The sequence below is a fragment of the Sebastes umbrosus genome, chromosome 12, assembly GCF_015220745.1.
Source record: "Sebastes umbrosus isolate fSebUmb1 chromosome 12, fSebUmb1.pri, whole genome shotgun sequence".
Classification (NCBI taxonomy): domain Eukaryota; kingdom Metazoa; phylum Chordata; class Actinopteri; order Perciformes; family Sebastidae; genus Sebastes; species Sebastes umbrosus.
This window is the reverse complement of record NC_051280.1, coordinates 2,279,514-2,351,602: the sequence shown is the minus strand read 5'-3', so window position 1 is coordinate 2,351,602 and position 72,089 is coordinate 2,279,514. Positions and strand designations below refer to the sequence as shown.

Genomic DNA, 72,089 nt, shown 5'->3' with positions numbered 1-72,089 from the left:
GGTCACTGACAGTGTGAGCTTTTAACTGGCAGAATGTCCGACAGATAGATCCAGACTTATCCAACATCAATTCAAAGATCTCAGTAATTCCCCAGCTGATTGAGGCTGAGAGATTGTTTTGTCTGTTTGTTTGTGTCCCAGCGTGAGCAGCGCCTGACGGCTGCCTCGCAGAAATGGTGCATGATTCACACGTCTGGTGTTCGCACTAGCTGTGTGTCTGCTGCGTTTCTGCTGCTGTCAGCCCTTTCTTTCTACATAGAGTTTTGCCTTTTCATAATGGCCATTTCATTTCATTATAAATGGTACTTATATTTATTTTAGACAGAGAAAGGTTAAGAAACGTTTGCTCATGTATAAATAGTAGTAATAAACCCATAATTAAAACCCTGTGCTTTTTCATTCATGGAGCTGTGCAGTCACTGCATGTTCTACAACACTGTCCTGCACATATTTCCAAATAAAAGCCTTGCGTTAAAACACATGAAGGAATTCTATCCACAGAAAAAACGCTTGAGGGCTTTATTTTGAAATGATTGTTGATTTGAAAAAAAACTTTACTTTTTTCATGTCCGTGACATATTCTACAGATGTCTAGACATGAAACTGTAGTAATGTTGCTGATACGATGTCAATATACTGTCAATAGATCACTTTCACTGTCTGTGTGTTGCTGTGGAACCGCGGGGCTCGCGGTAAAATAGGCGAGACCTCGAATCTCTGGAGGAGACGCAGCTGACACTCAGTGACATGGATGCTGAAATAAAAACAATGGGTAACGCAGCCAGCCTCACGCGAGCGGTCTGGACACGCCGTTAGGCTTCTCTGTGCTGGACCATCAGCCATCCTGGGACCTCTCTCTCTCTCTCTGGCTGTCGGTGCCTCATTCTAGATGTTTGGATCTGGATTTCATCTTCCATGACCTTCAGCCTCTCATCTTGTTTCTCTCTCCCCCTGTGTGTTTGTTATTTTTCTCCTATCTGTATGAATGGTTGTACCTGAGCTTTGCCTCTTGCGCGTTTGTGTAACCTGTTCCAGGGTCTCCATGGTGGAGAGGAGGTTGTGTGGATCAGGTCCAGATCTAACTTGCTCAGTGTCCTCCCGGATCCATCCTTCATATATGTGTTTATAATCTATTTATAATTTGTAATTCTAATTAATTATATAATCAATATTGTAATTTTACTATGTTGGCCTATTCTGTACACAAGACACCTAAAGCATGTCTGGCTGTCCTGGTAGAGCGATCCCTCTTATATTGCTCTTTCGGAGGTTTCTTCCATTTTTTTTTTCCTTGTTAAAGTTTTTTTGGGGAGTTCTCCTGACCTGAATCACGGGTCTAAGGACAGAGGGTGTAAAGCCCCTTGAGGCAAATTTATCAAATTGGGCTATATAAAAAAAATTGACTGGACATGACTGGCTACACAGTATGCTTGGTGTTAAAGGGGAACAACCCAGCAGCGCATGACACACATCAAAACACCTACATATATTGCTCTATATGTAAACCTGTACGCTGGTGGCATCTTGACCCACATCATTGCAGGTTGCCTTTTCTCCAATGCAGACACATGTCTTTCAGAAAAGCAGCAATTTTATCTGCTGCGTCGGTCCAAAGCAGCATATATTCTTTTGTCTGTATCGGTTGTCCAATGTGTATGACTATGATTATCATAAAGTGGGCATGTCTGTAAAGGGGAGACTCTACACATAGAACCCATTTCATTCACATATCTTGAGGTGAGAGGTCCAGGGACCTCCTTCGCGACAAGATAATATAGTTTGTACCAGTGGATTCCTTAGGTTTTCAAGTTTAATATATGATGCCAGTAATTGAGAATGCAGTTTAGTTGTATGGGAATGTTGTGGAGACAGGTTTGTGTGGAAACATGTAGAAAATGATACCGCTTAAAGTTACCATGTGGTAGGAACTGGCTGAAGAAAATGAAGGTATAACATTAACGTTAACCATATGGCATAACCTTGTGTGTCAAGCTACTTTAACTGAAGAAAATTTGGTATTTGATTACAACTACAACTAATGTTGTAGCCTACAGTGCAGTATCAACACAGGGTGCTCAGTGGGCAACTTCTTGCAGCTACAAGTTTCATTACTAAAAAACATAAGCTGTTATTCAATTGCATGATAAATCTCATAAACATGCAAATTGCACAATGTGTGTTACGTGAAATCTTTGCATCCACTATTTATACAGCCTTTGATTGAGATTTATGTGTTCTTGCAAACACTGCAGGCTACAAAGCTACCAGTTGGAGAGCATTGTGAACCTAGGTAAGGAGCAGATTAGCATATGAGCAAACTAGGATACATTGCTTCCAAAAAAGATTTTTACATAGCTGAAGTATGTGCAACTTTGGACAGTGTTATACATCCAAAACTGAAGGTTGGAATTGTAGCCAACTACCTGATAACAAATTTTTTTTTTTTTCACCAGTTGATCCAACCCCAGAGACCTCAAAGACAGGAGAAAGCTCAATATGTTTGCACCAATCACAAAGTCAGGAGGAATGAGCAAGGATTGCACATCAGTGCCCTACAGGTAGATAACAAGATAACCTATTGTATTGTGTAGTCTTGGCTCACACCCGTCATTTCCACACCAAAACATCTCTCTCAATTCAATTCAAAGTGGCTTAATTTGTTGTCCTCCTAGGAGTATTTTTAATTTTGAAGAGTCATTAAATTCTTTGAAATCTGGGGATTGCAGAGTTGAATTTCTCAAATAATTGTTCCTTAAATCATTGAATGTTTGAACATTTAGGAGGAAGTGCATCTCTGGCTCAACCTAACCTGTCAAACAGTGATCAAAATATTCTGTTTTCTTTTGGTTGCCAAGATTTATTGTGTCTTCGTGTTCCTATTTCCAGTTTATGGTCCACTGAGCCTTAGTTAGGATCTGTCTCTGCTTTCCTATCTCTGACATCCTCTAGATATTCAAATCTCTTTTTTTAGTGTCAGATAACAATTCTAATTTGCTTTTAGTTTCTTCTTTCCAGTGTTCTAAATAAGGGTCTGGTGTTTGGAGAGCAGTGTTGTTGTGAGGCTGGTCAGAGTGTTGTCTGAGAGGGGGCAGTTAGCCTCAGCATTGACTGACATAGGGACTCTTTTCTGTGCTCAGCTCTTGAGTCTGGAGGGCTTTGGAGTGGAGGGTGTCTCGGTTCTGTATTTAAGGTGGTTAAAAGGTTGAGTGCTCTCTTTGAATGTTAATTACCAGTGGGTAGCTGCCTAATTCTGCTCCACATGCATTTGTTGGTGTTTTTCTGTATACGGTAAAATGTAGAATTCTGCATGGTAAAGATCCTTTTTATCCCAACGGGTATAGCGTTGGGAGGAGCGTGAGTGCCGCCGCCAGGGGAACCTCTGCCTCTACTCAAGCTAGTCACTTTGGTTTACCGGTGTCCAGCAAAAGGCAGGGCTCACCAGTAGTCCGGGTATGTACTGGTACAGCGCCTACTAGAGAACTGTCTTTTCGTTTGCCAGAGATTCATCCGCGGCTACAGCACTGTGGCCGCACCACTCACAGCCCTTACATCCTCCAAGTGCTGTTCCGGTGGTCCTCCCCTGCTGAAAAGGCCTTTCAGCACCTCAAGGCTAGATTTACATCTGCTCCCATCCTCAAGTTCCTGACCCTGAGAGACAGTATGTTGTGGAGCTGGATGCCTCCGACGTTGGGGTTGGAGCCATCTCGTCCAGCGGGCTGCCGACAACCAGAAGCTCCACCCCTGCGCCTTCTTCTCTAGGGTGACTTTCCCCGGCGGAGATGAAACTATGACATCGGGAACTGCTCCACACGACGTTGGAGGAATGGCGTCACTGGCTCAAGGGGACCAAGCTGCCCTTCTTGTCTGGACTGATCACAAGAACCTCAAGTATATCCAGTCCGCCAAAAGACTGAACTCACGAACAAGCCAGATGGTCGCTTATCTTCACAAGGTTTAACTTCCCTCTCCTACCGGCCCGCGTTCCCGCAATGTCAACCTGACACCTTGTCCCGCCAGTTTGTGGGGAAGGAGGATTCCTCCCCTGGCCCTGACACCATCCTTCCTGCTCCACGTTGGTAGCTTCGCTCTCCTGGAAGGTGGAGGAAAGAGTTAAGGCCACCCTGGAAGACCTGCCTGGTCCCGGCTCTGCCCTCCTGATTGGCCCTGTTTCGGTCCGTCAGGACTTGAGGTCCGACGGTCGTCCAATGGACGCACAGCTCCAGGCTCACCTGTCACCCAGTTATCCAGCGCACCAGGGAGGTTCTGCAGCAACGGGTTCTGGTGGGCAACTCTGGAGGAGGACACCAAAGAGTTCGTCAACACCTGCCCTGTATGTAACCAGCCTAAGCCATCACACCAGGCCTCATCAACCTGGTCCCATGTCCTCCTTGGACTTTGTTACTGGTCTGCCACTGTCCAGCGGACACACCACCATTCTGATGGTGGTAGACTGGTTCAGCAAAGATGGCCCACTTCGTGCCCCTACCCAAACTCCCATTGGCCAAAGAGCACGTCTTTCGGCTTCATGGCCTCCCCATCGATGTGGTCTCCGACACAAACATTTAAACAACACTTCTAATGTTTCACATTACGTTTGACTGATTTAATATGAACTATATTAAGAGATTATTATCAGTTGTCTTTTTCACGGAGTTCTGCAGAATTATTTTCTGGACTAGCACACACTTGAAATTTAAATAATTGTGTTATGGTTATGCATAAGCTCAGTATATGAGTGCACACCACGGACCAGACAGTCCATGCATTTACATCAGTTTGCATTAGATGTGTGCTGACCCTCATCCCTGCTGGCTTCTCTGTCACAGTGGAACATTGGGTACGCATAAACACAATGTAGAACAGCACACTAGCTTTTCTACATCCTCATTGATGATTCAATTAATTCACCATTATGGAAGAAACACAATTCTGATTCAGAGCTTTGGCCACAGTTCAGGTGATAATTGTAATCAGTTTCGGATATCCTCTTATGATCTGTAACAAAACATTGTTTACAGTGGTTAATAGTATCTTATAACTTGAGAGAATAATGATTGTAAAACCTCGGGGCTTACTTTCTGCGTTCTGTGTCCACAGACAGCTGTGGACTTGTATCGTTCACAAGTGTTATTCATAGTACAATTGACGGTCCACGTCAGTCTGGCATTTCTCGATCCACACTCCATTCCAGTTGGTGGCGGTGTCATTAAATTGTTTGTCTGAAATTGGCATTTGCTGTCTTTGTATTCCTTTAAAGAGAAATTATATATAAACAGCAGATCTCCTCGCACAACCTCTCTTCAAAACATGCATCCATTTTGTTATCTTCTTCTTGGCAAACCAGCTAGAGGCGCGAACATCGGAGTGAAAATGGAGCATGCGCAGTTGGTGCACTTGCTATCCTCGCGACATTCTTATGCGGAAAGTATGAATTAGCCTTAAACCAACTACTGTACGAGCATTTAGGCGATCAAATGAACAAATATTTTGGGTGAACACACTGAACTGACTCACTTTCCGAAATGATCTGTTTCATTTCTCAGTTCAGTTGAGCTCTCACCTTCTGAGAGAACGTGCAGCCAGGGACTCACTGAGGGCTGCGGTCGAAAAGTCCTTTTGGTTTAAGGTTCCTAACGGAGTGGAAAATGACCCGGCAGTATCTAAGTAGCAGCCATGATGAAGAGCTGTTCGAATTCTCTAAATGCTGAGGAAAGGTGCTTCAATGCTTCCTTTATTATCTCCTATAGCAGAAGATACACTGGACCATCGTTTGCGAAAGGAAAGGAGAAAATAACATCCCACAACTCCTTGCAGCATTTAAAGCGACGCACCATTCCCACGTTCATGATAACAAACGATATGCTTATCATATTATTTTCATACAGTCATATACCAATTGTGATTCACATTTAATATGAGTGGACAGTGACAACCCTTTTGTTTGCACTTTATTTCTTTCTTTTTTTTTCTTTTAAAACTTATATTTTATTGATATAAAAAACAAAGAACTAACAAGATGTGTCAATGGGATATTGGGATACAAAACTTAATAATGCAGTGCATGATAGCTGTATTCATTCAGAAGGTCCAGTGATGTCCCGGTGATGGGTAAGATATGCTGTCCATTTGTCCCATTTCTCAGCAAACTCCGATTGCTGGATTCTCAGTACATGTGTGAATCTTTCCATGTCAAATATCTCCTCAACAATGTCCTTCCAGGATTCAGAGTAGGAGGGTCCTTTTGCACCATTTCCTGGTGATTGCTTTCTTGGCGCCTCACCAAGAACCTCCCATTGAACACTTTACCTTTTAAGGTTGCCTAGATACATCACCTCGCATGTCTTAGGTATTCCATAACCCAATGTTGCTTTTAATTCTACCCATACATCTTCCCATTATTTACTCATTTTCTTACATCCCAAAAAAACAGGGTGTGGCCTACTTTATCCTCCCCACACAGTCTCTAGCATGTCTGTTGAGGAGATGAAAATGTACTTTTTGTCTTGGAGTTATGAGGAATCTGATTATGTTCTTCCAGCAAAATTCTTTCCACACCCTGGAACTGGTGGTAGTTTGTTGAATGTTACATATATCATACCAATCTTCTTTGGTCAGTTGCATTTTCTTTTCTTTACCCATTTATCTCTAACATACAGTGTGCTGATTCCTCTACTCTTCACTAGCCATTGATACAGCATTGATCACTTTACCTGTGATGTTTTTGTATGCTTTAACACAGTGTCCCAATCACTCTGCTTGGCTCGTGGGGGAAATCTGGCTTTATTTCTTTCTCAAAGAAGTCTCTGACCTGCAGATATCTAAATAAATCTCGGTTCTCCCAAGTCAAATTCCCCCCTTCAATTCTTTTTTCAATTCTTGAAAACCCTTAATTTTGCCCCTTTCAATAATTGTGGCTTATTGCTGTAATGCCCTTGTTTGCTCACTTTATTTCTAATTAATTATTCATTTCGAACATGTAACAAATGAAATGAACAGTAAATATATAGCAAACTGTCAATGAACAAATAATCAACATAAATAAATATTACACGTCCCAAAAAGAAGTTGAAGTAATACAGCCTACACTTATATGGTCCTGCCTCTTCTCCATAACTCAAACAATTAAAGCTCTCCTGCCATTATAGAAATCACACTAAACATTGGCCTTCTATTAGCCATCATGACCCACTGCACTCAAAAAATCCATTTTCTGTCACACGCTGATATTACTAGACCACCTATTTGTTCCCAACAGTACAATACATTCACAATGCAGCCACTCCTGTGCAACAAAGCCTGGCTCTTACTTTTACTTAAGCACAACACTGTGCATTAAAAGGTAGTGCCTGTAATGAGTCCAAATAGGGGCCATTATAAAACAGCACTCCTGAGTGGACTCTCATTGGCTGAGCTGTATGCATTGTCTCTATTAAAAATCTCTGAAGTCATTCATTCAAGAGCACTGAAACAGAGTTTGGAGAGGCCGCTGTGGAAAACTCAGCCATTGGCTAATGAGCTCACTTGCATTACTTATGGGATACATAATTGGCAGAGCACATCCCTCTTAATTTCTCATTTCAACATGAGTAAATTGAGGTCCGTCTTTGTTCCTCTTCTCAATCACTCAGACTCTCTCATTGCATGTTTTTACCACCTTGTAACCTCTGTCAGTTGTCCTCCCTCTTCTTCCCCACTCCTCTCTCACATTCTCTCTGAAATGAATGATTGAAAAGCCTTGCTTTACCTCATACATCCTGAAGAGCCCACCACTCCCAGTCTGAAGTGTCAATGAAAGTGAACCATTACAGCGCCATCTGAACTGTTCAGGAGACATCTCTCTATGTTTCAATGTTCTGTTTTCCTCCTTTTTGATGTGTTCTACCCCTCTGTTCTTTTTTTCTCCTTTGCAAAATTCTGCAGTGCTCCGTCACATCTCTCACCCCGGTAATGAGTCTTACTTTTGTCTCATATACTTTGTTCTAACTGTTCAGGACTGACAGTCAGCTGTCAGTATCAGTAAGAGCTAGTCAAGATGGTGGCGCGCTTAGACGCAGTGGCTCAGCACCCTCCTTTTCAGTGTGTGCGTTTTCGTTCTTATATCTGTTCGCAAATGTTACATTTAGTCATGCGAATCCCATCTACAGCCGCCAAAATCTTCTGATCATGGGATTAACGCACAACCACGCTGTTACAAGGGAATTTATGCACTCGTGCAACCTACCGGAGGAGATAGGGACAGGACTCTGGGCTCTACGTGGATTGTTGTCGGCCCCCAGCAGGCGTCACAGGCAGAGGAGAGAAGCAGGAAGCAAAAGCGAGAATGCCGGTCCGGCCAACTTGCCAGGCTAAGGAAACAACCTCACAAACCACCTCCACCCAGCAGATCTATCACCAACAATGTTGTTTTTTTTTTTTACCATTGCAAAATTGGTAAAGGAGTACCCACACAAGAAGGATGAAATAAAAAAAGGTATGAAGTCCTAGATATAATGTCTTGGCTTGTTTTTTACACAAAAAGCATCTGCAACGCTTTATGTTTAGTCTTGTGTTTTTACGTTTAACTTTAAGCAAGTTGCACACACCTTTTGTGTTGGTGGGGGAGGGGTGCCAGAGGGATTGACAATACAATACATACAATTATTGTTGCCGGCGGGAAGGGGTGTTATGGGGTGTCTGTAGTCAAAGATTATTTTTTGATCCACAGTCCCACAGCTTTTCAATGCTGCATGCCATACCATCAGTGGTTTAAAGCAACTAACGTTAGCCTAAGTAGCCTACATTTACTAAAGTACTGTTTAAGTACAACTTTGAGGTACTACTTTATACTTCTATTCCATATTTGACACTTAACAACACAGATGTAGCAATTTCTTTTTTCTTTTGTGTTCACAGCTCAATTGATGACCAAACTCAAGGCCATTATGCATCAAATACAGGCCAGCAGTCGACTCGGGCATACAAAGTGGCCATGCATGAGTAGTCTTGCCCTACTTTGAGCTCTGTGAGCCCATTTGGGGAGGATCTCCTGCAACTCATGCCATATGTGAGGGTATAGAGGACCGGCGACGCGATGGTGGAGGCCGTGGAATTAATCGCCAGCTCGTCGACACTGGGTCATCATCTGTGCCGGATGGGGACGGAGTTGCGAAGGATCCCTTGTCTGCAGAGATGGTGGCAAATCAACGCCAGAGGCCCTGTTCAGACCTGGCATTAACATGCGTCCTGAGTGGGCAGCTTTAAGTGTGTCTGTTTACACCTGGCATTAGAATGCGTCTCCACATGCATCTTGAGTGACCACTTGTGATCTGATCTCACTTCCCCTCACTCTATATGTAAACTAACACGTAGTTAACGCACGGCTAATAGAGCAGACGTTGTGACATTATATTACAGGAATGTCAGTAGTAATATCCTACATTTTTGTGAATTTGGGTACATTTCATCAACATCAAAATAAAAGGTTATTGTACCGGCGGTCCCTGGGGACTTCCGTTCTGTCGACACCGTTGCCTTTGCCAGGCAACAGCGGGGTACAGAGCTTCAGAGAGCCGGGGATGAGAGCGAGCGGGCGGGCGAGCAAGAGAGCGAGTGAGTGTCAGCTCCGTGCAAAGCACCGGAACAAAAACACAGACACATCTCCGACAGTATGATAATAATGCACTTCCCGTGCCTAGTCTGATAGTCTGTAGATACGTAGCCGATAGATAAGATACATTTTAATAAAATATACAGTTGTGCCGACAGAATACAGTAGAGCACAGAGGCCGTTTCCGTGCTGTGAGGCAGACGAGCACTCGCGTCTGCCTGTCTATCCACATGAAGAGAGAATGCAGAGATAGAGATCCGCGGATCCCACGGGGACATCAGTTGAGTAGGCGGTCCTTCAATGTGGCCCAGGACACATTTGCGTACACACTGCCAAAAGAATGTGTCCCAGAACACCTCTGAATGTGGTCTGAGCGATCGGATCTCAATGTATCCTCAATGCGTCTTGAGTGCGTTCACACCTGTACTTAGAGCTGTCCACTTGTCATCCGATCACTGAGGAAGCATGTTAATACCAGGTGTGAACAGAGCCAGAGACTCAACACTACTCTGAGGGGCTATAGGAGAGAGAAATTAAAGAGAAAACTCCATGTTGCACAGGAGGATCTGGACATCAAAACTAAATCAAAACTAAATTGAATTGATAGAGAGATAACCCCCCCAGTAGGAAGAACTGGTTTCTCACTACATCCCCAAAATAATAATAGAGCCATACCTGCCCTATTTCAAAGAGATGTTGAAATGTTTATGGCATATTGTAAATCGGTTTGTAAATGATATGAAGGTCTGAATGCTTCCTTTCATTAATATCTTATCATGAATAAGGTTAAGGAAGTGTCCTTCAAAAAAGAAAAAGAGACATAAACATGCTCTTTCTATGATAAATATTCATTCTCACACCAACAAATTCTGACCTTTGCAAAACTGCAAATATCTTTAAATACTACATTATTATCGGAAAATATGGTGTTATTTCAAAAACTCAAGAAAACAAAACAAATATTTGTTATAATAATTTGATATTGATGTATGGAGGACCACAAGAGTCACGGAAATAGTAATAAAGCATTTAATTGATTCATATCTAATTGTACAATAAAAATAGGCATTAATATATTTGTTTACAAATGTTTTTATTAATCTATGAATAAATGGACTAAATTACAAAGTAATTCATTATTTGACATTTTAATGGGCAGTAAAAGAAGAATTACAAAAGAATTTACAAATGAAAATTGTATCCATATTAATCCATATTAAGCAAATACATCATTTAAAAATCACACTCTAATGTAGAAATGAATAGAATCTTGTTGTGATTTAAGGATACAATCAATGAAAATGATTGATGAAACAAGAACAGAATGACAAATATATGTATTTCAACAAAGGAAAAAGAAGAAGAAACTTTCACGTTTTAAACAACCTTCGAGGCCATTCGAGTTTTCAGAGTTTATGTGGTGCACCTGAATGCACCATTAAGTCCCTGACGGTGTCCACACACTTTACTGTACAAAGCAAAGTGTGTTCCATAGAAAAATAATACAGGAGTTCCCATTCAAATCAATGTAGAAGGATGGTCATAGTGGTGGCCATTTTTATGTTGCTTGTTTAGGTTGTTTAGGTTGTCACAGCGACCATTGTAACGGGCTGACTTCCGCATAAACTAAACCGACTTGCAACAAATCGCGGACCACAGCGAACACTTCAATGACCACTCTACTCCTATTTTTATTTTTATTTCAGCCCATATTTTTAAATATATATTTAAATAGAGGCAATGAAATAACATTGGAATATTTTACCATATTTAAAAATACTATCACTATAAAAAGCATTTTGGGGATCACTTGTCAACCCCGTCAGTTTACACGTCAACTCCATCAGACATAAAACCTGACAGAGTTGACATCTAACGGAGTTGACAAAATGGAACATTTTCCCATCTTAACCATGTGTTGTATCCTGGAGGCGTTGTGTTTTTTTCTTCAGTTGCTAGCTACATCTGTAACCTCAATGATAATGTCAAATTTGATTTCAAACTTATTAAGTAAGATCATAATAATGTAAAGATGGTGTTGATGTGTAAAAGCTGTGACCGCTGCGATATCAACATTGTTTGTTTTAAAATATCCAAAAATGTAAAACTTACAAGGCCATGTGTCCCACTGCTTGATCCACCATGAACAGGAAGTGGAAAGGGGGTTTTCAGAGTAATAGCTGACCACAACACTTCCTGATTTATTCAGGATTTAAAATAAATCTGACGTAGTTGACGGAGAGTGAGGACACACCTTTGATAGGCTGTAGTTTATGGAAAATACAATTTAAAGTTCACTTTATGTGTTGTTTTATATGTCATTGATGCTCTCCTTTCATTTCATATATGTATGCATTAATAGCAGTTTTAAACACTTTTTTTGTGATATTGTGACTGCTTAATGAGGACAGGCTAAATACATTTTCTGGGTACCGAGCATGCATTTTAACAAATTTTGATGAATTGTTTTGTTTTTTTTAAGAAGAAGAAGAAAGACACTTTATTAATCCCCGAGGGGAAATAAATTTTTTTCACTCTGTTATATACAGGACAAACACAAACAGGACCTATTTACATGCGTTAATGAGAGAGATGTCAGAGCTGGCATCTGTTCAGCGACCAGTTCACATGCGGTACTTGGTCCATGCAGGGACTTGAAGCGCAACCCTCCGGGGTCCCTATGGACTGAGCTACTGCCGCCCCCAAAATGTTAATTAGTCAATTGCCCTGTTGGATGGAAGAGGGATGCAAACAAAAAATGCTGAAAAGTCAAATAATCAAAGTGTCTCCCTCTTATCTCCCTACCGTATCTACTTTCTAGAGAGCTGTACTTTGAACTCTGACCTCTGTGAGCAGGGAGACAAGGGCCGACAAATGAAAAGCGATATTAAAATCCACAATCACGCACGTGAAGAGGAGCACAGGGTATATGGACAGTCATTGGTTGGTTCAGTGTTTGTGTCGTAGCCTGCTGACTGGAGGATGTCACTACTGCAGGGCTGTCAGCTGTCACTCTGTCTTCTCTCTCCCTCTGTCTCTCTCACGCACACGTGCACGCGCGCGCGCGCACACACACACACACACACACACACACACACACACACACACAGAAACACGCACATATCTCAAGGTTGAATGTCGAAGCACATCAGTAGGTTATTGCAGACATGTGGACTAACTAGCGTGTGTTTGTCTGTACTGGGGCAACTGTATACACCAGGAGCTCTACAGACATCTGCCTGATTCCTATGCAGCTAAATACTGGACATTAATATATGGATGAAAATCATTGTACACACTAATAAAACAATTTTATTTTCCAATTGTTAAAGGTCCCATATCGTGCTCTTTTTCAGGTTCATACTTGTATTTTGTGTTTCTACAAGAACATGTTTACATGCTGTAATGTTAAAAAAAAACTTATTTTCCTCATGCTGTCTGCATGAATATACCTGTATTACCTCTATCTGAAACGCTCTGTTTTAGTGCATTTCAACGGAACTGCGTTGCTAGGCAACAGTTTGGGTCCGTGTTTACTTCCTGTCAGCTGATGTTATTTATATACGCTGCAACAGGAAATAAAGTGGGACACATTTAGAATGTTTGTGTTTTAAAACCGTGTAATGGTCTATATACGTATATTGTATATTTGTGACATCACAAATCCTGACAGCTTGTTTCAAACGCACAATTTCTGAATACGGGCTGTGTTTAATCTTCCGTATATTGAGCGTTTTGATCATTTGACAGTATTTATATAGCACTTAAACCTGCTTTATGATATACATAAAAGACATGAAAATCTCACTTTTTACAATATGGGACCTTTAAAGTGTAACAATTAACATCATGTAGCTTAGGAAACTAAATCCCATCTTTTTTACTTTAAAATGTCATCAGTTTTTTGTTAATCATGTGATTTGAAGTGGATGATAAATGGATTATTTTAATGGATTATCTGCACAGTTTGGAGGCGTTTTATTGAATTGAACGTTTGACGAATCCGTTATTTATGAATTAAAGTGTTGGTTTCTGTGAAGGGTTTGAAATAATTTTAGGTGAAAGTGAATAATATTTTAAGGAATTCTTAATCAGTATTCAGGTCTTTGATAGGATTACCCTATTGATTTGGGGTTATTAAGAATATCTATTATAAAACAGTCACTATAGCCTGACAGTAGTGCATGAGACAGGTAATCTGAAAAAAAGTCATGTGCCTCTTTGTCCTCCGGCGCTCCTAATGGCACCTGAACAGCTGTGGGCCTGGCCGCTGATAGGGAGCGCTCGGAAAGGTTAGAGCTGCCTCTGAAGTGATGCGCACTATCCAGATATCCAGGGCACTAGAGCCCCTTCTACTATAATGTTACGTGGGTAGATGGTCCGCTTTTCAGCACTGGTGTTTGGAGAGAGGCTCAGATCCCACATCATGTACCATGCCTCGCGTGTTAACCTACCTTCAGATGTTAGTGGATAACGATTTGGCCCCATCCTGCCATTTTATCCTGCCACAAAGGCTACAGAGAGAGATTGTTTTTTGCACGTCCTTTGGTGAAGCGCTTTTTAAGGGACAGATGACAGAAACCTGTTGTGCGTTCTCTAGCACCACAGTTGGATTTACCGCTGGTGCTGTGCTCTCTGGGGGTCCCCCTTTTGAGCCGATAGTCCAAATCTCTCTCAACATGCTATCCCTTAAGACAGCGCTCCTCCAAGCCCTGACATCAGCTAAGAGAGTGAGTGACCTATGCACGCCTTCGGTCTCGCCATCCTGCCTTTCGATTAGAGAGGACGGAAGCACAGCGACTTTACAGCCTTCATCTACACCTAAAGTCTCAACAAACTCCTCTTGGTCGAGAATCATCTCTCTAGAGGGGTTCTTTCCTTCTTCCTCATCAGAATGAGACAGAAAAAGTGTCTCACCGACTGCCCAGTGCGCACTCTGTCTCATTATTGTATTCCACGGCAAACACAAGACAGACGCAACAGCTGTTTGTTCATTACAGAGCGCACTCGCAAGGCGTGGCCCTGTCAAAACTGGCTGTGTGATGCCATCATACAAGCCTACTGTGCAGCGGGAGTGGAGCAGGGCCTCTGGACGCACTCCACAAGAGCTTTATCCTCATCCATGGCTCTTCTCAGAGGGATGACTGTGGCATCCTGGGCGTCGCCTTGCCCTTTCATAGGTTTGTCTCTGCGAGATGTATCTGAGTCCTCCCTGACTCATTCAGTTTTAAATGTGCTAGACCGCAGATGAAGCATTGACTGATCTGGCGCTTTTACGCACGTGTCTGACAGTACGCCTCTAATCCGATCATCACGGATTAGTGGGCTGCATGGGGACCATTATGGTACATAATCAAGGTCCTACTCTTCTGATGCGGCAGTGCTGTATGTGGAGACTCATTTCTACCCTTTCTTCTCCACACAAGGCTGACATAGTGTTATCCATGGCACAGCCAGTGCCTCCCTGCCTTATTACGCATGGCATTTATGATTTGTGATCTGGTGTATGTTATCTGCTTGTGGTCCTTGGTGTCACAGTGGGGCATAGACTACATCAACTTCTAACTCAACCCAATAGCAACAGCTCTTAGAGGGCAAAACCTTTATGATATAGAATAGATATAGGTTCTATGAGAATAGGCGTAGCTCTCTAAGCTGTGGTTCCCCTCTGGCTCCACCTACGCCAGCTGAAGAAATGCTAGTTTGAATTGGAAGCAGAACTATGGTCGCACAGCTATTATATGTCGCATGTGTGAACGTGTCCAAGGCACAAGGGCGCGAAAGAAGTCTTCATGACTGCACATCTGGCGGGTCAAATGGAACCTGATGGCGGGCCAACTTTAGCCCGTGGGCCCCACTCTGGGCATCCCTGTTACACACTCTCCCTGCTACAAACAGAAGCACATGTCTAATTATTATGCAGAATGATGTCAGTGAACCCTTCCAGAGAAGTTAGTCCAAGTTATAATCGAAACCATGATCTTTTCCTAAACCTAAGATTCTCAGGATTTCATTCCATACTCATTCCATATATAAATGTATATATACACATTATATATATATATATATATATATATATATATATATATATATGCTCGCCTCACTCCCACTCACAGCAAGAGGGTCGCAGGTTTGAATCCCTTCTGTGGAGATTGCATGTTCTCTCCATGTTAGCGTTAGTGTATAACCGTGTTCCCACAGTCCAAAGACATGCAGGTTAGGTTAACGATTGACTATAACTTGCCCGTAGGTGTGAATGTGAGCGTGAATGGTCTTCTGTCTCTATGTGTCAGCCCTGTGATAGTCTGGCAACCTGTCCAGGGTGCATATATATATATATATATATATATGTATATGTGTCCTACTTTTTTTTCATAGTAAAATAAATGCACCGTATAAGATAAACAAGATTTACAGTCCAATCAATTCCTAGGAACAGGTAAATTCATGTGTATGTTTTTGTGTCTGACTTTGTTTTTGTAATAACTATTGAACAGGAGTGGTTCTTCAAAGGAGTAAGCTTGTATTGAGCCCTTCTTGTACTCAGTCAATAAAAAGGCATAACAAAGTCAAATCCTTACATCGTCTTTTTCCACATCTCTGGCTGCCACAGTGGTAACTGAATTGGAAAAGCCATCTGTCCAGGCCTTGAGCAATGGGACATAGTTTTTTCTTTGGCAGATCCTCGATACGATATTGACCCCAGTGATGTTGCCAATTAGTTTGCTTTAAAAAGGAACGTCTCTCCAGGGAGTCAGGGTGGTTTCTTTCAGCCTCCAGGCAACAACTTCTCTCCACAAAGTGACTATTGTTGACCACAGGTTTTTTTTCAAACCACGCCTTTTCCCTTTTTTTTCTTTTCAAGAGCCAAACTGAATCACTCTCAAAATGAAAGAATAGTCTGAGCGGACCAATTATACAAGTGGCCACACACTGTGAGTGTGCGCGCGCACAACTTGAACAGCTTATCGCTCTCTCACATCATAAAGTCCTGGCAGCTGTGAAAGGGTTACATTCTTTACCACAAAGGCACATTGTTTAAGCTGTCTTAAAGCACCTTACATCTCGGATGTGCTGTTGTACTGCACACAGTTTGAAACATGCATATAGGATTCTACATATGAGCTTCTAGGCAATGTGATAGAGGAGAAATGTAAGCATGAATAACAGCATAAACACACACACACACACACACTCCTGCACCTTTTTCCACACATCTGCACTACATCCTAACATACACCAACATGATTCCATGTGTCATAAACTGCATTTGTTGTCAGAGCTAATATGGCTGAAGGCTTGAAAACAGGTTTTGCAGTTATGTCACAATTCTCAAAGCAACAACAGGGAGTTGTTGTTTCTAGAACATCTGTTAAGTATCCAGACCCCTTTAATTAGTCACATATAGCTAAAGAGATATATAGAATATTTATATTAAATTAAATTAAATTAAATTAAATTAAATTAAATTAAAACAATAATAAATAACAAAATTAAATTACAATATCTTGGACAATAAAGATGAATTATGCAAAGATTTGTGCAAATATATACTGTATGTGCAACCATAATGTCTCCAGATCCCTATTAAGGAAGTGTAGTGGCTTGTTAAGAGTCACAGGTCTACTGATGTAGAAAAAAGTAGCTATATATAAAGGCATATACAGTAGTTTTATAGATCTATACTGTAATAATGAATAACAAATACAATACACATAAAGATGCAGTGAATGAAAAAATAAACAAGACAAGTACAGCCATGTAGGCACAGGGGTGGTTTTAATCTAAATGCCTACATCAGCATGCTAAAATGCTAACAATAACAATGTTAACATGCTGATGTTTACCATTTACCCTATTCACTATCTTAGTTTAATGTGTTAGTATGCTAACATTTGCTAATTTTGCCTGACTTGAGTGCTTTGCTGTTGCCTTTGCGGATCCAGGGAGTAGCTGGTTGGTGTAGCTGGGAGGGTCGTCTGTTTGTACCTGCCCATCTGGGCTGGGCTGCCGAGAAGGCATAAAAGGACTGCCTTCTGAGAGTCTCACCCTCTTATGAGTTCAAAATGTCAACAAATAAGTCTTGTTATATGATATTTGCAAAAAAAGTGAAAGATTGGTACTGAGAAGTTAACATTATATGGCCAGCTGATGGAGAGGGTGAATGAATTCAAATATCTGGGTCTATGGCTAGACAGTAAATATACATGGAACGTTCATATTAAACGCCTGGAAACAAAATGCAGAAAAGTAATACATTTATTACAAGCTGTGGCTGGATGTGACTGGGGGGCAGATAAACAGTCATTGATTGACATCTATAGGGCGATTATGAGGTCAACAAAAGATTATGGTTGTATAGTATATGGAGCAGCAGCAAAGACATCACAACAAAAAGTGGATAGATTACAGTATAGAGCATTACGGTTCTGTATTGGAGCTATTAAGTCAACACCCATTAATGCAGTGTTAATTGAAGCGGGCGATACTACATTGGAGTTAAGAAGAGAGAAATTAGCTTTTGCATATTGGGTCAGATTAAAAGGAAGCGGGGAAGATAATCCTACTAAGGAACAATTCAAAACTGTTGGGAATATTCTAAGTTTCAAGGGGATTTGGATGGACATGGGAAGAAAGAGTGAGGACCTATGGATTGGAAGCCTTAGAGTTTACCAGGTCCACACCAGTTAGCAGCGTACCCCCCTGGCTGTTCCCAGAAGTTAAAGTAGATATGAGTATTCAGGAAAATAAAAGGGAGTGGCAACTAAATGAAGTGGGAGTTAAAACAAGTGTGTATCTGAGGAATAGCTACTATAATTATCTCAAATATATACACATGGTTCCAAGAATAAACAGGAGTGTGTGGGAGTTGGTGTTTATATTCCCGAGTTTAAAATATCTATCTCCAAAAGAATTTCAGACCAGGTATCAGTATATAGAGCAGAAATAGTGGCAACCATTATTGCATTACAGCGGGTTGAAGAGGTCAGACCTAACAGAGTGGTGCTGTGCACAGATTCAAAAGCTGTTTCGGAAAGCGTACAGTCAACAAAAGCTGGGAAGATCTACTCATTGAACTATACTATAGCTTGCTAAGACTGCATAGAAGTAGTTGGGTTCCAGCATATGAGGGGGTGAAAGGGAATGAGTTGGCCGAATAAACATTGCAAAAGGAACTAACAGTACCAGTTTTACTTGGGAAAGGAGAAGGAAAAGCGGTGATTAAGAGGAAAGGAGTGGAGATATGGCAGAACAGATGGGAAGGGGATCAGAAAGGAAAGGGATACTGTATTTCAGAATACAAAAGTCGGTCACAACAAAGAAATATAAAGAAAGGAACAGAAGGGAGGAAATCATCATAACAAGACCGATCACACAGGTCTTATTAGCACTTTGGCTTTGATGGGGAAAAGGAACAGTGACAAGTGTGGGAATTGTGGTGTTAAAGAAAATGTGCAGCGTATCCTAATTCATTGTAAAAAAGTATGAGGCTGAAAGACAAAGATTACAGGACCAAGTCAGAGAGGAGGGACGGGATTGGGATTTGATGGGGATACTGGGAACAGAGGGTGAGGGGGTTGAAGGCACCAGGAAGGCTCTATTAATGTTTTAAGAGACACAGGATTGGTGGGTAGAATTTAAGAGTAGCAATAATCTGTAAAATGACATGATGTTACACACTCTTGTGCAGTAGGTGGCGGTATGCACCTTAAAGTTGTTTGCGATCCGCCAGTAAACGGAGAGAAAAAGAAGAAGAAGTCTCACCCTTTTTGTTGCCAGCCTTGAGCCAGGTGGTAACAAATGGGGGCTCGTCCGGGATCAGGGCTGGGAAACATTTTCTTTAAGGGAGTGTTTCACACAGATTGTGGCTGACTCTGGCATTTTGACTGGTATTTTTAAGGGTTACTTGGTTGACTTTATGTTGCTGGATTATTTATAGTCTAGCAAGTGTATTGTGCCATAGATTTAGGCCTGGTATGGTTCATGTATGTTTTCCTGCACTGACAGTAAGAGGTAAGGGCTGCTAAATCATTTGGAACCCGTATTCCTGACAGGTATAAGCAATGTGGGCACCAGCTGTCCTCATTGACCCTTTTTTTGTTTTAGTTTGTTGTTTTTGTGCAGTAAGTGGTTAAAGCCCAGGCTCGGGGGCACTTCCATGACCACCTAGATGATTTTCAATGTGCTGAGGGTTAACCGGGTTACTGGACTTTGTGCTTAATTTATACTGCCGCTAACCTGCATGAAGACTAGGGTTGAGTGAGTCAGCTAGTATCGGGTAGGTAGTTAGCCAGAGGGATGGGATTCCATATTTAAAGCAGCCTGTCACCTTGTCAGATAGTGGAGGAACACTTTGGCTTAGTTGTGTTTCTGGCCTATCTGTGGTGTGCCCTAACGTGATAAAATTGTGAAATGGCTTCAATTGAAGACTTTGTTTGTGCTAGTCTCTTACAAAAAAGATCAGCTTTTGAAAGTGGCTGACCATTACAGTGTTGAGCTTCCTAAGAAGTTAAATAAAGATGAAATGTTGGCCACATTAAAGGCCCAATTGGTGGAGAAATCTTTTTTTGTCTGTCCAAGTGGAGACAGAAAGTGCACCTGTAGAAATGATTAGTGATTCTGATGTCTAATCTAGCTCCTGTTTTGATGGGATTTGGGACTGGATTAACCTTTGAGCAACAACAACAGTTTTTACTGCTGCATTGCAACAGGAACAAAAGAGTGCTCTGGAGCTGGAAAAGTTAAGACAAGATGCCCGTTTTCGGGAAGCTGAACTAGCCCATATTCAGGCTCGACAGCAGTTAGAGTTAGAGTTGGAGCGCTATAAGTTGGAGCTTATAAGTGAAGGACAGCTTCAGACTGAGCCACAAAAGGCTGAAGGGCCGGCATTGGTTGTTCCTCCCCCTCCGTCATTTGATGTTGCTGTAATTTACGGTTATTTCCAAAGTTTAATGAAAGAGACCCAAACATTTTCTTTGTATTGTTTGAACGTTTGGCAGATGCACGAGATTGCTCTGATGCTGAGCACACCTTACTGCTTCAGTGTGTGCTCACAGGCAAGGCCCAGGAGGCTTTCTCAGCCTTGAGTTTTGCTGATAGTGGTAACTATCAGTCGTTTAAAGCTGCTGTACTTAAAGCCTATGATCCTGTACTTGAAGCATACCGTCAGTGGTTCTGATCACTCAGAAAGAAGAAGCAATCTCACACTGAATTTGTTCACAATTTAGCCACTCACTTTAACCGCTGGTGTGCTGCTTCCCAGGTAAAAAGCCTGGATAATCTCCAGGAACTTCTCTTGCTTGAGCAGTTTAACAATATTTTGCCTGACCGTGTTGTTAGCTATATAAATGAACAGAAAGCAAGCAAGGTTTCAGATGCTGCTAAGTTAGCAGATGAGTCTGTCCTGACCCATAAAGGTTTTTTTGGTGATAACCGTGGTCGTGGAGAGGCAGACTGCAGAGGGTATTGTTGGGGCTCACTCCAGTAAGTGGTTGTCAGAAAGGACAGAAAAATTTTCAGGTAGAGCGGTCCGTGGGTCACGAGGAAAGCTGGACCCCAATCGTGTCTGTATCTATTGTTTTGGTAAGGGTCACTTGAGAAATGAATATCCGGTGTTGAGGAAAAAGTTGAAGTCTGGTTATTTACCAGCAAAATCATCTGGGGCTGCAGCATCTTTGCGTGCAGAGGAACGAGTCTGTGCAGGCCCACACAAAACCCTCTTTGTTAGAGTCTGTGATCGAGGTCCTATTGTGGAGCAAGAACCGTCAAATTTCTCAGCTAATGAGGAGATTGATCATGGTTATGCTGCATTTATGTTTGATGGTTATGTATCACTGGTCGGAAGTGAGACAAGGGTACCAGTAAAGATATAAAGAGATTCAGGGGCACTTGACTCTTTTATTGTGGACTCCATGTTACCCTTCTCTCCTGAGACATGTACTGGTTCCTATATGATTGGCGTGGAGAACGCCGTGAATTTAGTCCCCAGGGATCAAGTTTTTGCGCTTCTGCCTGTAGTTGGCTCTACGTTTCAGGCCAAGTTTTCGGGCCTGTATACAGTAGTCCGGAAAGTGTCAGACCTAAACTATGTAATCTCAACCCCGGACCGGAAGAAGTCTGTGCAGTTGTGTCACATTAACTTGTTAAAACCTTATTTTGCTCACTCTCCTGCACCAGGTCCTGCTTTGTTGTTTTCCTCCCCTGCTGTAGCAGTTCCAATGAGTCATCCCCCACCTCTTGATCTGGCAGGGGAATTTGAGGAAGAGTTGTGTACACTAGATGATGGGATTTTGAGAGTTACTTGCCAATTTGGAGGTAATGTTGAAACATTTACCTGAACCAAAGTTAACAGAGTTGGTGGATCTAATGAAAGGTTATCCCTGCCTGTTTGCAGGTACTCCATCTCGTACTACGTAGCCAGTCAGACAACGCTTTTATCGTATGTCTCCAGACAAGCGTGAGCATTTAGAAGCAGAGGTCAGATATATGTTGGAAAATAACATTGCTGAACCTTGTGTATCTAGTTGGTCGTCCCCATGCTTGCTTGTAAAGACGCCTGATGATACGTTTACACCATGTACTGACCTCCGAAAAGTGAACCAACTTACAAAGCCTGACTCCTTTCCACTCCCACGTATGGAGGACTGTGTGGATCAGGTTGGCTCTGCTAAGTTTGGCAGTAAGTTTGACTTACTTAAAGGCTACCGGCAGGTTCCTTTAACACCTAGACCCAGGGAGATCGCTGCCTTCATCACACCCAGTGGTTTGTATTCTTATACCGTTATGCCATTTGGGTTACGTAATGCCCCAGCCACCTTTCAGCACCTAATGAACAAGGTGGTGTTTAATCTGGAAGAATGTGAGTTTGTGCAGGCAACAGTCACCTACCTGGGTAAAGTGATTGGCCAAGGGCAGGTGCGGCCAGTAAGAGCAAAGGTGTTGGCAGTTTCCTGTTCCGACTACCAGGAAAGAGCTCTCTTGTTTCTTGGGTATGGTGGGGTACTACCGTGAGTTTTGTAAACATTTCTCCACAGTGGCTGCTCCACTCACTTCTCTTCTTAGCCCAAAGGTTAAGTTTGAATGGTCTCTTCCCTGTCAAGAAGCCTTTGAGTCTGTCAAGTCTTTGTTGTGTTCTGCCCTTGTTTTAGTAGCTCCACAGATGGATCAACCTTTCTCACTGTATGTGGATGCTAGCAAGGTAGGAGCTGATGCTGTACTCATGCAGGCTAACGAAAAAGGGGTTGACTGCCCGGTGAGTTACTTTTCTAAAAAGTTCAACTCACATCAACTGAATTATTCGATCATTGAAAAGGAAGAACTGGCTCTCATCTGGGCATTGCAACACTTTGAGGTTTGTGTGTGTGTGTGGGGGAGGGGAGGGGGGGGGGAGTAAGACCTTTAGTGGTGTACACAGACCAAAATCCTCTAACCTTTCTCCACTCACTCCAAAACCCAAATCAATGGCTTATGCGCTGGTGTCTTTTCTTGCAGCCATTTCATTTTGACATACGTCATGTAAAGGGAGCTGATAATACAGTGGCTGATGCCATGTCCCGAGCTGTTTAAGTCAACATGTGTTTCCTTACCTGCAGTTTCTTTATTTGTCCATTTTGGTTTTCTTGTCTCTTAAAATGCTTCCTAGGTACCAAGGTTGCTGAGGGGGTGACCGTGGTGCTTAAGAGATGAGACAGCTTGCAGGTTGCATGGACATTCACAAGTAACAATTAGTATGCCAGAGTGTATTGGATTAAGGTCCTTAATTATATTGATTGTTTTGTATTATTGGGGGGTACTTGGTAGCTGTGACTGACTTTTGGGCATCCTAGCGAGGATCCCCATCTTAAGGGAGGGGGTTTGGCGACCCCTCTCACTTTGCCTGACTGAGTGCTTTGCTGCCTTCTGAAAGTCTCACTCTCTCTCAGCTGGGCCTGCTGCATCCACCTCACCATTCTTCCTTTGTTTGGTTTGTCACACCAGCCAACATGCATTACATCATATTTTCACCAATGCACACACTTCTAACATGACTGATACTAAAAGTATTAGTAAAGTAAAGTAAAAGTATTGGACAAATAGAAATTTTGACCTGCTGGTGGTGCTAGAGGAAAAGCCAGGAGATCACTTTGCCAGTACAAATCATCCTCTGGGAACCATGGTTGTCTGTACAATATTTCATGTCAATACATCCAGTTGTTGAGATACATCAGCCTGGACAGACCCGCGGCAACCTCCGGGTCTGAAAAATTAAGCCAATGTGGGATTGCCTTAAACTTGCATTCTTTCTATTGGCCAGCAGGGGGTCATTATGAAATGGTTGCATAAAGAAGTCTGACTGTATAGAAGTCTATGAGAAAATGAGCCTACTTCTCACTTGATTTATTACCTCAGTAAACATTATAAACATGAGTTTATGGTCTCAATCACTAGTTTCAAGTCTTCTTCAATACAGCATGATGTTCATTTAGTAAATTATGGTCCCATTTAGAGTCAAATAGACCATAAAGCAGGGGATGCTTTAGGGCGTGGCTAACTTGTGATCGACAGGACACCACTATGGCGTTGTGTGGTCTGGGTGTTGTCTGTGTTTTCAGAACTTTTTAGAACTTTCATCCTTTCAGTGTGTTTTCAATTTATGGTAGTTAATGTGTTATGCAGCGTTCGGTTGTACTTTGCTCCACCCTCTCGTGTCACTTATGGTTCCAAAAACCAAGATGGCGACTGTCAAAATGCTGAACTCAATGCTTCAAAACCGTAGTCCACAAACCAATGGGTGACATCACGTGACTTCGTCCACTTCTCATATACAGTCTATGGTCTGGACCAAAGTGTTGGACCGATCAATAGGCTGCTCTGTATTAATGATTAGTCCTTTAGAGTTTTACCATGAATCTACACACAGAATCCTGAAATCACAGAATGGAACAATATTTCATATAAATATTTGCATATGGATCTTGGAATTTTACATATTACTGAAATATGTATCTATTCTTTAAAACTGAAATTCAGGGTTGTGGTATATTGTTCATGCTGGCTCATTCTCATAAAGATGACCATAATGTCCCCACAGTACACAGTGAATGTTTGATAGCAGTCTTGGACTCCAGTCCAGTTGGTGGTGTATGCATTCACTTCTAGCTGTGTTGCCAAGAGGAAGAGGAAGCAGAAGAAGAAGGTAATAACAAACCGTCAAAAAACACTATAGCTGCATCTCATTTCCCGATTTTGTTCTCCAGATTGATGCATTTATCTTTAAACAGTACAAAATTTTGCCCCCAGACTCCCGAGGTCCACTCATCACAGACTCACAAAATTCTGGTGTAGCTGTTGTAATTTGTAGCAGAGTAATGTCGTATTTCGTTTGTTTCTAGTGGGTTTTGATACATAAGTATATCATAGCCCTGAAGACCAGGGTTGAGTTAGGTAGACCGCGATAGGTAGTTAGAGGGGAATCTCATTCGTTTTAAACAAAAAGAAGAAGTTATATTGACTGGGGACTGGTTGTTGTTTGGGCATTAGTCATTTGTTGTTAGTCATGGCGAGGGTAGATGACTGTTCACATCAATAATGCAGACATGCTTGTTGACATCTCATTAATTGATAGGATCCACCTGGCTTGCTACCTTCAACCATCTTGGCATGGATAAATGGGTGAATGAAGTGCTCTGAGTTGAAGATGAGGCTACTTAACTGTACACACACACACACACACATGCATGCTCACACACAATTCTGTAATCTGTTACTGCTGATGAATTGTATTGCAGTGCTACTTTGGTTATGGCACAGATGTACCAAATGTATTAATCTTATTACGTTGGGTTGGCAGGTAGATCACTTTGCTGAATGATTTACTGCTCCATTGTTAAAGTGAAACATTTACTCTGGGTGGCCAGAGCACATACCAGTTAGACCAACCAATAAAATCACAGCTGATTATGACTGAAACAGTATAACATGCTTAAAGAAATAAGAGATAAATACGAATAATTCTCAAGAGATTGCTGATGATAGAAGTAAACAACAGTTTTTCAATTGATTAAGACAGGTACTTTGCATGACCAGAGTGCATAAAAAAACAGTTCACGCAGGAGGCTAATTTATTCCTAATAATAATAATATTACTTATTGTTGAATTTGTCAGCCACAGCCACGCTGTACAAAGGGGTAGCACTAGAGCTGGCACTTAAACTCTTCCATAAACCATAATAATAGTTTCCGTTTGGAGCCACGATTGCAGTGTTTTTGAACCCTTCATCATTTTAGCTACCTCCTACCGCTTACTATCTACCTCCTACCGCTTACTATCTTGTCATCACAGTTTAGCTTGTAACTTATCGTGGATGTTTGCACGCACTGCTACCCAACTACGTAGCTGCTACGTGGCGGGGTAGTAGTAGCGCGTGCATATATGTTTTTGTTTAAAAATAAAATTTTACAGCAAAGCCCAAAACTTATTTTAAATCCCATTTCAATGATCTCATGGTTAATGTATACTCATTTGTATTTTGATAGTATTATATGTTTTTAAATGAACTTTATTTCATTTTTAAAACATATTTCAGATATTCCTCCGCGTACCGCCAGTGGTACACGTACCATAGTTTGAGAACCACTGCTGTAGGCTATGTAACTTTTTTTTTTAAATAATTATGAGAGGGTTGCCCTTTTTTCTGCTTGAGCACCTGCCCCCCAAAATGTCTGTGCACGTCATTGCTCATATTAGCTTCAGATTAAATTTGGAATGTATTTTTACACAGACTGAGGACTGTGGATTTTGTCCCCCATCATTTGGTAACACATTAGGAAGGGCCTGTAGAATACCAAGCCATAACTGAAATGCTTTGAAAATGGCAGAGTTGTTTCAGCCACCTTTGATACTATTAGAAATCTGGCTGTATTAACTCTCAAGACGCCAAGGCATTGCACACACTCATCATTACATGTGTGATATGGGACTTATTAGCAGGCTTATGGTGTTGGGATCAGTCCAGAAGCCGACCAGGGAAGCAGGTGAACATAGAATAAGGTGACAGATGATTGTGTGAAATGAATGTTAAAATTCAACCTGTGACAAAATTGAAAAACATCTTGCCCTCTAGTGTGATAGTGGTAAATTGGTATAATTAGCCCATGATGCCATGGCCCTATGTTGTCACTCTAACTAATTTAACAAACTCCACTCTGCTCACATGCTCAACAACCTGGCACAAGCTTTTATTTTGACAAGCGTACCTAAAAATTCGTACAGAATCTTACTGTTATGCTCTGCCAAGGGGAAAGCATGACATGACACTAAAGTCGACTCTCATCTTTGTTCAGCTCCCAAAGATGTAATGAGGCAGGAGTACCGGTCTTTTTTATTCTTCACCTTTTAAGTCAATACGGGCACCAAAGCATGCACAGCTGCCAGAGTAAATCCCCCACAAAAATATTTTCCTTATCATCATAAAAGAAACAAATTACAAAAATCCTTATAGTACTACCTAATTCAAAACGAGAAAAAAAGACCTTTCCACTCCAACGTCCAGCCTGTTGGAACGTATCCATCCACACATTTTCTAAATCGCATATCATTTTCAATACTAAGCTTCTGCTCCTGTTAGTAGAGCGTTTATCAGCTCTACCACAGAATTCTACTGCCTCCATCCTAGCACACTAATAAGGATAAGAGCTCGGTCACACCAGCATTTACTGTAGAACATCCAGATTTCATGTCAGTGGAATCAGTGCAATCAGTGGATTTGCTGGCGGCGTAAACACAAGGTCTTTGTGAATGAAATTGTCCATGAGGATCTGCGCAGGCTGTCCTTGTACAGTTCAAAAATGTATGCAGACATACAGCGTTAAACAGAACCAACTGCACATCTGTTGTCTGCTTTTTGGATTATATATCCCCTTTATTACTGAATTATCTGGCAAGAAACAGAGCCTTGTGATACATATTATTTGACTTGCCTCAGGGGGCTTTACAATCTGTACAGGATACGGCACCATCTGTCCTTTACAGTGCGACCCTCTCATCGGATAAGAACAAACTTAACAAAAAAAACCTTTTAACACACTCTAAAAAAGGATTCATGGGGTCAGTAAATCACCCTTAAAATAAATAAGTTTTTCAGCAAAAATAAATTAAGTTTGTTACATGTACTTGTTTTAGTAAGTTGAAGACTTAATAAAATAAGTCGCTCAAACTGAAAAATGAGCAACACTGTCTTTACTTAAAAAATATATTAATTTAGAATAAATACTAAGTTAGTGTAACTTGTATCTAGTGAGTTAACGCACTCCAGGTCGGAAGTGGTTAGGGATAGGACAAAGAGGTCATGTGACGGTTCGAACTAGCCAATCAGAGCACAGTAGGGCGGAACTAGGCGGACGACTCTCGGAGACATGTTCGCGCTTGTTTTTTGCTACCAAACCGCATCTATCAGAGCAACAGGAGTTTTACCTGAATATCATCCAAGTTACTTGGTAAGTAATTCATTTTTCTTTGTTTCATTCACAACAGCTGCTTACTGCATCAGCACACACTGTAGGTAGTCGTTTTCATGCTGCACTAAAGGGAAGAACGAAGTCCTGCTAGCTAACGTTAGCGAATGTTAGCTAGCATTAGCTAGCAGTGTCTTCAAAGTCTTCTTTTATTCTCACATTTTAAACCATGTGAACTTGTACATTGTTAGTTGTAACCCTGCAAAGGTAAATGGATGTGTTTACTTTTGTTCTAATTTAAAGTTGACACTGGGTTGATAAAGGTTTGGTCAGCAGCTCCATGGGTGGGTTGTTTGTTTTACTCGGTATACTTCAGTTTAATATCTATTTTGGTTAATTGAGCTGCAGCTAAAAATGCAGTAATGGTGTCTGGGAAGCAGACACCACGTTGTGGAAACGCCATATAAGCAGGGCTTGACATTAGCACAATTCAGCAGTGGTCAAGAGAGTCACTCTTACTATTGAGTTACTATATTATCAAACCCTCGTACCAGGACACGCAAGTGTACCGCGCGTTCATGCACGCGCACGTTCACGGGCGCGCGCTAATGTGCACGCACCACAGGAGTTTTCATCAGGATGATTAACTTGGCGCACCTGTGATGATTAACTTGGCGCACCTGTGGCGCATTTGAGCAAGGAGTGGGATCAGAAAGAAGGCAGTAAGTAGTAAGTCTAACTAGCCACTTTGGCGGGCGGCATATTAAAGCTACAGTATATGCACGCAGCCTCATGCAGAGTACACGGTATGTAGATTGATTGTCACCAGTTAGCAGCATGTGCTAAGGTTAACACAACAAGCGGATTGGCGTGTGAGAGAACGGGACGTTGTGTCTGCGTTGCTTTGGGAAAGTGTTCAGTGTTCTACAGTGTACAGAAGTGTTTGAAATGTGAGTGTTGAAAGAGGAGATCCCGTTTTGTTCATAGTCTTAATGAGTGAAAGGAAAATGTAAAACCTCAGAAAGAAAGAGAATAAGCATAGGCCTATTTCTCAAAATGTTTAACTATTAAATGTATATACAGTGGCTTATTTAATTTTTATATGGATTGAATCACACTTTTAAACGTTATTTTTAGGTTTTGAAAAAATCAAATTATATTTATTACAAAATGTTGATTTGAACATAAAGGAAGTTATTCTTAAAAACATTGATATTCTGATTTGGTAAAATGTGTGAGAGACTAGTAGAGGAAGCAACTGAGTTAGTGTTAAACCCTGTAATCCTCATCTCTTTGATCCACCAGTTTACCCTGATGGAGTCACAGGTCATGAAAAGTTTAGTAATGGCTGTATGAAAGGAAATAACTGTTTTGTGTTTTCTCTAGATTCTGCAGGGCCTGGACTACCTTCACACTTGGTCAGTGTAAAATCATCCAAGCCTGAGAACATCCTGCTGCGTCTGGAGGAGCAGTCCCACAAAGTATCTGCAGGGGAGAGCAGCACCTCCTCTGCACTGAAGATTACATTTTTTCAAGAGCTTAGGTTTTGGGTAATTATCAGTGTTATTATTCTGTTCTACTTTTGAATGTTTAGGGGGTGGGAATGATGTAAATCTAACTGAGGTGATGTACTCTCTTATACAGATGCTCAAATGGGTCATCAGGCCAAACTTAGAATCGTACTCAAGGACCATGACATACGGAAACTGGATTTACCTCATGGAATCCCTGGGACAGTGGTTGAACTTGAGTCTATTGTGAGAGAGACATTTGGGCTTGATGGGAACTTTACTTTGCATTATCAGGATGCTGATTTTGGAGAGGAATATTTTTCTCTCACCTCAACAAATGACATCAAGGACAAGGACACAATCAAAGTGGTACACATTGTTGAACCTCCCACAGTAAATCTGACGTTTACTGATGTGGACAGCTCCTTCGAAAGTGCATCAGACGTCTCCGTCCATGCAGCTTCCTCCGTCCATGCTTCAGAGACCTCCGTCCATCCTTCTAACAGCAGTTGCTCATCTGGATCGCAGGATACCCTGATTCTTTCATCACCTGAACATGTGACTCAGCGTTCTCAGTGTTGGCCTATTGAATTTCCAGTACCTCGCTTTGCCTACGGCACAGAGCTTGTTCTTGCATCTGGAAATGAGGCTTTCAAGAAGGATGGAGTTCAACTCAACTTTACCACGATCCTTCCAGACATCCTTGAGAAATTGGCTGAAAGCATCTTTCAATATGTTGCCTACCCGACCAGTGCGCAGCTTGCTAATGTTACTGAGGCGCTGATTCAGAAGCATCCTTGCCTTAAAGAACCAGGATCATATAATGGATGCTACGGATGGCAACAAAGACTTAAATATAAAATGGGCAACTATAGATCTAAACTTAGAGGGCTCGGGTGCCCTGAGATTGATGTGAACTCTCTCTCAAAAAAAAGAGCACATGAGAAGGCATCCGCAAAGAATATAAAAAAGCCAAGAAAGGCAGAGGTAAACTATTTACCCCCTCACCCACAAGGAGAAACAGAAGGAAGCTTGGAACATCAAAGAGTGGAGCTCCTTAATGAAGTTAAGAAAAGGAACAACTGTCAGACCATCAGCGAAAAAATGGCAAAGACATTCTCCAGTCGCAGACAGGAAGTTGTCAATCTAGCACCACCAGTCAGTGACTTCAAAGATCGATGGCCTGCTCTTTCTGATGCAGCACAGGTGAGTATTTTTGCAGTATGACTTGTATGCAAGCGTCTACATCAACAAATTGTGCCTTTTATTTGTGCTTTATTTTAAACAGATAAACGAAGAATTCAGAAGGATCACCACTGCTAACCTGGAAACAACGTTCATGTCAAAACTGGACCAGTACTCCCCCAAAATAATGACCTTGGCCTCATCAACAGGGGGGGCTGCAAAAATGAAGATCCAGCGGATAAGGAACATGCTGCTAGAGGTATGTATGAATGTTGGTTGGTGACGAAAGCTGCCATCATATACTTCACCTGACGTATATGGTACGTATTAGAGCAACCAATAGCAAAATTCAATTGCAATAGCTGGGTTTCAACCAGTATAGGGCAGTAACTATGCATATTTATAACACAATATATAGAATTCAAATACTTTGCACTAAAATGTCAAGATTTGGACCTGAATCCATCAATGGCACTACTAAATACACACACACACATTTTTTTTCTCCTTCACAGGATGATTCGGTGGAAAAGAGGAGAGAGGTCGCTATCCGTTGCCTGGTGGTGTGTCTCCGAGAAAAGGAGGAGGATCTCTTCAAAGAACACTTGGTAGGTAAATCAGATGCTTAAGCTTTGACACACTGTACTTTGTGTTATACTCAAACACATTGCGGTGATGCTGGTTTTGAGTGGGTCCCCAATAAAATTTGTGTTTTGAGTGGGTCCCCAATATTTTTTTATTTTTTTTATTATGGTTATATTCATGTATGTTGAAAATGTATCTGAAAATTAAAAGAAAAAAATCCCAAACCTGAAAACGTAATTTACAACACCATAGACAGTATATGTATCTTTATATACAGTTTATAATACTGTTTTTAAATGTGATGACTTGTTGAATGTTTGATGAATGATTGTTTATTCTGATCTACTTATTCCAGGATGGTGAAGTGCAGGATACTGATGAAGTGATGAAGGTTGTCGTCACCAGGGGTGCCATTATGACTGATCCAGCCAGTGCAAGGATAGTGATCGAGGGAACAGAAGTCCTGGAAAACCTGGATGTGGCAAGAGCCTGTGCCTTGTTGATGGGGCTGATATACGCGCTCAACCTCAGCTACCCAAAACAACTGATGAAAACTTTTGAGGTATTTCAAAAGATACTTCTCGAACTAGATGGACAGAAAGCCAGCCCGAAGGTAATGTCGCTAAAAAATAAACTGCTGTCTTAAAAATGTCAAAAAGCAGACCGCTGTCCTCAAATTCAGCAGGAAATTGTAAGTTATGTATGTAAATTTTGTTAACATACAGCTTGCCTACATCAGCATATCACGTTCAAGGCTCAAACTGCCTCTGTAATTTGTAAGAATGTTTATTATATAAGGGATAATGTAAAGCCGGTCATTGCTGTGAAAGAATCCCCGACGCAATGCTGCACCCCGACGTGAAGCACCCTGAAGGGGATTCTTTCACAACAATGACCCGCTAGCTGTACATTATCCTGCTTATTACACGGCTACTTACTGAAGAAATCAATATTTTCACACAAACGGTCTGCTATACATAGCAACGGTCTGCTATAAAGAAATTACAGAGCACAGAACGCGTATTCAGAATCGAGTATTCAACACAGCCGTGTAATAAAGACATGTTAGGACCTCCAAAAAGTGTTTTCATAGTTGATTTTGTACTGGGATGAATGAGGAAATGTGTTTGTACTTATTTCCTGTGCAGTGATTACATAATCGTCATTGTCTACAGTGGCAGTTTGTTTGAAAGACATTATGTGGACACTGGATATTCACGCTGGATATTTGTTGACGCTAAGTTGCCAGTTTATTGGGTCTACCTAGCTAAAAGTAATGCAGTTTTAGTGTGGTGCTGATTACACTTTATGATCATTTTGGAGGATGTTTGTGATGTTGAACTAATATTGTGTTATACTGAGGTGTTTCTTATAATCAGTCTACCCTCACTGAGATAAATGGCATGGACACAACATTAGAATCAGGAGGATTTATTGGAGGACTGCTGTGTTAAACTGCATTAGTTTAAGCCAGGTGTATCCAATAAACTGGTAATTGAGTGTATGTTGTTTAAATTCAGTTCTGATGTTTGTATTATTTCTCTTTTTGAAGTACAAAGTTGTGAGTGAAGAGCTGCTGGACATTTCATGATATCTTTTGACAAATTGTTTCCTGGTGAAAGTTTTGGTTACTGTCCTGATCTCATTGGGAATGAGGAACATTGGACATGGTTTTGTGCACACACCATGGTATGATAAATGTTCATGGTTAAAAGAAGCTAGTGGACAAAGTGTTTAAAATGTCTAAAATAAACTGTTTGATCATAAAAACTGAAACTGAAATATGTTATTTATTTTGACTTAAGTGAAATGATTTACTAATACTCAAAAAAGTTAAGGTAACAAATTGCATGGATCTTTTCAAGTATTTCCAACTATGGCATTATTGATTTACTAATACTCAAAAAAATTAAGGTAACAAATTGCATGGATCTTTTTAAGTATTTCCAACTATGGCATTATTAAGTAAATCCTATGAGTCTTTTGTAGTCTGACTAACCCAATTGATTAAGTTCAACCAACTTGATTTGCTTTGACCTCTAAAGGCTTAATTAAGTTCAACCAACTTAATATCAACACAATGTTTGGATTAATATCAAGTTGGTTGAACTTAATCAATTGGGTTAGTCAGACTACAAAAGACTCATAGGATTTACTCAATAATGCCATAGTTGGAAATACTTAAAAAGATCCATGCAATTTGTTACCTTAATTTTTTTAAGTTGAGCCAGTGGATCTTTTTTTAGAGTGCAGGGAAAAAAATGGAAGAAACCTCAGGAAGAGCAACAGAGGAGGGATCCCCCTTCCAGGATGGACAGACGTGCAATAGATGTCGTGTGTACAGAATAACAACATTATTAAAATACAACATAGACAATCCATATGACAAAAAATAATACATGTAATGTGAATATATGTGAGAAGGTGGATCCAGGAGGATGTCAAGCAGCTTCCAGGCGTCGCCAAACAGATAGAGCCAGCACAACACGACCTCCTCTCCACGCCAACCAGATAGAGCCAGAGCAACACGACCTCCTGTCCACGCAAACCAGATAGAGCCAGAGCAACACAACCTCCTCTCCACACCAAACAGATAGAACCAGAGCAACACAACCTCCTCTCCACGCCAACCAGATAAAACCAGAGCAACACGACCTCCTCTCCACGCCAAACAGATAGAGCCCGAGCCGATACCGATACAGCCGATACAGTAGGCCTACCTATGGAGTGTGGTTTCCTTTCTGCATGTGCATTGCAAATGTGATGACCGCACCTCCTGTATGAAATAATAATAATAATAATTAAAAAAAACTTTAACCTTTTTTTTTTTAATCCGGACAATTTTCCTTCATCACCCTTTTGCTGATAATCCTTGCTAGGAGTTTTCAGACTGAAAGTATTCTCAGAATGTACGAGTGCAGCTCTAGATCTTCACTAATGTATGCTTATGTGATGGGGTGAGATCACCTTTTGGCACATTTATCCTGCTTTTAGGTCACATTAGCCTGGTCTTTAGGCTAATTCACACTGTGTTAGCTGGGGGCCAAGGAAGCAGCTGCCACTGTGTCAGATTGTGATTCCAGAAGATTCCACTCAAGTAGCTGTTTCATTGTGCCATCTGCTCAGTCTGCTCGAGTTTCTCTGTCTCTTATTCTAAATGTCAATCTGGCTCTCTAACACTGTTTTGTGTGTCTTTCTAAAATACATAATGTGCCAGTAAGGTAGCTTCCTACTACCTGCCTCTCTGTGTTTTCCCAGACTGTGTTTGCTTGCTGAGCTGTGGTGAAGGGATAGCAATACAAAGAGGGGGATTTTATAATAAAAAAGACAGTAACTTTGTGGAAAAACTCACTTGATTTCACTGACTGGGATGGCCGAAGCCTCATATTAGCTTCAGATTAATTTTGGAATATATTTTTGCACAGGGTGAGTTGAGTGGATTTTGTCCTCCATAATTTACACTGGAAATACATTAGGCAGGGGATCTTTTAATGGCCAGTATTAACAGCAAGCAAGAACTTCTTCAACACCCATATGGGCACCTGACTACTGTTTTAAGGCAGACAGAGAGCTTCTACATCTTGTAGCGACACATGGATTGAAAGCCTGAAACAAGAGTTACGAATATTTTGTTGTTTTTGTTTGTGGAGTTTTATCTGAATTAGGGGCCTAACGGGTGTTCTCTATCGTATCGAGACTATCTCTCCAGCCTACATATTCCATATGTATGAGGAATGAACCCCCCTGGGTCAGGTGTTGTGGATACTTATTTAAGACACACCGGCACTGCCAGCCACGCCTAGACGCGAGTCTATAAGTGCATGCGTTGGCGTGGGATTATTGATCTCCACTTTGGAGCAGGTGCAGTATGTGTGATCAGAGAAAAAAGAAAGAGAAAAAAGCTAAACCAAACCAGAATACTGGATCAGGGTTACAGCATCGAGTCCACTTACTTGGGGTAAGTAGCGGGCGTCTGTCTTTGGCAGCCTCCCCGGACTGCTGTTGTCCCTGTCTGGTAACCCTGTCTCCGGTGTGCTGCGTGGCTTCCAGGACGTATTGCGAGAGTGTCCAGAGGCAGCTTGTCTGCTGTGCCGTTAAGTCGAAGCAGCGAACGTTGACCGGTGTGTATGTGTGTGTGTTCCTGTCCTGCTTCCGCGGGTACGGAGGACGTAGGTCTGTGTCTACACACAGTCGCAGACAGCATTGTTAAGAGAGGTTTCGGACCCCGCTCCCGCCCGTTTGAGAGCGGAGCGAGCCCTTTCCCGAACGCAACCCAGAGAAAAGCAGCACACAGATCTGGGCGCCAGTGTCCCGAGAGGAAGGAGACGCTGCTGGCAGTGGCAGTTTTATGCTGTACAGTTCGCAAAGACTGTTGAGTCAAATTTATGTTTTTTGGGATATAAATCAAATTGACTTGAATCTACTCGATACTGCGCATCATGAGTGTGTGGGCTTGCATAAAAAACAATGGCTACAGGTGTTTTGACATTGCTTCACATGCTGTCCACTGCCCTTAAATGGCTTAATAATGGCTTGCCAGTTAGACATCAATGGTATCGCCTACAAGAAGGTGTATTATGTACTTTGAAAAATATTCTTGAGAGCTGAAATTCAACCAGAACATATTGATGATAAAAGGACACAGTAGACATTTCTAACAAATGATGGTAAGGCCACCACAACAATTAACACCTATTTCGATACAAGTCAAAATTTGACTTTGCTTTGCCTTTAAACATGCATTTGAAGAGTTATGAACCAATAGTCTTTTTATTCCTTTTTACAGACTTGCAAGGCCATGCATTGCAGGTGGACACCCATTGAAAGAAAGCTTTTAAATGTGTTTAAGCACTTAAGTGTTTAGAAGTACACTATTACATATTGCAGATGAACATTTAATCAGAAAAGTTTCATCACTGGAATATCTGATACATTTTGAAACTGGGTCTTGCTTTTTTTTATATTTGGATGTATTTTCCATTTTTTTTTTATTTCTGCAGGGACCAACCAAAATGATGAATCCCTAATAAGTGCCTCCAAAATGATATGCAAATGAAGGTTGTGTCCGTTTGCTCAAACTTCACAACATCAGCTCATCCAAAATACTGAAGCACCTACTGTGCTTGTGATCCATTCAAGTATGTCTCAGAAGAATAAACAAAGCCTTGTCCGGATTGACTGCTATTAATGTTGCAAAATGCAGTTTTGTTCATCCTCCAATTTTAGATCAGAGAAGATAAGTTTTACAACTAAGTTCGGGAACAAAGACCACGCCTCCTACACATCCCATTTACGGAGCTTAAAGTATATAAGCACACCTGATCCTTTCACTTCCCCTTGACTCAGCTTTCACATCCCAACCCCCAAACCTCTTTTTCTTTTCTCTCACCATTCTTTCTCTTTCTCTTTTGATTCATCCCTCATCCTCCTTCCTAACCCATTCCTCCTACATCATCATTGCTCCCCTCCACTTCAATATGTAATAAACTATTTCAAACCCATACCATTATTGTCACGGTCTTTGTTAGTGAAAGCAACATTGTAAAGTGGCTTTAGGATGGAAAGGTAGCAGATCCTTTGACGATCAGTCTTACAGCTGAGACAATTTGTGCACACAATCTAGTGGTAATGAAAGGCTTATTTTCTTGGGCAGTGTTCTTTTTGTTTGCACCACACAGCGAGGTGGAAAGTGAGTAAAAGAAAAAGCAATATTTCCCCTTACAACACAATCAAATGTTCTGTTTGGCTAACCTTATGTGACATAAGCAGAATTATACTGTACGTGTTTGGAAACAGGAAAGACATACACACAATAATGATACATAGAAAATATCTGCCATGGTTACAAGCAACCAAAGGCCTTTGAGCCACATGACACCCGCGTTGAGCCATTCAGTTCCGCACATTCATTCATTCAAAGCCTATCGCTCCTTTATGGAGAATAGGCCGTTGACCACAGTCTGCCAGAGTCTTTTGTCCTGGGCTTTCCTCTCCAGTTGTTTCCATGTCAGCCTGCTCTGCTTGATGTCCATGTCAAGGTCCCTGCGCCAAGTGTTCTTGGGCCGGCCTCTCCTTCTTTTGCCTTGTGGGTTCCGTCTAAGGGCCTGCCTGGTGATGCTAGTACTTGGTTTCCTGAGTTTGTGGCCAATCCATCCCCATCTCCTTCTCCTGATCTCTTCTTCCACAGGTTTTTGACCTGTTCTCTGCCAGAGATCATTGTTGCTGACGGTATTTGGCAGTTCTGCATGTTGCTAATGAAGAAATCTGCAATATTTACCTTTCAAAACACATTTAAACCAAAACTCTGTCACAGAGCACATAAAAACAATAACTTGTCATTTCAATGTACAATGTGTCTCTGTGTACATCTAGCTGCTACATTTTTGTCCAGATATCACTATCACTGATGTTCTGAATGCTTGTCTTTCCCCTAGCTGTCCTATTTCTGTATAAGTGCATGGTCAATGCTAAATGGACTTGTATTTATATAATGCCTTCCGACCACTCAAAGCACTTTTCATGTCAGCATTCACCCATTCACACACACATTCATACACTGATGGCATACAAGGAGCCAACCTGCCCATCAGCATCTAATCTAAATGCTCATTCACACACTGATGGCTCAGCCTTCAGAAGCAATATGGGGTTAAGTGTCTTGCTCAAGGACACTTCAACATGTGGACTGGAGGAGGTGGGGATCAAACCGCCGACCTTGCAATTGTTGGGCGACCCGCTACCTCTGAGCGACTGCCCATCACTGAGAATCATCGTGTTTTTACGTTTTCTTCAGCATCAAAGTAATCCAGTTTTCTGTAAGTTTTCTGTAAATCGACGGGTACACTGCAAGTAGAAGCTGCTACTAAATAGGTCTACTTTCAATGGCCAATTTGTCAAATTACAGGCTAGAAAAATGGGGCTCATGTTGCAAACCAAAACTAAATACTGTTATTAGTATAGCCCAAAATCACAAATCACAAATTTGCCTCAGGGGGGCTTTACAATCTGTACAGGATACGACACCCTCTGTCCTTTCCAGTACGACCCTCTCATCAAATAAGGAAAAACTTAACCAAAAAAAACCCTTTTAACAGGGAAAAAAATGGAAGAAACCTCAGGAAGGGCAACAGAGGAAGGATCCCCCTTCCAGGATGGACAAACGTGCAATAGATGTCATGTGTACAGAGTAATAACATAACTGTTGACTTTGAAAGACCAGCTGTAGATAATTGTTTTGATCCAGCATCCCTGAATTAGCAATAACTGTACCTTGTGCTAATTGATGAGGAGAGGAATTAACTACTGTATGTGATAAGCAAGATGATGATTTTTGTTAGGTTTTGTTTTTCAGCTGGACCCCAAACAGAGACTGGCACAGGCAAGTAAAAAAGGTAACAGAGTTTATTATAAAAAACGAGGCAAAAACCCAAGCAGAAGAGGGCAGGGAACTGGCCGGCTCGTGGCTCGGAGGAATTGGACCACGAGGACTAAGCACATGGGAACACAGTCACTGAGGACGCGGAAGCAGCAGCAGCAAGGCAGACCGGAAGATCTGACAGGAAGACAAAAGAACACTGGTAAGTACTGAGCAAAAGGTGAACACTAGAATTATGTCAAACTCGAAAATCTATACAGAAGGAACGTGCTCTACCGCATGAGACGGAACTATCTGGTGCCGTAGTGGAGTGAAGACCAGGCTTATATGGAGAGGTTGATGAGGTTGATTGGGAACCGGTGTGCCTCCTTTGCTGCTGCAGGCGGAGCCAGACACGCCCCCTGCCACACACATGCCCTGCCACGAGAAAAATACAAAGGGGAAGGGAACAGAGAGAACAGGCAAGCACAAAAAACAACCAACACCACAAACAAAACAACAGAATCATAACAGATTTTAGTGAGAAAACATATCATTTATTCTTAGAGGAGGTGAAGATCTGTAATTCAGGGCCATAATCACCTACTGCTGTACAGTACATACAGTGTGGGGCAGCTGTAGCTCATTGGGTAGAGCGAGTCGTCCTTTAACCGCAAGCATGGTGGTTCAATCCCCAGTGTCCTTGAGCGAGACACTGAACCCCGGGCGCTTAACAGCAGCCCAATGCTCCTAAGGATGGGTTAAATGCAAATTTAACGTATGTACTGTACCTGTATGTATATGACAAATCTAATAAAGTTTAAGTTAAGTTTAAGTTGGCTATACAGCAAGTTTGCCAATACAGGGCTACAGCACAACCTCACGTCAATTTGCATTTGATGTTCTGTTAACAAGATTGTGTATCCAAGTAATGTCATTTGAGATGATATTTTTTATAGTCTCCTCGGTTTTGGAAAACTGCTTTAACTCACACATAGGGGGTTTGATATGGGTTCATCGTTATTTAAATCAGGCAAGAGGATAAAAGCATTTGAATAATGAGTGTTGTTCTTTCTCTTAGTCAAAGTCCGACACACTTGTGGAGTTTATGCGCCACATTCAGACAGAAGATATACGACTCAGCAATGATTTTACATAATATTGCACTGCAGGGGCGTCAATTATAACAGATAACATCTGGAGGTGGTCTGGCTCGCATTTCGATCAGATCTCAGGCAGGTGTAAATGCAATCTGTGCGGTTTGGCCACATTTTTTGGAAAACAATCAATCCAACATGTTGAAAGGTCACCTAACTTTGCATCCTCCTGCCATCTCCACCTGCCTGCGGTTAGGAAAAAGAGTGTTCCGCCTTTTTCTTTACTCCTGTTGTTAATAAGCTGATGCTGTTAATGTTGTTGAAAATGTATAATGTTAATTAAAACAAATTACATTTCTCAAAGAGTACATTCCTCTCCTCTTCCCACCTCTTTGGCTTCCCATGGCGTCTTGTTGAACTTGAATCGAGCATGACGCTTCATGATTGTCCAGTGTTCCAAATTTTTCTCCTTGTTAAAATGTGGTGTCTAACTGTATTACCTCAAAGGGAAATACAGATCAGTCCAGCTTAACCCTGTGGGAAAGGGTTAAGGTTCCGTTTAAGGACCTCATTGCTGGCTCAGCCCTTTTCCTATGTCGGCCCCAGTTAGGCCAGCTTCATGTTAATGGAGAGTTTGGCATCTGTGATGGGCTGAAACAGGATATCACAGCTTTCAAGCTGCTGTGCCACAGCTGGTCGCTCATCCTCTGACACAGTTTTACAGGGAGTGGCGACGCAGTTAACCGAATGGAGGGACAGTACACTGAGACTGGGTTATTTTCACCAGTTCTGCAGCGGTCCTCCTCCGTACATGGGAAAAGACTGGGCTAGGCCCTTATTCGCGTCCTTGTTTTGGCCGTTGTTACTGTGTTATTACAGATCGACGCGCACAAATCGTTAACGGTGGGATGTCTTGCCCTCCAGCTTAACCCTGGAATATGGGGGTTCATTTTCCCTCATCAATCTCCACATAGGAGATGAGGGGACTGGACAAGGGTTCAGAATTGTAACCCTGAACAAGGGTTACGAATTGTAACCCTTGTTCTATGATACGATGTTGCCGGCCAAGCGGTAATGTGTTCAAGGACCTCATTCCTTGTTCAAGGACCATTTCGGATCTTTTTGGCCTAAACTGATGCATTGCCCACAAGACATTCCGTATACTGGTACTGGTTCAGCCGGAAGACTGATACACCACCATTGACGTATACCTTGATGTCGAGGTGGCACCGAGACACAGTAAATTCTTGCATTTTGCCTTCCAGGGGAAAGCTTACGAGTACAACAGACTACCTTTCGGATATTCACTGGCCCCCCGCACCTTTGGCAAATGTGTGGATGTGACTCTGCAGCCGTTTGTGATTAATAGGAAGAAGAGCTGCCCCCTACCACACCAACAGGTGGGGTACCTGTGGGTTGTGCTCGATACATGCAGTCTACAGGGTACTCTGTTGGAAATCAAATGTACGGCCCTGCTGCGGGCAGTTTGCAAACTTTGACAGGGGGCAATGGTGACGCCGCTGACCGTCATGCACGCGCTGGGGTTCATGGCGGCTGCTCACCCTGTAGAGGTGGTTTGCCAGCCTACGCTTGGATGCCAAGATGCACAAGCGACACTTGGTTACCATTCCCCCCTCGGTAGAGAAGGATCTACACAACTGGGGTCCCCACAACACCTGTTACAGGGAACACCGCTTATACCGGGGGTACTTACTGTACCTGTTCTAGTTCTATAAGCACAGGCAGAGCCCTCTACCAAGAGGGTCCTGTTGTTCCTGCGCCGCTTGCTGAAGAGGGTGTAGGATACAGACAGCAAAAATGCCTTAGATACTGTGGGGATGCACATACTCGATAGGCACGTCCTGATTGGCTGGCTACGTTTATGCAAATCTCAGTGGCCGAATGCGTGCGTGTGATTGGAGGGGAGTATTACCCATAGAGTCCAGTAGGGGGCTCCGCATGTGCTTATAGAACTAGAGTTACAATATCGTAACCTTCATCCTCAGTAACAGCAGGGGCACTGCAGCACAGCTTTGCCACGCCACCAGTGAGGCATGACAATGAGTTGAGCAGCTTTCAGCAGCAAAGAAAAATGGAAAGTAAACGCACAGACAAAAGATAAATGTTTCCAAAGTGAGTGACCTGTGTGCTATGAGTGATGGGACAGAGAAAGACGGGCAGACAGACTATATCCATACTTATAGCACCCACACCTTTACCTGCCTGCTGTCGTCAACAGCAACCTACATGCTCTGCAAACCATGTGCTGCAGTCAGGACTCCACCTGCTGTATCCTTCTCTCAGAGATATGAGAAATAAAAAATATACCTGCTCTCTTCACAGCTGCACCGCGGAGATAAGTCACACACACAATTGTGACGGGAAGAAAAGAAGCCATTTATCTAAATTTGAAATGTGGATTTTCACAGGTGAAGAGAGGAGAGGTGAAAGCCGGAGACTCGACATGGTTTGAGGATGTGTGACGTGGCACATTTCACATTTCACAGAGCAGATAATCAAGCTTTCAGCATGAATGTTCAGAGTAAATTTAAGGTGGCGGTTTAGCAGGAAATGCACAAGAGTTGTCCTCATTTACTTCAGTGGAGGGTTGGAAGATTGCACAACTTTGAGCTGTGATTAACTGGAAAAGCGTTGAAAATTGGAGGCAAATTGTTTTTCATTCAGAGTGTCATTCTTGGTCCGAGTGACTTTTATATGCAATCCCCTCAAACATGTATCATATTCAGAACTCAATTGCCTTCTGTTATTAACTTGATTTGAATAATGTCTTCTCTTCAAAAGACTCCGATTTTAGAACACCGTCACCTTATGACGCATTCACTCGACAGGGTTGACAAAATGTCACAGGAAAGAAATCCATCCCACAAATATGTCTTTATTCAAAGATTGAAATAACTCTACTGTAGATTGGGCTAGTGTTATTGGGCTAGTGTTGTGGATTCATAATACAGTCTTCGTTTTCAATTGTTTGTTTTATGTCTGCAACCGTGTAACTGTTCTGCTGCCTATCTTGGCCAGGACACTCTTGAAAAAGAGATTTTTAATCTCAATGAGTTTGTACTCCTGCTTGAATAAAGGTTAAATAAAAATAAATAAATAAACAATGTAATTGTTAAAATGATTACTGAGAAGTGACAAGGATTGTTTTTTGTTTTCTTCAATACTTGACTCAGTAAAAAAAAAGAAAATGATGTGTATTAACACAATTTGAAAAAGGCAGGTGATGCATCTAAATATACCTTGTCGATGTTAGGAGGTGTTGTATCCAACACATGCCCACTTCGAACTCGTCAAATATGGCAACTTGGTCAATGGCCCTGCGCTTCAGACTTTGACGCTTCCGGTACCCCTGTAGCTACAGGCACCCCTCTAGCTACGTTAACGTACAGTTTCCACCCGTTACATGCATACAGTCTATTTAAAAAAACAAAATTCCAAGGTAGGTTAACTTGGTCTTTAGGGTGACTGCACTTGCGCAACAAAAGTACTTGGTTAGTTATGGCATCAAATGTACTTTGTGAGGCTTAGGAAAAGATTTGTGGTTTGGTATAAGTAATAAGTATGTTTCGTATGTAAAATAACTACTGTATGTGTTATGTAACCAACGTTAGTGAAGTTTGGACTTTCAAAACTAATGTAAAATAAGTCAACGTTGACTAGGTTTCACACGGGACACAAACAGTGGTCTCTTCGGTGAAAGTCCTGTTTTTTTGTTTTGACCCGTCCAACCTCCCCTCACCAACCTGCTCAATCCATCTCGCTATTTAAACTAAATCCGTTGCTCTGACCGACTAATGATGACGCAGATGGGTTTGCATTGGAGTTAGTGGAAAGCCCGGTGCATCTCATACAGATGCCAAAGGGTGCCTCGGTGTGTCGGTATCAGGCACTGATGGGCACTGACCAAGCGTTGGTATTTGACGAATTGGGAGTGAGAATGTGTTAGTTGTATCACAGGAGGAGCTCTCGTCACAATTGCTTCATTCTCAGTAAAGATGCTTGAAAGTTAACATTGTGTCTTGTCATCTTCATAAATCATTGATCTCCATAACTGTTAGCAAACGGTTGCCTATTTACACCTCCAGCAGACACAGATTACCATTAGCATTCCTTTGGAGTTGTTTTTGTTTCAACCTGATGAATGTAAGTCCAATACTGACTTCTTTTAGCTCTGTTTTGGTCTCTACCAATTCCTGAGAAAAAAGATATCTGGCTTTAAACTGCTAAATGCTCTACTGGGTTGTTAGTTTTTTCAAATTCATCAGAGCTTTTTCACTTAAAACATCTGCCCTGATGCAACTGGAACCACAAAGCGGAGTTTGCAGGTTGGAAAACCAAAACAAATAGCCGCAAGAGGCTAAAAATCTATTTAGGGTCTATCAGAGCTTGTCTGCTGAAAATATCTCCCTGCTGCTGCTGAAAATGGAGTTCATCAGAGCACAGTTTATGGGCTCAAAACCAAAACAAATAGCTAAAAGAGGCTAAAATAGCTCAGTAGAGCTGTGGGGAACAGCAAAATTGACTAATAATTTTGTTGTAGGTTCACACACACATTACACAGTCATTTAATCAATTGTTGATAGATAAATATGAATTATAGAACAGTTTTGAGTGTTCTTTGTAGATGTTTTTGGTGTAACTACCATTGAAATGTCTCATTTTATCCGTATGAGAATTAAGGACTCGGCTGCTAAACAGCTTCTTTCCCACAGCAATCAGACTGCTCAATCAGAGTATGTGAACTGCACTAAAGAGACTGTTCCTTTAATAATATATATTTTTTTAATTTTTAAATTAACTATTTATTCTATACTATTTTTAGCGTACTTTTAGCTTATTTTATTAGTGCTCTTAATTATTAGTTAATTACTTTATAGTTTTCACCAATTGTTTTGCACTGAATTTCTGAGTGGTGGATGTAAGAAACACACTTTCGTTTTTATGTGGAGCATAAAAATCACAAATAAAGGAATCTTAAATCTTGAATGTGACTATGTAACTATAGCTACCTACTGTGGCAAAAAAAATGTGTAGTCACAGTCCAAACAGTGATTCACCTGTGTTTTTGATCAAAGCTCATGCAGGAGATGCAAATAAGAACTTGAGGTTTCTATATCAGTGGAGCTCATGAAGCCGAATTGACATGTTGTATGCAGTTTAATTTATTGTTGGCCAGCACGCTGTGTCCAAAATCTCTCCTTATTTGCTATTTGTTGCACTATATTTATCTTCCACCATTTGATTTAGTTGTCAGAATGGTATAGTTTTTAATTTTCTCCCTTTTGAGGGTAGGACATTTGCACTAATGAATCTACATTTGCGGTAAAGTAGATGTTGAAATTCTAGGTGAAATGAGAAGACACAGATTAGCTCTGATTTATTTTTACTATCAGATCAGATTTGATCTAATAGATATGCTTGCAAATTTAATTTCGAGCTGTTTTCATTTTTTTCTCTCTTCCTAGCCCACCCAGTGTAATAAATAGCTGTATAATAAATCAAGCCCTCCCTATTATTGTGGGCCACTCAATATGTATGTGGTGTGACAGGCTAGGCTGAGACGCAGATCATATATCTACTGAGATGATGGCAGAATAAATCACAGCTTTTACAGTAGCAGGCTGCCCAAGGCTAGAGAGGCTGTCACTCTTTAGTGCTCTCTCTCTCTCTCTCTCTTCCTCAGGTTGGATTTTTCCTCTTTGATTCTCTCTTTCAGGTTCTCTCCCTCAGGTCGGCCTATTTGTAATTCAGAAATTACATACTTCTCAGGTGTATAGCCCCTTTTTTAACACTGCACCGTGGAGCATTTTAACATCAATGAAGGACTGTCACATTCACTTTTACAATACTTTTCCACATTAGCATACTGTAATTGCCATAGAAAGCAAGACTAACACTGAAAGAGACTGGCTGCCTCTGCCAGCCTCTGCCAGCCTCTTCATTGGATTTTATATGTGGAACTGATTTGGCAAAAAACCCTGATGGATGGCTCTACATCACAACGGCAAAAAAGACTGTTTGTACTTTACGGCGAAGCAAAGCACCAAATAAAATTATGGCTTTTCCTGAAAAAAAAAAAATATTGTGACTATGAATTAATCATTTAAAAATGTTGACGGGTCCAAAATTAATTTAGAAGATATCTGATGTTTGGTTTCCAATTCTAACAAGGCGTGTGAGGCAATAGTATTACGACGTTGGTATCACGTGGTATCTCTGTCATCAGCGATCAAGTTGCCAGTTAGTGTTGAAAAAAAACAACGGATAAATGGTAAGTTTATTTCCTGTTGCAGTGTATATAAATAACATCAGCTGACAGGAAGTAAACATGGACCCAAACTGTTGCCTAGCAACGCAATTCCGTTGCAATTCTGTTGAAATGCACTAAAACGGAGCGTTTCAGGCAGAGGGTAAATACAGGCATATTTGGGCAGACAGTATGAGAAAAATAATGTGTTGTTTAAACATTAAAGCATGCAAACATTTTCTAGTAGAAACCAAAAATACAATTATGAAAATGAAAATGCACGATATGTCCCCTTTAAACAATATAACAAGATGCGTATCAGATGGGATATAGAAGTGGGTGGCCAACTGAACCAGACTTTGCGCTTGTTGGAAAGACTAACCTAGACCGTTTTGGTGAGTTTTATTTTGTTTCTGTTTGGTGTTTTTGGATGAACTGCCCATCCAAACGGTTACTTTCTCACATTAAAACTTGATAAAGTGACATATTACCAGCTTTTACCCTAGCTCAAAATCTCACAAGACTGACGGCTAGGCCGATTTCAAGATGGCCAATCCTACCCGTTGTGCCTACCCGAATACGTGCAGACCCTACAGTACATATAGGGCAGATTCCACCGCTGTCTACCATCCCTTTCGCTTTAGCAAATGGCGAATGACTTACGTTTGTCACAGACTGACAAACAGTCCAATCCATGTCCAATACGTACCTACCTTTTCCAGTTTGAGTCTCACCTTCATGTTGTTGTGTTTTCCTTTTAGCTGTTGTTTTCCCTGAAATGTTGTTGTGTTTTGTGAAATGTCTTGTTTTATGACATGTTGTGCTTTGTGAAATGTCGTTGTGTTTTGACAATTTGATTTTCAATGTAATCCTGTTCAGGATGACGATGCGAAGTTTTAAGTTATTTTACTGTACAAAATTTTTATATTATATTTATATTATTATAATATTTTACTGTGTAAAATTAGCTCAACTCAATTCAATTCAATTCATAATTTCCTCATATTTGAACTGTCATTCAAATCCAAAATCCTTAATAGGTTTGCAGAAATTTTCAATGCAGTCCTCTTCACAATGACCCTCACCATGAGCGATTGGTTATGATTTAAAATGGGGGGGGGGAGCAAACTTGGAAAGATACATCTGTTTTATTGACAATGGTCAAGCATGCTGGGTATGAAATTAGTGGGTTATTCATATGGCTAGGATACACGTGCTGAGCCCGATCTGATCCCCTGCTGCGCTCACAGCGCAATCAGTTTTCCATTCAACTATAAAACAGCCTCACTGTATCTGTGTCCTCTCCTAACACTCTTCTCTGTGAAACTGATACACATACAAAAGGTGCCCAAATTATCCATGTCTTGTTGTGTAGGAGTTTTTTCTTTCCCTAAATAATAGCAAATAGCGCTGATGTCAGTCACAAATAGATTGCATTGCCTATGGCTGCTTCACAATAAAAAAACACTTGGTGTTTTGCCAATGAAATTCATTTAATGTGAAGGAGCAGCAACATGAAGTTTGCATTAGCAGTTAATGCCCCAGCATTAACAGCTCCAATATGTTTGTAGGACAGTGACCAGGCGGCCTTGTTGAGGCATGTGGCGTCCACACTGGCAGCGTTTCTGTTGCAGGGCTGCTGCTGCTGTCAGCCCTTTCTATCTACAAAGAGTTTGCCTTTCATAATGGCCATTTCATTTTTATTATGAATGTCATTCATATTTATTTTAGACGGAGAAAGGTTGAGAAGCTTGCATTCATTTGTAAACAATACTAAAAATCCACAATTAAAACCAGGTACTTTATTCATTTATGGAGCCCTGCAAGTCACTGCATGTTCTACAACACTATCCTGTAAATATTTCAGAATAAAAGTCTTGTGTTAACAAATGAAGGAATTCTGTCCACAGGAAAAAAAAAAGCTTGAGGGCTTTTATTTTGAAACGGAACCAGGAAGTGTTGAGTTAAATATAAATCTTTACTTTTCTTCATGTCTGTGACATATTCTATAGATACAGACATTGAAACTGTAGTAATGTAACTGGTATGATGTAAATATACTGTCGAAAGATCTATTTCCATTTTTGCCGTGAACCACACGCGACACACGGAAAAAAACAGGCAAGACCTTGAATCTCTAGAAGACACGCAGCCGAGCCACGCCTGAGCCGCGCTGCTCACGCGGGCAGTGTGGCTGCTCTAACCTGTTAACACGGACGCCGAAATAAAAAACAACAGGTAACGCAGCCGCCACGCGCTGCTGACGCTCCCTGTGTGGCCCGGGCCTTAGATGAAAACAGGAACAGAGGATCCAAACTCCAAGTAGCAGAGGACTTAGCATTTAGCTAATAGTACAACCTCACAGAGCATGGCCGTAGACTCTTGCTATCCTCAGAAGGTCTTTATCCAACAACAAGTGTCAGATTAGTCAGGTCATCGTATAATCAGCGTTATCTTAAATCCAGGCCATTACAGTAATAAGATATCACAGCAAACATGTTACAGATGCACAATAAATTAATGACATATTGGGTTGAAAGACAAAGACACCTTGATTGTATAGTATAGAAGATAATATAGCATGCAGTGGGGATTGATAATACTTTGTCGGGTCTTCTTCAGGACCTGAAAAAATCAATCATGTCTACATAGAATTAAAAGAGGAACTGGGGGAAAAAGCTATGTGCAGGTATTTTATTACTGTCTTTTATTGCCGATAATTACTACCCAGCACCTCTAAAGAATTTAAGGATGTGTGTGTGACTCTTGTGTGTGAGATTGCCCACCGTATCGGGCTGCCATGGTAACTGCATCGCTGCAAGCTGTGCCCAGCTTCCAATGGGGCCAAAACAAACAACTACCAATTGCAGATGTCATATGATACAATTATAATTCCTGTATTTTCTTATGCAGCTTCAGGTTAGAATTATTACCTGTGTTTCACTTGTGATCTGAAATATATCTTAAATATGTTTCTCACACTTTTCTAGCATTTCCTCAGGCAACCATGTTGACAACTAGCTCTACCGTGCCTTAGCCTTCTCATACTCATGTCAGTATTAAATAAACTCTCTCTCTCTCTCTCTCTCTCTCTCTCCCACACACACCGTCCTGACCGATGAGATGTTATGAGGATTTCTCTCTGGAGAAAAACAGCTTCCTTATCAGCTGTAGATTGTCAGGTTAGCACAATATATGGAGAAGATGGATGGACCTACTGGACAGTATGGTGGGGGATAATGGTCTGTGTACTGTGCATGTGTGTGTAAGAGAAATTCTATGGTGACTTACAAGTTATTACGTCCTCCGCTTGGAATTGTGGAATTTTGGTCATACACCACATGTGGCTCTGTTTTGAATATCTGTATGTATTTGGTGTTTCTGGTGGACACACCAATAAGTACCACGGAGTGAAATGGACCATCGAGTTTAATACATTGAAAATAATGATTAGAATACTTGCACTAAAGTCAGGGAAAAGAGAAAGAAGCAAGTACATCCACTGAAGTACAGGAAGGACCTTCATTGAGGTGGCCCATGACAACAATGAAAGCATTATAGATGAACATAGATCATAGATACACGAATATTGAGGACTTGTGCATACCTAGCCCTTTCTCATTCCAAGGGCATCAAATACTGAGGCTTTGTCACGGCCACCGGTGTTCAATACGCCCCCCTTAGCGCCGGTATGAAACGCACCGGGCGTTCCATTTACTACAATGTAAACTCATCCGCGGCAACAGTAAACGCTCCAAGAAGGTGCGCCGAGAGTATGGTGATGAAGTTTGAAGAGCGAAAAGACACACACCGGGCAGGCGGGAGGGGAGGTGTATGGGTCCTAGAAACACTTTCGCTTTCATCCAGGAGACAGGTGTTGGTGTTAACAATCAGCTGTTCGTTCTTGTCCCGTGTTCACAACGTTCAGTGTCATTTTCACTGTACAAACGTAGTAGTATTAAACTTAACTATACGTCAGTATAGTGGTTTTGTTGCCTTATCCTAAAGTGACGCCAAGGGTAACTATAGTGGTTTTGATGCCGAAAATAAAGTGATGCCAAGGGGCGTGACAAAGCGGCGGTATGTGACGAGTTGGGATAAGAACTTGTTGGCATACCCATCCATGCGATGACATACAACTCAGAGTCAGCGCTGTTTGAGCTGACACACAAAATTGATGGTGTTGTCACTGAGCTGCTGGGGTTGGCTAAAATGCATTCGCGCTAACATCGACTACCTATCACTACCCACCCTGGCTGGCAACATGATGAAAAGCCAGTATCACCAGTACTGGCCACCACAGAGCGGTTTCTGAGATCACTTGAGGTAAATAGAAAAATATCCTTCATCACAATGACAAGTCTCTGAATGTCACTAAGTGGATGAGCCAAAACCCTGAAACAGAAATCTGTTGAAAGTGTGTTGAGAGACCTGAAGAATGCTGTTCACTGACACTACACATCCAATCTGAAGGAAAGAAGGCACACCAGGAAGAATGGGAGAACTTGCCAAAATCGAGTGTTTGTACAATATGTTGTGAGCAAATGCACATGGATATGACAAGTCCTCAAAACTAAATGACAATTTTTCAGTGCCTCTCAAAACAATTACTCTTTTAAAAATTATTCTTATGGCCGTATTCTTATATGCCACAGATGAAGTAAAGCCTGCAAGCGAGTTCAGGCAGCCAAATCCAGTCCACTGCTACACTCACATGGCATATACTCCTCTCACTGCAAAATGTAATCAACTAAACCTTTCAATCGTGGGAGTGCACTTAAACCATCAGTGCCTCACTACAAAAACTCCTCACTTTGATGTAGTGATGTAGAGGTATACTCATAGACTGTATTTAAGCAGTGGAACCAGAAGTGACACGAGAGGGTGGAGCTAAGCACAACCTAACGCTGAATAAGTTTACTTTTATGAAGTGAAAACACACTGTGAAAGGGTTAAAGTTGTAAGACGAAAACACGGACAACTCCCAGACCGGACAATGCCATGGTAGCGGCCTGTCAGTCGCAAGGTTGCCACTCCCTAAATCATGCCCTAAATTTATGGTCTATTTGACTCTAAATGGGACCATAATTTACTAAATGAACATCATGCTGTATAAAAGAAGACTTGAAACTAGCGATTGAGACCATAAACTCATTGTTACGGCTGTATGTGTTTCCTGTGCTGTTGTCCCTTTTCCCTCTCCAGTATCTCTGCCCACTCCTCAACGAGGTGCCAAGGTGTGCTGCATTTGCTTAACGAGGTTGGGAAGGAGGTGCTTAAAAGCTCCTGTGCCAGCAGCAGAAGAGGCAGGCTTCTGGTGTGGGGACTGCTGGTTCTGCTGCCTCTCAGTTGATGACTTTATATTGTCTTTTTTATATATGTCTTTGTTAATAAATCCTATGGATTTTGAGAGTTTTAAAGGTGTCTTTTGTGGTTGGTTTGGGTCAGTGTTGGAGTGTTGTTCGCCCCAATAGGGCTGCCCAAGGGTGGGGCATAACAAATGGGGGCTCGTCCGGGATTAGAACATCCATGAGGTGAAGTAAATGTAAGTTTTTGTGTCTATTTTTTGGCCTTTGAGTGTAGAGTTTAGATCATTTGTGGTTATTACTGCTTGTGCTTTTGACTGGGTAACTGTTTGACCAGCTTGGATTTTTGGTTTACAGCACCCTGACTAGATAGTCAACGTTACAATGTTTACTGAGGTAATAAATCAAGTGAGAAGTAGGCTCATTTTCTCATAGATTTCTATAAAATCAGACTTCTTTTAGCAACCAGAGGAGTCGCCCCCTGCTGGCTGTTAGAAAGAATGCATGTTTAAAACACTTCAGTGTTGGCTTCACTCTCGGACACGGAGGTTGCCCCCTTCTGACACTGACAACACGCCTATTTACACATCCAGCAGACAAAGAGCAACATTAGTATTCAGTTGGAGTCATGTTTGTGTCCAACTAATGAACTAATGTAAGTTTCACCCACCTTTAGCTCTGGTTCGGTCTCCACCAACTCCTGAGAAGGATATTTGGCTCTTGAGTTGCTAAATGCTCCTCAATGGCTGCTGTTTGGTGCTGAGCACGCGGTGATCAGTGGGTTTATCAGCTTTTTTTTTTTTTACTGAAAAAGGTTGTTTAAGTTGTTGTTATAGAAATATTGATGAGTGCAGCTTTGAGATTGGGAAATGGTCATGGACATGGTTGAAAGAAAACAACAGTGACTGTCGTTAGGAAACAGGATGCAAACAATGGCTTCCCTTGTCCAAGCCACATACTTTGACTTCCTCCCTGAGAAGTTTTGCAATGCTAATAACATCACACTAGAGCTTTTTTGTTCCTGGCTGAAAGGAGTCACAAATGGTGCATCTGTGTTCTGTTCAAGAAGTAAGAAAACACCATTCAAAATCCCAGGGATTTGTAAATAAGGTAAATAACTATAAAGCAAGGGATTTCTGTCTGTCTGTCTGTGTGTATGTCCTTCGCATATCTCAAGAAACGCTCATCCGATCTACTTCAATCTTGGTGGGTATATTGCTGGGGACCCAAGGGAGTGCTTTGTCGAATTTGGTGCAATTTGTACACGTGACACATTCAATATTAAACTTTGAATACCAAGTTACCAGTGCTCTGTGCAGCAGCAGGGGCTGGGGCTCCGGGGCTCTGCAGACTCAGTTGAGCATGTTGTGGAATTTCTTATACACAGGTTAACTCTTATACATAGGTTTTTATTGAAGCTTGATCAAGGAAAATGGTCAGGTCTACACCAGTGAGGTGTTCCCTGCGTGAAGGCCTCACAACTTGGACCTCTACCCCACAGTGCTCAGTGTCCTAGTGGCATACCATGTTTAGACTTGCGAGAGACTCTGCTTCTCTGTGACCTTGGTTGCCCCAGAAATGGGCTCCCCCCCCCCCCCAACCCAGGCAAGAGAGGACTCAGAGACAGAGCCCCGTGACCTCAAGGAATAGATGGAAAGTTCCATCACAACCACTCCTTTTTTGATCGAAAGATCAACACCTATTACCACCCAAGTGTGACCTATTAGTTTAACAACTGAGCACCAGAGCATCGTCAGGGTTGATCCCCTTTACGCAGTAATGACTCATTTCAACAGTCAAAATTCAAAACAGTTACATATCATGTTTATGCTGAATGTCAGATGAAACAAGAGGAATAACATATAAACAAATGATCAATTGAAAACCTTTTTATAATCACCTTCCACGTAGGTATTTGTTAAGTATTATTTTAGTTGCATATAATGATGATAACAAAAAACATGAACGATACATGATTATCAAAAAGGCTCACCCTTAACCTTTAGCAATGACCTACGAGTTCCGTCTTCAAGCCAAGGAAAATGTCCAAGTACCTGTAGATCTCCCAAACACTATAAAGGTTTGAAGAGTTATCAGACAGAAGTCGCAGCACACTTGATTAAATGACCACATTTTAAACTTAATATAAAGTCAACCTTCAGTCTTATACAAATAAACAAGATAGATAATAAAATAGGAATAAATAGAAAGAAATCTAAATGAAAGCATAAATCATTTATTTTTTTCCTTTGAGATGAAGGTATCCTTACCCACCGGGGTACCCGGAAGCAGGATGCAATTTCACCCTCCTTTTGAACACCATCAATACAGCTCGGACAACCCCACCCCAAATCCATCAGGTTTTTTTATTTTCTCTCTTTTTCTCTCTCAACCAGTCATGGAGGACACAAGCTTTAATATCAGGGTACATAGATTATTATAAAAACTCACTGAAAAGTCAAACAATGAACCAATTACACCTTGAGAGAGTAAAAGATTCAACTCATTCTCTGTGCTTTCTGTCATCTATCTGATGTGAGTGTAATGTGTCGTGAGTGTGTGTGTAATGAGGTGTGTGTGGGTTAATGTGATGTGTGACATCTAATGTTGCTTTTGATTTAACAAACAGAATCATAGGGATCAATACCACTGAGTAAATAATGAATAAGGATGATTATACCAGATTAACCCACAATTAAAATGATTATCTATAACTGATTAAGTCTTTTCTTCAACTCAGGTGCTGAGAATTGTGGGATTACAAACTATGTATTTCCTCCTGCACTACCTCTCCAGCAGCAGGGGGGCACTGCCCTGCACCTCGTAGCGTGGACCCATTCCGCTCTACCCTCGACCTTCACCGCCGTTCTTGTCACCAACACACCTGGTGTGGGCCTTTTTCCACCTGGGAGACAAAGACACTTTGTCCAAGGACTTAATTAGCACTTTATCACCAACCTGGAAAGGGTGACTTGGCTTGTCCGAGGGTTTCGGGAGCTGTTCTGCCACCTGTAAGTTATATCTTCTTGATCTATCAACCAGGGATTCCTCAGCCCAAAGCAGCAAAGTTTTGTGCGGTGTCAACGTGGGACTTGACCCCGTGGCCATTGCTCTCCTGATGAGCACCTTGTGTGGGCTTAGCCCTGTCGTAGCACCTGGTGTACTGCGAATGGAGTACAACACAATCGGCAGTACATCAGGCCATTTCAGACCTGCTGTCATCATTGTTTTGGTCAACCTCTCCTTGATTGTGGAGTTCATTCTCTCAACTTGTCCTGAGCTCTATGCATGGTAGGGAACGTGTAGCTGCCATGTGAACCCTAAGACTGCTGCAAGACCCTGTGTTATTTGTTTGACACAAAACATGGACCTCTGTTGCTCTTTATTCCCATTGGCACCCCACATCTTTGGATGTCATCTTTTAGAAGACACTTCACGACCGTTCTTGCATCCTCTTTCCTTGCTGCAAACGCCTCAGTCCATTTTGAGAACTCATCGGTGATCACCAACAAGTATTTGAAACCCTGCGAATTTGGTATATGTACTAAATCGTATCGTAAAATCTGTATATTCACAACATGGCCCGATGGTGGCGGTAGACGGGTCATATTTTCTCGAGCTGTTCTTTCTCCTGGTTTGTTGACATGTCATGCACCTGTCTACAAGTGTCTGTGAGACATGTGTGACGCCTGGCGCAAACCATGTGTGTGAGATTGTGGCTCCACTGTCTACCAAAATGTCAACAGTGTTACCATTTACTCCAATTGGTATCATGGGATCGTCTGAGGGATTGGTGGATAGTCTAACTGTGGTTGCTTGAATAGGAAAATTTTGATTGTGTTCAATTGGAAAATGTTTGTGTTCTGATCCTGTCTCCCCATGACCTCCATATGATTAACTATAGAAGGCATGATGAGGCCAGCTGTTATTGTCATGAGGCGGAGGAGCAGGTGGAGGCATCTGATGTGTGTGTTTAGCTGCAGTTGCCTGCTGAGAACTGGGGCCTGTAATACAAAGCAGGATTTGGGGTTAGCGAGGTAACTTCAGGGTTAACGCTTCAGGGTTTTCCGTCCTACAATGGTGGTTGACTTCTTACCGGGGTAGATCGCCATGGTAACTTATGCAAAGTTTAAACTGACATATGCAGGAAGGACATCTGGATTTATGCTGTGGGTGTTTACCGCTTTGAATTATGTTGCTATATATTTAATTTTTTTCTTGCTCTCAAGTCCATTTCACACTGCCGGAGTCGGGGACGCAGCTGAATGAAGGCTAAAATACTCATACACGCTGTGTCATTGACAACCAGCTCTCTTTTAAACCTCACGTTGAAACACTTGTGAAGAAGCTAAAACCTAAACTAGGATTTTATTATCGGAACAAGGCCTGTTTTTCTATTGAAGCTAGGAAAAGATTGGTTACTTCTACATTTTTACCTTTTTTAGATTATGGGGATCTGCTTTATATGAATGCATCTGCCCAGTGTTTACGAATGTTAGATACTCTCTATCATAGTACACTGATTTGTGACTGGCTGTGCTCACACATCACTGTACCCTGTACACCAAGGCTAACTGTCCCTCCTTGTCTATGTGGAGACAAAAACATTGGCTCACATTTATTTATAAGTCCATTTTTGGTATACTCCCCTCCTATCTGTGCACTCTCATATCGCGCAACACTGGCAGCTATAGCCTACGCTCGTCTGACCTGTTCTTATTATCTGTACCTAAGGTCCACACAGAACTAGGTAAGATGGCCTTTAGCTATTCTGCTCCCTTTTCCTGGAATACACTGCAAGCTAAGTTGAAACTGGAAAATCTGATTACTTTTGATGAATTTAAAACATTAATGAAAGACCTAGAAGCAGAGTCAATCGGGAGTTGTCTGTGTGTCTGAATATTTTCACTTTAACGTTGGCTTCAAACATTTGATTTTAATGTGTTTTGTATGATATTATGCTATGTATTTATTTTACATTTGTTTTATGTTGTGGCGTCTGAAACTTTAATGTATGTTTAAATGCTGCTCTCTTGGACAGGTCTCTCTTTCAAAAGAGATTCTTAATCTCAATGAGTACTACCTGGTTAAATAAAGGTTCAAATTACCAAATGGCATGATGAAGTGTAATCTATTCATCCATTATACTCTGAAAGTTTTTTATAATATCACTGCCCCATCTAGACGAATATATCTGACTTTTGAGTATTCCGTTAAATTAACAAGTCTGTTCATTTTTTCTTTTGCCAGCTGTTCTTCCTGCATTTGGCAGCTTCAACTGTGTTACTTTTACTCTGGATTGTGTGTTTAAATTCTTCAGAATTTGTCTAATATTATAGTTTGCTCTTGGTTTGTAAAATATGCTGCTCTATCTGTGATTGGTCATATCCTGCAAACCCCGCCCCTTTCATGTGAACACGCTCATAGCCAGATTGAGAAACCCTGGGTTGATTTACCAGGTTGATAACCAGCATCATAGGACCGCTTATCGTAGGACCGAGATCTCGGTTGTTAGGGTTAGTTAAGCCAGATAACGAGAAGATACCCTGGTTGTGTTGAACTGGCTTCGTAGTACAGGCCCATTGCTTTGCTGTAGGTTGCTGTGTGTCGGTGTCTCTGTGTGTGTTGGCCCCGTCCCTCTGGGTGGATCAGCAGTGAAATCTGAGCCAGTCACTCTGCTGCCTTCTTGCAGGGCGGCCGCGTCTGCTCCTCTCTGTCTCTCACTTTCAACCGCAGCAGCGACCAAAAACATCAACTCTTCTGTCTGCTGTCTTGCTAACTCTGACTCTGAAGCTTCTAACTACAGAACCTAGAGGAACAGAGGCTAGCTCAAACATGATGTCGTTTCTCAAGGTCTCTATGGAAATAGTATTTCGTAACTTACCGAAACAGACGATACAAACAATCACACCCACTTCACACACCAATTGGCCAGATGTATGGAGGTGTGAAAGTAGGTGGGATTTGAATTGTATCAGGGGTATATAGGGGAACTCATATACCCAGGTCAAACTTGGAGTCGAACTTCTGCTCCTTCATGTGCAAAGGAGCCAGTTGGTTCAGACCGCCTTGTAGATGGATTTTGGACACGTCTTCCTGGGGAGAAGACTTGACCCACCTGGCCTGGACCTTGATCCTACTTAGCCCACTGCCACTGTGACCTCTGAATAAGTGAATGAAAGTAGATGGATATGGATGGACTGGATGAACAAAGTGCAAATTAAATACAGTAAATTGTATTCTTGCACAGGAATGCAAATCCAGTTATAGACTGGTGATATTCATTGCTATGCTCTAAACCTTTGTCGGAGAAAATCTTCTCGGGGCCAGATGAGATCAGATCTTCTACCAAACTTTGAATACTCTTCAATTAAAACAAACTTTAAAAGGCAGAATTTGATGTGGATAGTTTTACTGTAGTTCAAGTACAAGTACAGAAATACAGATAAAATGAGTAGCTGGTCTCGAGAGCAGTCAACTGAAACACCTTCGGCCACTCTTCGTCTTTCATGCTATACCTGAGATCCCACCTCTTGTGGAAATTATTTTCCACACCTTCTGAGAAATTATCTCACAGGTTTTCACAAGCAGTATTGTAATGCAGCACACAGATCTGATTTGTTCACAGGCTATTTCATTGTCACCCTTTCCTGCATTTTCTTTCAATGCCTTTCCAGTTATTGTGTACGTGTGGGTGCATGCAACCCTGCATGACCCCAGCTTATGTGACACACTGGCCTTTACTGATAAGAGAGAATGGCTTCACCTCAACCCGCAAGATAGAGCAGGAGGAGACAGGAGACAGAAATAGAGTAAATATGACAGAGGTGGGAGAGTGGAATTTTTCATTAAAGTCTAGAGAACAGTATGTACCCGGACTGTTTAATCATCTTGCGTACCATGTGCCAATAGGAATTCAGCAGAAACCTCGAAATGTTGAACTCAAACATTTCATTTTCTGAAACGTACATTTTTTGTTCGAGGGGTTTAATGTTTGATTGAAATCTTCAAATGTTATTGTCATCTTATTACCAAGGTCATCTTAGGCCTTTCCAGTTTCCCAAATTGTACGGCCCGATTCCTCTCCTGGACTCCTCTCCTTGCGTCTTAGTCCCGTCCACGGGAGATGCGAGCGGAGGAGGCAAGGAAGAGACATGAGGAGAGAGGAAGAGAGGAAATATGTTTTTAGAGACATGAGATGTCGTTTCCTCTGAAGCGTCACGTGAAGCGACGTCCGTTTCTGATGACAGCAGCAGCTGATCACAGCTGGATCAGCTGTCAGTCGGCTTTAACAGCTGTTTATGTCTGAACTGGTCTAATACTAATAAAAATACAGTTATCAGTGGTAGAGCAGCAGTGTTTTCTCTCTGTAGACTGTTACCTGTTTAACAAACACCTGCACATGAATAACAGCTGCAGTCTGTATTTCGACTGTGGACTGAGTCCTGCTTAGAGGACCAGGAACCATCTCTACTGGCACAATGCCTTTATATTATTTATTCATTATTAACATCTGTATTTATTGATATTCTGACACTAGAAATTATGTATTTGGCTAAATGTTTCAGGGAAAATGTAAATGATGTAACTTGTATCAAACCCGACGTTCAGGAATTATCAGCCTCATGTGACTGAATGGAAATGAGGATAAATGATGTAAAAGGTGTAAAAGACAGACTCTCCTTCTCTCTCTGACTTTAACTGGTTCCTTAATAAAAGTTAACGGGGGAAATTACATCATCATGAAAAGAAAACTCTGTCTAATAAATGAAGAAAGTTGTTTGAGGTCCGTTTGTTGTCAGGTGTTAAACAGCTCCTTCAGTGACAGGCTGCTTCAGCCGCGGTGTGCGAATCAGAGATCCTGCAGGTCCTTCTGCTGCTGGAACACTTCACCATGAACATGGTCCGTCTGTTGTTCACACCGACAATTAACACAGATTTTAACTAGACGGTGAATCAGAAGACAACTAGCCTCCTCGCTCCTTGAGATGCATTTTAGGAATTGGGATGTCCTCCAAGATGGAGCGCTGAGATTGATTTCCAGGTCACAAGCCGGAGGATCGAGGAGACGAGGAGGCAAAAAATCGGTAAAAGAGATGCAGCTCTTGTGTTCGGACCAATATGGCAAAAGTTTTTTAAAGTAATCACTGGCGACCATGTACATGGGACAATAGACCTACATGACATGCTATACTGGGCGTGAACACAGCTCCTCCTGCCTTTGGTTTCTCTCGTCATTTTTTTTTTGTGGCGGCATCCAGTGGCCCTTAGTTTTGGCTTTAAAGATTCAGTATGTATCAAACCCTCAGAGTTTCTCTACAATATACGTAGCTGAATGCACTGCTATCATGTTGCACTATCACCTACTCATATTGTATCTTGGTTACTCCAAAGCAGTGGTGAAGGGGTACTCAGATCTTTTACTTAAGTAAAAGTACAAATACCCAGCCTTTTTCTCATTCCCAGGGCAACACTTGGATCACGGCCGTCAGCATTAGATACCGCCGCACAAGGCACCCTTTAGCGCCGGTATGCGACACACCGCGCTTTCCATTAACTACAATGTAAACCCATCCGCAGCAACTGTAAACGCACGAGGAAAGTGCTGTGGTGACGTAGTTTAGAGAGAGAAAGAGACACACCGAGCGGGCGTGAGGGGAGGTGTGGATGGGCCCAACAACACAGGGCTCTCATCCAGGAGACTGCTGTTTGTGTCACATTTTCATTGTACAAACGTCGTCATTTAAAGCCCAACCATGTTGTTTTTTTCCTGAATCCAACTAAGTGGTTTTGTTGCCTAATCCTAAGCGTGTTTTTGTTTAATTGACAACATTAAGCATGTGTGCAAGTTACAAGTAAAAGTCCTGAATTCAGAATGTTATTTAAGTAAAAGTATAGACGTATTATCAGCAAAATGTACTTAAAGTGTCACAAGTAAAAGTACTCATCATGCAGAACGGCTCCTTTTTAAAGTGTTATGTTCTTATAGAATATTATTACCTCCGCCAAGGCCAATGTTTTCACCGGCGTTGATTTGTTTGTTTGTTTATTACCTTGGCCTTGGAAGGAAGTTATGTTTTTTCACCGGCGTTGGTTTGTTTATTTGTTTGTTTGTTTGTCTGTTAGCAGGATTACTCCAAAAGTTTGCCTTCTTCTGAGAGCAGAGAGATTTGTGTGTGGATGTGTGGCGAGACTTCGAGGTGCTGTGGGAGCTGCTGTCCGTCCGCGGTGAGAAAGAACAAAGCGATAGATGACGGATGAGAGACAACGTAGTGTAACGTTATGCAGACATAACAAGGCTGTTGAATGAGAGAGGCATCCACCGACGCGTTACACGGAAACACACCGTCTTAATAGTAAGCCGACCACCTCATGGTAGAGTCACGCACCTAGGGTCGCCTTCGCCCAATGTCAGCTGAACAGAATAAGAGGTTACAGATATGGGTATGGATAATGGATGGATGTTTTTCTCACTAACACATACATTTAAATGTTGTAGTTCTTCAATTTGGAGTCAATTTAGATACTTAACATACTGGTGGGTGGATTAGTAGTACAATACTCCATCATATCAATAAAGCATATGTGTTTTTTTATGTAAAGAGTAACTAGTAGCTAAAGTGTCAAATGTAGTAGAGTAGAAGTATAAAGTAACAGAAAATGTAAATATTCAAGTAAAGTACATTTACCTTAAAATTGTACTTAAGCACAGTACTTGAGTCAATATACTTTGTTACATTCCACCACTGCTCCATGGGAAGTAGCATTATAGTAACGTATTGGAAACATACAGAGATTATGCAGCAGAAACACAGTTTGTGCTTTGACTCTGGGTCATCTTTGGAATACACTGAATACAAGATGACTACGATCAATTAGGCTGCTCGCAGCCCACAGGCAGTGGATATTTAATATTCAAAAGATAGACTTTCAGTAGACTATTCCTTTAAGGCATTTGAGGCTGCTTCCGTGTTGAATGTGAAACATACTCAACAGTTTTGTATGACATGTTGTCCGTCAGATTGTGTCTTGGAGGGGCTACCCATGAAAGCGAGGTGAGAATAAATTGAGGGGGATACATTGGTTATTATAATAGATCAATAAACGGCCTACAGGTTATAAAATATTACATTAGCGAGAAGTATACCAGCAGCAGGGTATGTGTTGAATACAAACTGCCACTTAAAAAAAAGCATCAAGTGAGGGTGAAGGGAGGGCCTATCCATCAGTGCAGATCTTACCTGGCCCTTGTTCAGAAGTTGATGCAGACTTTATGCTGTAATCCAATGTACTCGACGACTCCGAGTTTTCAACTTCCGACTTGCAATGGATTGCAGCATTAGTTAGTCGTCTCTGAAATACTCACACAGATAGTAGAGAAGGAGTGTGTTGAATATGTAGAACATCATTTGTGGACAGCTTAAAGCTCTACACATTTTCACACCAATCAACCATTCACTATTCGTCCATTTCAGACAGTTAGAAAAACTGACACACATTGACTACCTGAGCGTGCTGGGGTAGACTAGTTTTACTTAATGCTAAGCAACAACAGGCCCTTTTCACAACAGACATTTTGACATGTCTGGCATACCCCGCCTTCACCCAATGTCAGCTGGGATCGGCTCGGTTCCAAAAGGGCAAAACCTCTGGCCCTACTTTAGTAGGGGTCAAGCAGTGAGCGGGAGTATGTGAGCCACGCTCACTTTTGCCTTGTAATTATGAGTCAGAGGTCAAAAGTGACCTATTTAACACATAAAATATAAGAGGTGATTTGTCAGCAGGCCTTGTCCTCATCTCTTAAACACACCTAAACCACATGTAACTTTTCCACAGTTTCTTTCTTCAAGTAGTCACACTACTACATACACTCAGTTTATCACTCTACACATGCGCACACACACACACACACACATACACACACACTGTAACTCTTCTGCAACTGTCATCCTCCCAGGGATTTATATCTTAAGAGAAGAGGAGATTGAAAAGGTGAGATCAGTTGAGCATGATGAGGGAGGCAGCTCGAATGGGAGCGAAGGATGATGCACGATCCGTGTCATTCCTCCCACTATTTTCCTCATCATTACATCAGAAACCATGACATCCTGCCCATATGACTTTCAAATTCAAGTTGTGCTTGACTGAATACTTTGAATTAACAGCATTCCTCCGCTCTGTGACAGTTAATTGCATCTCGTAATGCATGCCTGCACATTAAAGGGTATTCCCCAGTTTCGTTCATATGATGCTCCAATAATCCTTTGCCCAGGTAATAATTTAACGTGGGGTATTGATATGTGACCGAGATCTATCTGCTATCTTTTTACACTTACACTTTACAATGAAGTAACATCCCTTTATTCCTAGTTTTAGTTGTATTTGCACATAGGTCATACAACAGCATAAAGCCAGAAAAATAAGTAACAGAGATGTGAGAATTGAGGTCAATAATACATAGGCTTAGACAGAGGATTCCCCCCAACTCAAATATTTAAATATATATTTTGTTTTGGATATCCTCATGTTAAAGTGGTAAAAAGCATCACTGTTTTAAAGCAGTAGTTCTACATTTTTGGAAAATGCACTCATTCGCTTTTTTTTTTTCCCCCAAGAGTGAGATTATGAGGTTGATACCATCTCATGTCTGTGTGTGAAGTACGGAGCTGGAGTTAGGGCAAAGTTAGCCTAGCCGGGCTCTGTCCAAAGTTTAAAAATAGACCAACCACCTCTAAAGCGGACTGAAGTGATGTTTCTTGTTGGTTTTACTTGTACATGAACAAAAATGTAGAAACAACAATTTGTGGTTTTAGGGAGATATGCCTGACAACCAAAGTGTGACCCAGTATTTCTGGCATGTGTAGATAAAAACAATTGGCACAGTCAGAGAGTGAAAGAGAGAATTGTTTAAATAAATGAACGATACAGTTGAAAACTAGAATGGCACTCGGAGAGCGCAGACCTCCGCCAAGGTGCGTGACTTTAAAAACAGATCACAGCTCACAGCTGGTGGTACCGTGAGGTGGTCGGCTTATTATTAACACGGTGTGTTTCCGTGTAACGTATCGGCGGATGCCTCTCTCATTCAGCAGCCTTGTTATGTCTGTATAACGTTACACTACGTTGTCTCTCATCCCGTCAGCTACCGCTTTGTTCTTTCTCACCGCGGACGGACAGCAGCTCCTGCACCTCGAAGTCTCGCCACACATCCACACACGTATCTTTCTGCTGAAGGAGGAAGGAGGCGGGATCATGATCCGGATCGCCACCAAAATCTAATGGATTGTTCATTGTGCTACACTCCACCCCTCTAAAAAATTGTATTCAAATCCATCGCTCACTTTTGGAGTAATCCTGCTAACAGACAGACAGACAGACAGACAGACGCTGGTGAAAACAAAACCTCCTTCCAAGGCCAATGCCTGACAAAGATCTCTATTAGATCGAAACGTTGCCTCATTAAAATTGTTGGGAGCTGCCTATGCAGTGTGCGGATCCTGTTTTCTGGTTAATAACCAAACCCAACCCATACCCAAAGCTTTACAGACCTGACAATAAAAACCTGATACTTTGTTGGGAATTGTTAGGTTCTGATTGGGTTGCAGAACTCTACTCTGGATACTGTCTGTGAGCATGGGTTTTGCTTTTTGGTCTAAGAGATTTCAAATCACTTTCCTGATTTAAAATGTTTCAATCAGTTCAGTTCAAAGATTTGTAGTCACTGAGTATACCATTTTTTTATTTGATTTTTACAATTGAATTGAATTTGTTCAGTTTTTTTTTTCAAATCTGGAACAATTTATGTGCCGTTTTTCTACTGTGTACCTTGCAATTGCCTCAACTAAAGATGTCTAACAACATCTGACTAAAGATAACTGATTGCTGTTGTGAGAACTTTCCAGGGTTGTAAACCCTGTCTCATAGTATGAACCTCTGTGCAGTGTTTTGGCATCTGGTAATCCTTCAAACTCGTGGATCTATTACTCAAACTGGACTTGTGTTGTGTTTCATGTCTCACTGGTGCCTGCAGCAACCCATCCCTACCAACTCAGCCCCTTTTTTTAACACGGCCATATTTGGTCTGAACTCTCGTTAGGTAGATGTTCAAATGCACATCAGTGCGTACACTTTAAGGTAGAGACCATAACTGTTAGAAATTGGGTAGTTTGATCATTTAGCAGTCTTCAAATTTGCTTCATATCTCTATATGCAGTGAAACTCACTTCTCCGCCATTCTGGTACATCATGGAGAGTATTGGTACGAGTGAAAACATGCAGTATTACTGTAACTTATCTAAAGGTGTACATGTGCTGTAGCAGCTCCTCTGTATTGGGGAGAGTGGGGTGATTTGAGCCTGTGGGGAAGTTGAACCACCCCTTGTTTCTAGGCAACCATAGACAAAATGTTTCCTGTGATGGAGAGAGTTTGAAAAAAATTCAGACATGTGTCACTGCTTTAGGAAGTTACAATATGAGGCTATACTGTTAGCATGATGTTAGCTGTATACTGCTCAATGATATAAGTTTGTTAAAATCGCGGGGGTGAGCCAATTTGAGCCAAAAGGCCTGGGGGAAGTTGAGCCATTTCATGTAGAGATTATAGTTTGAACTTGTTATGTATATCTCAATGTAAAATGCAATGGTTCAATAAAGGATAAATAAAAAGATGACCATGTAGGCTAACCTTTTCTAGGACGTAATTGGTTTATTAGTTTTAGGGAAATCCATCATCTGTCACGCCGAACTCCTGAAGCAACCTCTCTCGGAAGAGCCGCTGCCGTTAGGCATGAAGTGGGGGAGTTCTTTGATAACCTCACTTCAGTGATGGACAGGTATGATTGATAGACTAAGCCTACCCCATGTGGCTCAATTTTACGCTCCAGTCTAACGGTTGTAGTACAACATAAGGACAAGGAAGAACAGAGAGTGGATGAATGGAACAGAGAGTGGATGAATGGAACAGAGAGTGGATGAATGGAACAGAGAGTGGATGAATGGAACAAAGAGCATTTATTGCTGTACAAAATAAATAAACAACTAATACATTAAACAAAGTGAAGCTTAGGCTCAGGCTAAACCAAAGGTAAAAACAACCTGATTTACCGACTCAAAGGTCTGGCTAATCCCTATAACAAAAGAAACAAACAAAATACATGGTCTAAGCTTAACTCCCTAAAATGAACATGAACAGGAAATGGCTAAGGCTAACACAAAGCTGGAGACTCTACTATGAAGCAGGATTTGGGGTTAGTGAGGTAACTTCAGGGTTAACCCTTCAGGGTTTTCCGTCCTACAAAGGTGGATAATTTCTTACCGGGGTAGATCACCATGGTAACTTATGCTGAACACCTAACCTGCTCTGGAGCAGGTTATGTTCCAGATAAGAGATTAACTCGTAGAAAATCAAAATCAGAGCTTAGTGCGCGGATCGTATGATAATATTACACAAATACGAAGAAGTTACAGTCATAATCCAGGCTAAAAGCAACACAGTTTAAACTGACGGATGCAGGAAGGACAACTGGCTTAACGCTTTGAATTAAGTTTTTATATATATCAATATACACTCACCGGCCACTTTATTAGACACACCTGTTCAATTGCTTGTTAACACAAATAGCTAATCAGCCAATCACATGGCAGTAACTCAAATAACCACTCGTTACAACCAAGGTATGCAGAATACCATCTCTGAACACACAACACGTCCAACCTTGAAGCAGATGGGCTACAGCAGCAGAAGACCACCCGGTACTAGCACTGGCCACTTTATTAGGTACACCTTGTACCTAATAAAGTGGCCGTCGAGTGTATATATATATATATATATTTTTTTTTTTTTTAAATTTGCTCTCAAGTCCGTTTCACCCAGTCGGAGTCGGGGACGCAGCTGAAAGAAGGTTGAAATAGTCAGACACGGCACAAAAATGCCATAGGGGATAATGAAGTGTAATCTATTCATCCATTACATTCTGAAAGCTTTTTATAAAATCACTGCCCCATCCAGCCGACTATATCTGACTTTTCAGGCCGTTACATTAATAAGTCTGTTAATTTACGCATTCACACATCGACAATTTTTTTTTCACCAGCTGTCCTTCCTGCGTTTGGCTTCAACTGTGTTACTTTTAGTCTGGATTATGTGTTTAACTTCTTGTCTAAAATCATAGTTTGCTCTTTATTTGTAAAATGTTCCACTACCGTATAGTCCATACAGTAGACTTGTCCATGTCTGTGATTGGTCAGATGCTGCAAACACCGCCCCGTTCATGTGAACGCGCTCGTAGCCAGATTCAGAAACCCTGGGTTGATTTACTGAGTTGATAACCAGCGCCGTAGGGCCGCTTGGCGGGATCTCGTTTGTTAGGGTTAGTGAAGCCAGATAACGACAAGATACCCTGGGTGTGTTGAACTCGCTTCGTAGTACTGGCCTCTGGATACTAACTCCGCCGCACTACACACTTTACACACAGTTAACACAGTTACAAAGGCTGAAAAGAATGGATTGGCGAAAAAGACCGAAGCTACGCCGCCAGCTATCGACCCTTACATCAGCTATGACATTCCGGAAGCTAAATAGACCAGCCCACCGCCTTCAGTCAATCTGCAGCGGCCACGTCACCGGAGGTCAGCCAGTGGAACCAGCACCTGCATCAAAAACACAGATCCTCAAAGAAAAGAGAGCTCTCACTCTCCATTATTGAAGAAACACAATATTCATTGTACATGACCTTATTAACAACATAAATACAGCTGGGGGCCGTAACACTCAACACACCCTCTCCCTAGGCTCAACTTAAGCCTCATCCGGGGCAAGTTGAGCCAAGAGACCTCCTTTTCGAAAAGTCTTTTTTTGAAAACGGATTATTTTAGATCCAAAGTGATTAGTCAGGAGACATTACTGTCATGCCCTCACTTAAAAGACACCTCAAGTAAAAATTGGCTCACCTCACCCCACTCTCCGTACTGATTGTTAAATGGTTGTAAAATGTATTGAATCTTCTGTTAAAAATACATCTCTGTGGAACATCCCCCCCTGCTCAAATTAATGAAAAAAACAAAAACTTATTGGTATACTGATTACTCTTGGTAGTGGTTTCCTTTGCCATGTGGCACCACTTTTATCAATCAACACATTGGCCTCATTAATGTTAAACTGTCAGTGCACTTGGCAAGATTTGAATGGCTCTGTCTGGAATCTTTCCATCTCCCGGCGCCTGCGGTGCAGCAGTGAACCATACTGATGAAGGAGATAATGCTGTTGACAGGCCAATGCATCATTCAGACTGTAGGATCAACTGGCAGCAGACCACATAATGTCTGTGTCCATGCAAGTTGAACACCCGGTGGGATGTTTCGTGTAAAATGAGGTACAGAAAAAGATGACAAGCATTATATGTGTCGTGGGTGTTACAGCTTTTTTGGACTGAATCCATTTCTATGCCAGAATTAAATATATACATCATTAGCTGTTTATTAGTTAGTTGAACATATCCAAGCTTTATAGATAAATACCGATTTCTGTGCCACTTGTGGAGCTGCTGATTGATCAAGTGTTTTCAACACTTGAAGTTAATCAAACATTAATCTTGTTTTTCCCTTTTTATATATATATAATTTATGTTATTGACTGAGTAAGAGTCTGAACACAATACATATAATTTAACATGTTACATAATTGTCCTTTCTTCAAGAAATCAAATTTCATGTTTGTTTTTTTACGGTTGTCATCACAGGTGTAATTGCATTTATTTATTATGAATTACAGGTTTATTTTTTTTTAAGGATTGCTGGAGCACAACTTCGAAAACAGGGGTCATTTTGTCAAAACACTACACACAACTGACACAATCACACACAAAAGTAGCACAACACCTAAGATCTTCTGCAAAATTAAACACTTCATTCAAAACTCTACAATCATTTATAAAAACCCAATTTTGTCACCGTATGGACACAAACACATTTGATCTGATTATGTTTGAATCAGTTACACACTGCTGTGCTCAATCTAAAACATGTTTAACATTTCTGCTTCTCTAATGATATAGCCTGGGTTGGATTGTTTCAGAGATACAGTACATGAATATATTGACCAAACACAACACACAAGAGTGTCTAGTAATGCTGATGAAAATATTTATTTCTCTCCACCTTATAAACATCAGTCAATACATCCATGCATTTCCAAAGGTTGCATTTTGCACTGAAAATCAGAACAGAACAGGTTTTAATGAGAATATAGTACATAAACACAGCAAAAACATATGTGGAGACAAAGAAGAAAACATGAATTACAGTTTTTTATTTTCAATTGCAAATTCATGTCTTTTGAAAACAGGCCTCTTGTCACAGTTCTGCTTTACCGGTCACCTGCTCATTTCTGCATGCCCAGTCGCCCAGTTCCCATTCAGTGATCTCCTCAAGTTAAGTTCCAATGGACCCCCCCAAGCTGATCAGGTCTTCCAGAGACTACCAGACCACAGCCCCATTACGAGACAATCCTCTGCCTGGCTTCGGATCCTCTGCCTCCACAACTACGTCTCCTGGCTGCTCCTCTACGATACCGCTGCCTTTACCTAAACTGAACTGTGGTTGTGTCAGGGCAAACGTCTCCACCCACTCACCTGTTTCTCAGTCCGGTTTAGCCCGCCCGAACCCACAGCGTAGTCAGACTTTGTGGAGGTTCATTGCTGGATTGTTGAACTGTTCTGTGCACAGCTTTACCTGCCCTGCTGTGTTTCTACTGAGTTTGGCATTAAAAGGCATTACCAACGGTTTCTGGTCTCCTGTGTGCTGCAATTGGGTCCTACAGCTACCTGTTACACCTCTCACTGCTATGTTGGCTTCCATTGCTGTTGTAAACAGGTACTTACCTGTGGTCTTTTTATAGTGTTTGCATCCTGATTGATGAGTCAAGTCAAGTCAATTTTATTTGTATAGCCCAAAATCACAAATCAAAAAATTTGCCTCAGGGGGGCTTAACAATCTGTACAGGATACGACACCCTCTGTCCTTTACATTGCGACCCTCTCATTGGATAAGGAAAAACTCTCCCACCCCAAAAAAAAAACCTTTTAACAGTCGACAATCAAGCAGCACACTAATTGGTCCATGGGTGTGGCATTTTTAACGGCAGTGTTTTGAAATGAAAGTTAGATTTCTGTATCTTCTGTAGATAAACGTGTGCAGTGTTGCAAAAAGTGCCATGTTGAATTGCAAATCCTTTTTTGTTTTTATAGAATTTCCTTTATCTCAGTTGAAACTCTCTTTCTGAGGTCAACATTTTCTGTCATCCAGTTTTTCTGTAAAAACTTCAAAATTCTGCTTTTAGTGTATTTATGAATCAAACATTAATCATGTGCATACAAGGTTATGCCAAGGTTTGCTCCCTCAGGCCTACATTTTGTACTCTGAATATATTTTTATGAAAATATATTTTTTGCCATTTGTTTTATAACCATACATTTGGGTTTTACAGCAACCCATAATCATGTGCTCTCCACATTGAAAATATTTTCATAAATAAGTTTCAATATGATTTTGGTATGTTATCGTTACAAACCATTCATGAAAGTGAGGTCTTCATGAAATTTAACAGGTGGATGCAGAGCTAATTTCACAACATTACAAAGCAGTCAAAGCACTATTTAGTGGACTATAATGGCAATGATTTTCAAAGACTTTCCTCCTGTTGCATTAAGTCCAGGGAGATGCTGTGGAAAAAAAACAAAACATCATACAAGAATAATGAACAGAAGAATCCCACATGTAAAGTTATACCAGCGCCCATGGAATCCTGTGAAGCATTTAGGAGATTTAACCATAACTTACATCATACAAGCAGCTAAAATAAACACTAGAATCCTCCAAATTCATACCTTTGGGTGAGGTATTCAAGGCATGTTTCTGTAGACTTGCATCATTTATCAATATCACCTCCACAGTTGCTGGTTTAGCTGATGTTCTACATGAAAAAATGATAAAACCCATCAACGTGATGATCACTTATTCAGAACAGGCTGTACACACAGTTCAATGGGCCTGAAAGAGGTTGCTCAGTAGGTGTTAAGAGCAAACTGTACAGTACACAGTACATTGTATTATTAGAGAATGCCTCTGCATATTTCTCTCTTCCTTTCTGTTATGTGTCTTTCATTAAAGCTGTGTGTTGCTGTCTTTCTCAAACACACTTAACAACAGGAAAAATGTGTCCAGTAAGTCGGACCAGCTGTGTTTTCATAATGTGGTTGGGTTGTGGGTGGTTGTATGCAATCCCAGCTGCTAAAGCAAACATTTTAAAAACTTTTTTTGATTAAAACCCAAACAATCAACTTGTCACTGGGTGCGAGGCGTCAGGGATGCACCGACTATGATCAAACCCGCACAGTACAATGCCATCCACCGACTCAAAGCTTAATGTCCTCCTCGGGGTTTCAATTTTCACCTCATTTGCAGCCAAAAGTGAGCCAAGCTGGCTAATCTGGCCCAGGTGGGATTGCAGAGTTATGGCCTGATAGGCAACATATTATCAGGTTCTGGAATACTCCACATGTCAAAATATTTTATCTGTTGCCTCCTAAGTTGTTCATAACTGCTCAGTATTTCACTGACATTTTATTTTTTATCATAGTGATTATGATCTTAAGCTGACTTGCAGAGATTCAGTTACACCAATTCAAAGGACTGCTTTATTGTACATACACACTAAGGGAAGACAGGCAAAAACATAGTTTTTCATGCACTGGGCAATTATGAGATTTTGGGCCATTTTGCTTCCGTAACATGTCTTCTTTCAGACCAGTGGAAAGAAAACATCCAGAATACAAATTTAGGGGTTTGATTTACTACTTTGTCTATTTGTGTCAGTAGATTTTTAGATTCACCAATAGTAAGCATTAGATTACTGCCTTATTTGCATATTTAATATAAGTAATAAACTGGAGAAGTTTCTATTATTTTTTTTACCCTATTCACTTGTAGTGCCTTGCAAAATGTAAGGAACTTTACAATACATATCTTTATAGGCCATTTTCTCAAAATTATTTTTTTCTCATACACTGAGCCAGAAATCTCCACTTCAGCACTTTCATACTCCAAACTTTCCAGTTTCATTCCTGTCTATATTCTTATGGTTTTTACAGAGAGGTTTGTTCACATATCATTCATAGCCTGATTTACAGAACATTTTATTCTTAAAAACATGTAAAAAATACTGTTGACAGTATTTTCCGAGTGATAAAAAAGATAATAACCCCCTATGATATAGATATAGATATCCCCTCTGTAAAAACCTTTGACTCTAATATGTCAACAAAATGAAACAATCATTTTTAACCTTCATCCAATGTTCAGATTTCTGTTCTGTAAATGTTCGCAAATTAGCACATATTTGATAAGATAATGTGACATTTTCAGAAAACTTAAAAAAGAAAAAATAATTGTCTCAATGTAAGTAATCAATTGGGTTTCCCCCACTTGTAAGAATTGATTTAGATCTGTGCAGATATCGTGGCAATGTAAACCACATGGAGAAGATAATGAACCTCAATGCACATGAAGGTTTGAGTCAGATTTTCTATTCCTCGTTAAATTCACATATTTCCTCTCTTTCCGATACTCCATAGATCAAATGTTCTGTCTGCAGTGCAATCGTGAGTGTTAGCATGTCATTGGGGTTAGCAAGTGGACACCTCCCTGCAGCCTTCATGTGTTATTCAACTGGGTTCATGGCAGCTCAAAAAGGTTTATCAGGGAGTCTCAAA

The 72,089-nt window shown here is 41.3% G+C and overlaps 1 protein-coding gene and 1 long non-coding RNA gene across 3 annotated transcripts; one reads left to right on the top strand and one right to left on the bottom strand.

Annotated features, from left to right (window-relative positions):
- The first annotated feature begins 27,978 nt into the window (after positions 1 to 27,978).
- LOC119498796 lies at positions 27,979 to 30,756 on the top strand. Its single transcript, XM_037787865.1, has 2 exons — positions 27,979 to 28,060; positions 29,405 to 30,756. Exon 2 carries the CDS (start codon positions 29,671 to 29,673, stop codon positions 30,754 to 30,756), a length of 1,086 nt encoding a protein of 361 aa, XP_037643793.1. The 5' UTR covers positions 27,979 to 28,060; positions 29,405 to 29,670.
- A 7,929-nt stretch (positions 30,757 to 38,685) lies between these two features.
- On the bottom strand, positions 38,686 to 52,356 carry LOC119498015. Of its 2 annotated transcripts, XR_005209033.1 has the most exons (4): positions 51,995 to 52,356; positions 39,278 to 39,403; positions 38,951 to 39,091; positions 38,686 to 38,851 (listed from the first exon to the last, which is right to left on the bottom strand). It is a non-coding gene; the product is annotated as an uncharacterized LOC119498015 (long non-coding RNA). The 2 variants fall into 2 exon arrangements; XR_005209032.1 differs by lacking the exon at positions 39,278 to 39,403 and having other exon boundaries at positions 51,995 to 52,290.
- Positions 52,357 to 72,089: the final 19,733 nt, after the last annotated feature.

What these genes read in the sequence shown, in the direction of transcription:
- LOC119498796 (XM_037787865.1), top strand. Translation starts at nt 29,671, where the DNA reads ATGGGTCATCAGGCCAAACTTAGAATCGTACTCAAGGACCATGACATA.